The 72,089-nt window shown below is 44.8% G+C and overlaps 1 protein-coding gene across 1 annotated transcript; it reads left to right on the forward strand.

Moving 5' to 3' along the window:
• Positions 1–35,716: 35,716 nt before the first annotated feature.
• On the forward strand, positions 35,717–50,536 carry PRDM13 (PR/SET domain 13). The gene is made up of 4 exons (XM_054971503.1): positions 35,717–35,860; positions 38,690–38,821; positions 38,935–39,055; positions 48,960–50,536. The coding sequence occupies exons 1-4, from the start codon at positions 35,717–35,719 to the stop codon at positions 50,534–50,536; spliced, it is 1,974 nt and encodes a 657-aa protein (XP_054827478.1).
• Positions 50,537–72,089: the final 21,553 nt, after the last annotated feature.

Below are 72,089 nucleotides of genomic sequence, written 5' to 3' on the forward strand. Positions count from 1 at the left end.
AACCTTAAACACTGACACGAGCACAGTTGGTTAGTCTTTGAAGTTTTATTTAGCTAACTAGCCAGAAACGAAAGCAGAAAACAAAAAAAAGAGATACATTCGAATTGAACAGGCAAATATCTTTAAAGCACAAGTGTATGTTTTGGCACAAGAATGCATCCATTACCTCACTTCGTTAGAATTTCCTCCTTGGGGTTACATTTGTCTGCACTCAGAGAGGTTTAATTGAGCCAATTCCATTCTGTTTTTCTGATATGTAGGTACTCCATCCCCCCTCCGTCTTATAGACTTTCCCCTTGTAGATCTGACAATACAAATCAATGTTTGCAGATATCCTATTTAATCCCCTCCCCAGGAAAATGACGTGTCGTCCAAAAGTCCCTTGATTTTCATCAAGCTTCCCCAAACATGCCGCCAATGTGAGAGACATTTCAAGGATGAGATCCGGGTCTGCAAAGAAGAAGTGTAAGCAGATCTGAAAAGCCCTTCCAGCTTCTGCTCTGTCGCTTCTCATGGAGCCCTTTGTTCTGATTTCACTAAGTTAGATAATGTGACAGACGTCTGAGATGCTTCCAATAATTGTGGCCTTTTAGGCTATATTTTGCGGGCGGAGGGAGGCGGATTTGGAGAGCCGCTGTTCCTGACCCCGTGTGTTAAATCAGAAGAGAACCTGAAAGAAAGCAGCTGAGAGAAAGAAGGATCAAACTTGGGGCTCCTTGTGAATTCCTCAATCTAACAATGGTACCATCTGTTCTTGGGGTATAAGGAATCAGCACATTTCACGGGGGAAATAGTACCGGTTAGGCTTGCAGAATCTCAGATATTAAGGTGACTCCAGATTCGGATGTATAGTTAATAGATCAACTACAGAGGAGGAAGACCTCAAAGGTGACGTTATATTGATATGTCCCATTAAAGGGTCTCAGGTACCCCGGGTTGGGAAAGACCTCTGGCCTCCTACGAAATCTGGAGAGTCTCTGTCAACTAGAACAGACAATACTGAGCAAAATTGACCAACAGCTTTGTATGAGGCAGTATCATATGCTCGTAAATAGATTCCAGTCCTATTGATCTCAGTGGAAGAGAGTTACACCTTCCGGAGAATTAGTGAAACGTCAAAGGGGCTGGGTCCCCCCCTCTAGATTAGCTCCCCATGCCAAAGCCGAGAGTTCTGCAAACCTAGGAAAGGTCTTTGATCTCAAAACAATTCCAGGTTCGAAACGCGTCACATTGAATCGCAGATTCTTTTTCCTTTGTACGTTCTTATAGTGACACCCCTCTTTTTGACCTTCGGGTCCTTCAGTTGAAGTGATGGATTTTTAAAGGTTCCGGTCCACAGCGCTGCAAAGGAGTGAGTCTCTTTGGACCCAGCTGCCCTCACTTCTGAGCAAACCTGTTCAGGATTGTGCACGGTTGGTTGATTTCATTCGGAAGATTAAGCGCATTAATCTTTCCCATTTGGATTTAACTGGGTCTGAAAAGTGAGTGGTTTGGGATGTTCTTCTTTCGCTAATGAATTGTTCATCATCTCACTGCACTTTGGAAGGAAAGGATTATTACCCTGGTTAGGTAGCCCCCCCCCTTTCCTCCCTATGTGGCAGTGTAAGAAAGTGTACTGTTCGTATAAAAGGATTGGTGGCTTGGAAGCCACTCCGGAGAAAGCGATTTGAGGCTTGCAGACTCTTGAGAAAATGTTTTTAAAAAGGAATCACAACTTTTCCTCACCTCCACCGTTTTAAAATCAATGCAAGCTGGAAGAGCTGGTTCAGTAGCAGGCTTGAAAATTCCCATTGGGTCGCCCTGTTAGTCTGTAGCAGCAAATGAAACGGGAGCCCAGTGACACCTTAACATTTATTCAAACATAAACTTATTGGCAAAGAAGTCTCCTTCCTCCTAAACTACAATTCCTAGGAGTCTTTGGTGGGAAACAAGACACTGCTAAACCGAATAGTATAGTCCAAGTGACCCTAACCTGGTGCCTTTGAGCGTCACGAGTCAGCTCACACCTTTCCAGGCACCCTCCAAATATTTTTTAGAAAGTGGGCAGGGCCAAGTAGGGCTTTGCCCAGCAGGGCTCCTTATTGGTCAGTGGAGATCTGATTGGCTGTGCAGGTTTTTAAAGTTGCTTTGGCGGCAGCTGCCACCACTGCACAGCAATCTTCACTGCATTACTGTGTGTGTATGCAAGGAAATATTTTAAACTAACATTTTTATTTTTTAAATGATTCTATTAAACAGTTTCTGCCTGAAATGCTGAAGACTTACTATCGGAGTTGTGCAGAAAGGCGTTCTGTAACCCAATGTCAGAATTCCAAAGGAAGCTGCAGGCCCCAAAAGTTGGGGATCCCTGATGTAGGCCATGGCAAACCTCGCACTGACCTTTTAGTGACTCCTGACCCACTGCGTGCTCCAATCTGAAGAGAAACAAAACCCGGAGAAGGTTAAGAGGCATCCATGGGACATTCGTCCTGGGATCCAGAAGGTAGGATAAATAATCAAGAGGTAATAAGGCTCGATCCTTTTCCTGTGCCACAGATTAAGGTCAGCGAAATAGGACTTTGACATCAGGGGAAAAGGAAATGTGGCCTGAGCTTAATCTCTAGGCAGAGATACCCAATAAAACCCCAAGAAAGGATGGAATACCCACAGATGATTTTTCTGTTCTTAGTTCGTTGATCTTATTGATTCTTGTTGGGATTTTTACAAGTGTAATTCTCTTCAGTCATGAAAGAGTTAATTTGTTTGTGTTTAGTTAGAGACAACTAGCTTGCATGAGACCAGTTAGATGTCGAGTTGTTCTTCCTACCAGGGTAAAAGGGGAGTTGCATGCTTAATAAACAGATCTAGGATTAATTGTTGGCTGACCAGTTTTATTGACATTCTTTCCTCTTTTCAGGACGCCATTGCTCTCCAGTTAGTTAGACCATTATCTTTAGATCGTCAAGATGTAGGAACTAAGTTACTATTCTTTATTTTATCCCCAATGTACCCTATTTCCTTTTTCTATATGTAGTAAACATTTATTCTAGAAGCCGAACACACACATGTGTCTGTGATTCTTTATTTGCTGTGCAAATAATTTCTACTCTGCAACAATACTTATCCAACAATTCTCCAACTTTATTTCAGCTGAGTGTAGACGCGGAGGTGATCTTTTTAAACATGAACCCATGAAGTCCTTGACTGATCCGGTGGTAATCCTCCACCTCCAGGAGGTGGATGCGCGATTCAATTCAACCACGCAAGTACAATACAATATCAATCAAGAGTTAAGTCCTTCTAAGTCCATTGACTTCACTGGACTCAGAGGCCGAAAAGTTCCCATCGACTTGAACAGGTCAATAGTCTACACTTGGAAGGTGCAATCTTTATACCGTCTAAGCCCATCACTTCCATAAATTTAGAAGGCGAAATTGTTAAATTGGACTGTTGATCGATGGCAATTTTGCTGCCTACAGCCGGCACATGTGGCACTCGTTCGTCTTTTGTTTGCTAGTGTCTCTTGATTGGCAACATCTCAGCAAATGTAGAACTGCCTTTTCAAAGGTTGTTGGATTGAATCCCCTAGTCGGAGGCTAATAAGTATCTACTGTCATTGTTAGTTAGATTGGGTACACTGGAATGCTAAACGAAAGCATATTACTATGAAATAAGATTGACTGGCCTTACATTCTTGGCAATGATATAACTTGCGATTCTGAAAACACTTTCCTAGAAGTAGACCCTAGTGAATAAAATTGCTTTTACTTAGCGCTAGAAGTATCATCTAGAAGCACACACACACATACTGAACAAAATGACGCCATTTTGTGCAGTCCTTTGCAGTTACAGGCGTCTAAATATGCTGAAGTAAACGGGCTTAGTTGGGTGTAAGTTTTCCCCTCAAGCTTCTACTATAAATCTCATAGAAGAGGATATTGCTCCAAGCGCTTAACTCCCCCTTGAAAGCAGAGGAAATGAGAAGTGTTCCACTTTGGCTGAATCGTGTCAAATGTGTTTAGGATCTGGGGTGCGAATTGAGTTCTTTGGACCCCTCCCCCAACACGTTTCTTAGAAGGAAGACCCAGCTCCCGAGTATTTGCAAAGCCTTAATTACTAATTATCCATTATGTTTATAGCACAAGCATTCATATTTCAAAACCTTTTTTAAAACAGTCTTTCTGGTTTTGTGCTTTTAAAATAGCCATAACTCACCGGATTCCTGGACAAGGGGCGGAGCAGGCTTTTAAATAAATGCATGCATACACATGTAAACCAAGGCGTTTGCATGCAAAAGGGAGGGATTCACTTACACGGAAGTCAGTTGATTCAGCGAACAGTGGATGCCATGTGTGTGTGTGGGGGGTTAAAACCCATTGGAGGAGATTCTGTATAGGAGGCTGCTTTCTTGCTGCGCTACAGCAAAAGACAGTGTCGGTCAGTGCAAGCTCCTAGGGGATCGCTCTACCAAATCCACGGGGGCGACTCATTTTTAATTGTCAATTTTTCTTTTGTGTTTTCAACAGGACAGGCAGAAATTCAAGAGGCAAAACTTTATTTTACTTCTTTTATATTCCCCTTTCTCCCCAAAGCTGCTTACTTTCACCTTTCCTCCAGGTTTAGATTGCTGCACCTACTGAATTTCTGCCTGGTCCGCATGTCCAGTAGTTCTACCAGAAATGGGGTCAGCTCAAACATGAGAGGATACCTGCCTCACTGGTAGAGCATCTGCTTTGGCCCCACAAGGCCCCAGGTATAAATCCTGGGCATGATAATAAATAAATCCCTGGACTAAATAATAGGTGACGCTGGAGAGCTGCTGCCAGGCAAAGGAGCCGATACTAACCAACGGTCTTGCTCAGGATAAAGCAGTGGCATGTGCTCTATAAAAGCCATACAAAGCAACTCTCCTGATACGACTTGGAGTTCCAGAGAAGGAACATTCGAGTCCTGAAATCCAGTGTTTCCCAGTGAGGGGCAGGTTCTTAGTGGTGGTTTTCCTATGTGAGAATATATCTACAAGATTCCTTTTTGTATGGGAGCCCGCTTCAGGTACACATGCATCAGGGATACCTCTGCAAGGTATATTGGCATTTCTGGCAGGAATGGCATTGGAGAGCCCTACGGCTCCAGCCTAAGCCGAGTTGCATCCTTTTAAGGCATCTCTGAACTAAACTCTTCCATGAAAAACAATCCCTCTACACAAACCAGGAACTGGCAGATGTTTACCAAAACCAGAGAAACTATCTATTGCACACTACTTACGGAATTACAAAACAAGAAGGAGAAGAAATTTTCAAAACTCCTGCATGTAAAAGGGAACAAGACCACTTTGGATCCACCTAGCAACATTATCAACTTCTCCAGCCACAAACTGAGCCCAGCAGAGGAATCTGTCCTCTCACGTGGACTATCTTTTTGCCCAGCCAGACCCACACAAACCATACAACTTTGTGGAGACCTGGAGGCCTATTTTAGACGCCTAAGACTGAAAGAATTCTTCAACCACTCTGCTGAACAAAATGATGAACAAAACACTGAACAGACACCATCACAGCAGCAATCACCCTCCCAATCCAGCAATGCACAATCATTGTTACAAAGCTCCAGAAAAAGAATTCCACGTGGATACCCCCTGAGGGCTGCAACTCCTCATTGGACTTTTACATTGAATGCTTCCATTGACGTACCCAGGCTGAGATAATTGACAAACAACAACACCTAAAGCAGAACCTCAGCCGTGCAGAAAGAGATGCCATAAACAGCCTCCAAAATAATTCTGGCATCATAATCAAGGAAGCTGACAAAGGGGAAGCAGTTGTCATCATGGACAAACATAACTACACACAAGAAGCAGAAAGACAGCTCTCCAACACAACATTCTATAAAATACTACCTTCTGACTCCATGGAGCAATACAAAAGGGAACTCAATAAAATATTAAAGACACTCCCCATGGACATACAAGAATGCATCCATACCGACACACCCCAGGAACCAAGACCAGGAAGATTCTACCTACTACCCAAAATCCACAAACCAGGTAACCCGGGACGCCCCATTGTTTCAGGAATAGGCACTATCACAGTAGGAGTCTCAGGATACATGGACTCTATCCTCAGGCCCTATGCCACCAGCACACCCAGCTATTTACAGGACACCATTGACTTCCTCAGGAAAATACAGTCCATTGACAACCTACCAGATGACACCATCCTAGCAACCATCCTATACACCAATATCCCACATGCAGATGGACTGCAAGCCATAAGGAATATTATCCCAGACAAAACCACAGCAGACCTCGCCACTGAACTTTGCCACTTCGTACTCACTCACAATTACTTCAAATTTGGTGACAGCTTATATCTACAGGTTAATGGCACAACCATGGGCACACGCATGGCACCACAATATGCTAACATATTCATGGCGGACTTGGAGCAACGCTTCCTCAACTCCCATCCACTGAAACCACTACTATACTTAAGATTCTTGGATGACATCTTCATCATTTGGACCCATGGGAAGGAAACCCTTGAGAGATTTCATCAGGACTTCAACAACTTTCACCCTACTATCAACCTGAGCCTGGACCACTCTACACAACAGGTACACTTCCTGGACACCACTGTACAACTGCATAATGGACGGATAAATACCACCTTATACCGGAAACCCACAGACCGATACTCATATCTACATGCCTCCAGCTACCACCCTAAACATACCACTCGGTCAATTGTCTGCAGCCAAGCCTTACGTTACAATCGTATCTGCTCCAATGCTCTTGATCAGGACTCCCACTTAAGAGATTTACAACAAGCATTTTTGGGACTTCAGTACCCACCAAATGAAGAGAGGAAACAAATCAACAGGGCCAGACTAGTACCCAGAAACAGCCTGCTTCGGGACAAACCTAAAGGAACTAACAACAGAACACCACTGGTTGTCACCTATAGTTCCCAGCTCAAACCCATCCAGCATATCATCAGTGATCTACAACCCATCCTGGAAAATGATGCCTCTCTCTCAAAAGCCCTGGGTGGAAGACCTTTCCTTGCCTACAGACAGCCCCCCAACCTGAAACGACTTCTCACTTACAATCATGAATCGGCTAGCAGAGTCACCAGCACAGGTACCAGGCCCTGCAACAGACCCAGATGCCAGCTCTGCCCTTATATCTACCCAGGAAATACAATTACAGGACCCAGTGGCGTCAACTACACTGTCTCTGGCTCTTACAACTGCTCATCCTCCAATGTGATATATGCCCTCGTGTGCCAACAATGTCCATCTGCTCTGTACATTGGACAAACCAGCCAACCTCTGCGCAAAAGAATAAATGGACACAAATTTGACATTAAAAATGGAAACATCCAGAAACCAGTGGGAGAACATTTCAATCTACCAGGACATTCCATCAAGGACTTAAAGGTCACTGTAGTTCAACAGAAACCTTTCAAAAACAAAATCCAGCGGGAAGCTGCTGAATTGGAATGCATATGTAAATTTGACTCAGTCAAGTTGGGATTGAATAGAGACTATGAATGGTTATCTCATTATCAGAAGTAACTGACTTCCTTAACAGAAGCAAACTGATCTCCATATCAGAAGCTACTGTTTGCATCTACTCCGCCTACTTTGCATCTATTCAGAAGCAAACTGATCTCCATATCAGAAGCTACTGTTTGCATCTACTCCGCCTACTTTGCATCTACTCAGAAGCAAACTGATCTCCATATCAGAAGCTACTGTTTGCATCTACTCTGCCCTCCCCTCTCCACCTATATATCTGACCAGTTTCTTCTTGCCCTCCACGCATCTGACGAAGAGAACTGTGATTCTCGAAAGCTTATGCTACAATAAAGTTGGTTAGTCTTAAAGGTGCTACTGGACTCTTTTTGATTTTGCTACTACAGACTAACACGGCTAACTCCTCTGCATCTAAGGCCATTGGAGCCAATGAGGACTGCCCTGTTGGGAGAGGGGGGTGTAGCTGAAGAAGGCTAAAAGGGGAATCTTTTAGTGACAGGAGCTTTAAAGTCTTTTCTGGGCCGTTATAAACGTAACAGGAAAGATAGCGTGGCTCCAGCCAGGATGTTATCGGAACACGCGCCCAGCCCTCCTCTCTCCCTCAGCGACTGATGAGGCGCGTTGGGTTGGCGCCTAAATGCAGCTGCCGCACAGCAGCCCCCTCCCTCGGCGCGTTTCCCTCATTCACCCGGCCTTGTCCTCCGCCGTTTCTCTTTCCTTTAGGACAGATCGAGCCTAAATCTCCAGAGACGCTCGGAAGAGGAAGGGCGCTGAAGCTGGCTAGTGCTGAGGCTGCGGAGAGGGAGGGAGAGGAGTGGGCTCCTCTCTTCGGGACCGACGGAGTGGGTCGTCGCGCTTTCCAGACTGGGAGCCTCCGGTCGGAGCTGCGCCTCCTGCTTTCCAATCCCGTTTAGGAAATCAACACTTCCATCCCACACGGAGTTACGCCAGTCTACTCCCATTGATTTCTATGGGTCTAGACTGCAGTAATGCCGCTTAGCATAGCACTGTAAGTTCACTTCTTTCCGGCCTGGGCGGCATCTTGTTTCTAGGCGCCCGATTTCCACCAAGGGACGTTTGGCGAGCCCTGAAAGGAGGACGTCTCGCCTTTCCCGAACAGTGAACGGTAAAGACAAAAGCGACAGGCGGGGACGCCAAGAGAGGATTCTGCCGGGAAATTCTGAGGGAGAGAAACGGGGGACCAGAAATGCTAGAGGGGTGGAGGCGGGGAGGAGGCAAAGAAGATGGCATTGAGTAGTCCGTAAAGAGGGGCTTTTGCTTGATGAAAAGCCTCTGCAAGCCGAGCTTTCCTTAGGTCGTTTGCCTGCGCATCCTTCAACTGGTCTTCGGGTCTTCCAGAGGGTCTCCTTTTCTCTTCCGCCTCTTGGCTTCTGCTCCTCCAGAGCTGATCCTCAGCGGTGGCTCAGGCGCACTTGGATACATAATATCACAAGGGCTTCTTCTTCCTTGATGCAGCACCAGCCTGTATGTTTACTCAAAAGCCACCCCATAGCTGCTATGATAAGGGGTGGGTGGGTGATACTTCGCCCTGACCTGACCTGGATAGCCCAGGTGAGCCATCAGATCTCAGAAGCTAAGCAGTGTCATCCTTGGTTAGTTACTGGATGGGAGACCTCCAACGAAGACCAGGATTACAGAGGCAGGCAACGGCAAATCACCTCTGTTAGCCTCTTGCCATGAAAGCCCCACCAGGGGTCACCGTAAGTCAACTCTGACTTGAGAGCACTCTCCATCACCACCACTTTATTAATTAGAACATTTATATGCCACCTCTCCAAAGATCTGTTCAGGCAGGCATATTCACCTTTTAAATAAATAAATATTACCTCCCTGCAAAAAAGCTGCAAGAGCAGATCCCTATCATTTCTATTATATTATGTCTGTCTAACATGCAACACATCTACTAGTAGAGTTGCCAACAGCCTGGAGAAATGAAAAGTCCTGTCACTTTACTAGAGGCTTAATGGGATGCTATTTACTGCATTTACTAGATTTACCTGTATGCCATGAAAAGCTTCAACTACCCATCTCCACACATTAAGCCTCTGTTAAACGGACAGGATATTTTTCTCCAGGCCTGCTGGCAACCCCACTTACTGGGGACTAAGCCTCACACGATTCAATGAAACTTACTAAGTATGCATTAAATCAGACAGCACAGTTGAGTTTTAAGTGCAGTAAAGCAAGAACAACTGCTTGGCCTTCCAGTAAAACCAGAGAAAGTAATCCCACCTAACAAAATTAGATTAATTCATTCAGATTCTCTAGAAAGTCCTCTATTTTCCAGAAAGGAGACTGGGATGCTGATGAGTTGTGCTTTTTAAATAGTATATAAATCATTTAATATGGTAGTATTGCTGATCTTCTCTTTTTGTGCTAGCTCAGCTCCAAGAAAAGATGAATGAGGTCATTTTTTGGCCAGGTAGGAAATGCTAAGTGAGTATCTTTTTGATCTACCAATTTTAAATAAAAATGTAATGTGCTTCCAAATTGGACTTCTTGGGATCCAGGTTCTACAAGAAGTAATCCTGTCAAAAATAAAACAAAACAATAGTGTGTGATAATGTACCTACTGGTTTCGACTGGCTTGATTTCAGTTGGAAGGCCCAGTGATCATCAATGTTTCCTTTGTCCCCTGCTCTAAGTTATGTTTGTTTTATCCCATTGTATACAACATTTACTTCCAATTTAAAGGAGTAAAGAGCTGCACCTTAAAAAATGTACAGCACCTTCCTATTTTTAGTGCTTTAATTAACCTTATTTTGCATACAAGCTTGTGTAATTGGATATCACACAAATGTTGCATTCATTTTTCCTTCTTTTTAATAATAAAAATTTTTATTCTGCAAAGGTTGGACACAAAGTTTTATAAATTCATCTTCAGTCCTATAATTAAGTTTAATTCATCATGCTATTCAGAATAACATTCCATTCCTCAAAATTATCTAGCTTTTTTACCATGCAAGACATAGGTCAGTTTGCTCACTTGTGCACATTTCTTTAGTTTCTCTTTATGTGGAGTTATGTTCCATACCTGTTATCTTGCATAGACTAATTTTGCAGAGGTCATAGCATTTAAACAAATTGAATATCTGTGGAAAGGAGGTCTACATTAATTGAACAGGAAACATTTAGGGGAGATTATGGTGCCACCCTTAACCAAGTTACACTGAAGGCTTAGAAGAGTGCAGCTCTGATTAGAGTAGCACTGTTACTCTCCAGTGGTCATCAACAAATAGCTATTTTTTTTTAAAAAAAAGTATCTTATGCTTAGGTCACTTATGCACCACTCAGATAACTGAAAATTGGTATCTGCTTAGTCCAAGATCTTGGCTACTATAAAATGCTGGAAATGGCACACTTGTATACATGTCTTTCAAATGCTGAATTGTTTCCTCAAATAGTTATATTATTTCCATATTAGTTACAAAGCAGAAAATCGATACACACATACTCTCTCTTACTGGTGCATGAACTATCTAGGAGAACCCTTCCTCTCTTGCTCTTATCGGGCTACCCTGGGGTGGCTGAGAGGGAGAAACCACATCCTGCTAAATCTCCTTGCCCCCGGTAGCTGCCTGTTGCAGCTCCGAGCATTTGGCAAAAACCTGCTCAAACCGGATGTATCTGTAGCTCCCTTGCAATAACTCCACAGTCCCCCAGGGGTCCCCATCCCACAGGATGGGAATCACTACTGTCAGCATCACCAGGTGATTTGAATAAAGAAATATTGAGCTGCGTGTCATCAGCTTATTGATGACAACCTATGTTTTCCAATCCATTTTAGATTTTCAAGGAGGGATAATGATCTTCAGAGACATGAATGGGGTAATGGATCTTTGAAAAGATCGGTGGAAAAAAACAAAGAAGGCAAACTCCCCCAAAATGTATTTAATTATATAGAAATGTTATAATTGAAAGATGTTTGGAGGATCAAAAATCCGAATACTGAAGACTATACTTTCTTTTCTGACAGTTACTAAACATATTCAAAAATTGATATGTGCTGGATATCAAAAACCTTAGTTATTAATCTAGAGAGTGCAAAGATACAACGAAAAACTTTTGCAGATCACAGTTAGTAGTTACTTAGTAACAAAACAGAGGTAGAAGGGGATGATGGAAATTAAATTATAATCTTTTATTACAAGAAGACATAGTAAAAATGGTTGCTATTATCATATAATTTTTATCATTTACAATATCATTGTTTATTTTATATTTACTCTTTTTGTTTTAATGTAATTGATATCATTTTTATTTTATTTTTCTGTTCTGTTTATATTAATATAAAATATTTTTTATAAAAAGAAAGAATGTATACATTGTCTTAAAATACCTGTGGCTATGGCTCACACCAAGTAGTTTAGTCCTTAAACCCCTGGCTGACTCCACCCACTTTCAATATAGTCACAGTCAAACTGCAATGCCTCTGTTGGGCCCAACATACTTGCTTGGCTCCAATTTACATTTTGGGAATGTTAGAAGAGGAGGACTTGATGCTGTCCCTTCCCTCAGGCTTCAGATGGGGACAAACTAGAGAGTTAGAAAGATAAACAGGTCAGGGCATCTGATTACTGTTTACTCCTGTATTGCCATGATCTGTCCTTTGAGGTACAGATTGCTAATCTTAGGATTTCCTCTCTGTGGCATCCTTCTCTTTCTCCCTTTGTCACACAACTATCTCTTCTCTCCTTCTTGCACCATGGATGCAGGACTTGTTCTGCCATCCATATCCATCTTTAGACTAGATAGGTAGATAGGAATCTATCTCTCCACTTTCCTATCCAAGTATGGAGTTCCTATAAGAACTCAGTCTTTACTTCTTTTCTAAACCTTAGATAAGTGTAAATTTGTTATTTTCTGTCACACATACCAGCCAGCACACCGCAACCATCCATCACATTTTCTCTGCAATCGATGCTACTCTGTTAATGGCCAGTTTCTGTTCCTTTTAATGGGGGAAAAATGATTCTCTATTTTATTTTAACTTTGCAGTTATGTTATCATTACATTGTATTTTGGGAATGGAACACTGGGGAAGGGTAGGGCCTATGTTTCCTTGTTGAAATAGCTTTGTTTGCTTGCTTATGCTGTTATTTTTTTTTGCTGGGTGGAGGATGAATCTGTATATTTTTGATTGAGAACAGTTAGTTTTTTCATGATGGGGGGGGGGTCTGCTTCAGCCACTCCTAAACTCCTCTTTTAATTTCCATTCCATTTTTAAATGGTGAGATGATATCTATTGAAGAAAAGAACAATTCCTTAAATGGCAGATTGGGTGCTGTCTCCCTGAAGCAATGAGCAAGATTGGGGGGGGGGGGATGCACATCAGAGGTATGTTTAAAGTTTCCTTTTGCCCTGTGTGCAGCCTGAAGAGAACATTGGCAATGAATGTGCACTCTGTACATGTTCATACTCTTCATTTTGCTGCTACCTAAAATGTTACCCATTTTGCTGGTAAAGTTTCAAAGGGGCACCCAACCAGCTAATGCTTAGAGAAGAAATTGAAAAACACAGTTGAGTAGTACTTTCAAAACTACAGCAAATGTATTGCTATCGGATTTGGGGATACTTGGGATAGATATTTTGTAAACATACAGTTTTGTAAACATACACAGTAAACATACAATCAAGCCCCTACATTAATTAACTGAAATAAAATACACAAACTATATGGCAAAATAGTAAAATCCTTAATCTGGGCTAGAAATATATGACTGGGAAGAAGTTTTGTGTAGTGGTTAAGAGCATGGGACCCTAATCTGGAGAACCGGGTTTAATTCCCCACTCTTCCACTTAAAGCCAGCTGGGTGACCTTGGGTCAGTCACAGCTTTGGGAGTTCTCTCACCCACCTCACAGGGTGCTTGTTGTGGGGATAATAGTAACATACTTTGTAAACTGCTCTGAGTGGGTGTTGTTGTCTTGAAGGGCAATATATAAATCAAATATATTATTATTATTATTATTATTATTATTATTATTATTATTAATTGTGACTGTTCAGTAGTTGAAGAGCACCTACTTCATCTGTAGAAGGTCATGAGATTAATGCTCAGTATCTCCAGTCAAAGGACTTCAAGTAGCAGGAGGTGGGACAGATCCCTTTCTGCCTAAGACCAGAGAGAATCACTGCTAGCCAGAGTAGACAATACTGAGCTTGATGAATTGTCTGACTCAGTAGAAGACAGCTTCATAAGTACTCCTTCATGTGCTGAAAGAAATGTAGTCATGAAGCTGTGAAGACACATTCCTAGATACTTGGGCTGTTTCTTCTCAAAACAGAGTAGGAGGAAACCGTTCATGTGTGTGACTTGTCCTGTTATCAGAGTTTTATTCCTTGATGCAGTATCCTCCTTATTCCAGTCTAAGGGAATTAGTGAAGTTAACTAAGTTTATCTACCTATGCATCCCTGAACACAAACACACACCACAGAGAGAGAGAGAGAGAGAGAGAGAGAGAGAGAGAGAAGTTTATTTCACAGGGTGTAAGGATAACATGGAAAAGGGGAGGACTATGTACACCTCTCCAAGTGCCTCAAAGAAAAGGTAGTATAAAAATGTGGGGAGCAAGAAGCATCATACCAGGGAGCTGCAGAATGCCAGCCATTTGGGAAAACTTCATTGCCATAGTAAGAGATCATTCCCATGGGCTCCAAGTCACAATGAATCTTTTTCTCCACCTTGTCTATCCCTGAACCCTCTCCATTGATGAAAATTGGACTACAGCCATTTTCCATTTGTTTCCGTTATCAGTAGCAAACTACAGTTTGTCCTGTTGTGTAATCATAATAGTATCCAGCTCATGGACATCTTAGATGAAGCCTATACAACCAACATGGAGAATAATGCCCTGTCCGTTTAACTGAGGCTTAATGTGTGCAAATACACCACTGATGTTTTTCATGGCATGGAGGTAAATATCATCACCTAGTAAATTACATTCCATTAGGCCTCTGTTGAAGGGAGAGGGCTTTCTTTTCTCCAGGCAGTGGGTGACCCTGTTTGTGACCTGTTCCCACCTCTTTATGGGATCATCTATAGTTTCCGTAGACTTATCAGGGCATGGGTGGAGACTGGGTGAACAGGAATGGGAAGGGGCATGGGAAAACATCCAGAGCTACTCATAGAAATAGAAATGACCAGCATTACACAAAATCTGAGCTTCTAGGGTTCAACTAAAAGTCACCACTGACTATTAATCGTCTGTGGAAATTGTCTCAGTGGTGAAATTCTTTCCATTGGAAAATAGAGTGACAACCAGTTCAGCTTTATAACTGAAGTCACTATGATGACTGCATTAGGACTGCACCTCTTTGGTGCCACTCAGCTAATTTAAATTCCTAGGAGTAGATGTCTGCAATCAATCCATTTGTTTGGGGGGTTGAGATCTGGAAGGCAGGTGCCTACAGGTAGTGGTGACTCAATGGGCGCTCATTCTTCAAGGTAATCCTTACAAAGGATTTGTGGACCCCCAGAAGTATTAAGGATCCCCAAGGGTTCCCGGACGCCAACCTGAGAAACACTGCTCTGATCTAAATGATTTTTAAAAAGTTACAGGAGTGATCCAACCATATTCTATGACTGAAGAAGATCCTTGACCATTCATTACATCAGGGACATTCTATGACATTATAGGATATCAGGTCCCTGTATATGGTAAACCAGCTCAGCAGGATAAACTAAAGTTTTGACTGAAGACTTACTGTACTGTATGCAGGGAGCTTTATTCTGGAGAGCACTGAAAAAGCTTTTCCCCTCACCTGCAGTCTGAAGCGGTATAACCCAGAATTTCAGCATCTGGTTTTGTGCTCTGAAGTGTAAGCTGACGCTGAATATTCAGAACTAAAGGGTATGATCTTGTAATACCCGGCAAGACCTAAAATGCCCTAGTGGAGTTCAGTAGCAGCAGCTGCCCCGGATCTAGCGGATCTTGCCACTGGACTTTTGTTTTTTCTTCGGCTCAAAAGACAAGCATGCCAGTTGGGGGGGGGGGCATTTCTGTTCTTGCTGGAGTTTCTTGAGGGTTGGGGCTATTCCAGAGTGCCAGTAATTTTGATCTTTATGTGAAATGAGGGCCACGAGGCAGCTCACAACTTGGTCCCCCTCCCCCCGGCACAATACAGTCAACAATGACAGCTTCAGGTGTTTTGTGATGAATATGTTTCCACTGGCAAGTCTTCTCGGGAGACAGACTGCGCTCATTATTTCCAGAATATGCATAAGTAGTCGTCCCATGGTTTTGTGCGCAGAAGTTTCATGCGAAGGAGAGCTCCTCTCTCATACCGAGCAGGCCTCTGCAGGTCGATCCAGTGCGCATATCTCGGGAGGAAACCCTGCGGAGTTCAATGGAACTCCCAAATAAGCGTGCGTGGGATTGCGGTTGCACACACCCTGTTTTCTAGTAAGCCTCGCCGAGTCCCCCGAGCTTTACTTCAAAGTAACGGTTTTTAGGATTGTAGCCATAGCGCTTCGGTGGGCACCTTTTGAGCATGAAATCACGATATTGTCTGGATTTATCCCGAACCGGAAAGAAGGAAAACATATTTTTATTCTACTTAACTACTGCCAAGCAAGAGCGCACAACACGGCAATGTTAACTGATTCTACAAATCCCAAACCGGATGTTCGTTGCATCACGAACAGAAAGTGTCTAAAGGCATAAAAGAGTAACAGTTTCACAGCGCGATCCTGAACAGTTACCCCCTAGTCTATAGGGAGTTTAGTGTTACTGTATTTAAGATTGCACTGTCATTGCGGCATATGCTTTTGGAGACTAGAGAAACAATCCCAAGCAGGTCTACTCGGAAGTAAGTCCCATGCAATTTAATGGGGTTTACTCTCAGGAAAAAAGTATTTAGGATTGCAGCCTAGACCACCCTTCCTCTGATTCTCTAGTTTACCGAGGTTTGTGCTACAGGAATAGCCTTTAACGTGCCACCAACGTTCTTGTAGTCTCTCCTCCTGTAGAGCTAGACCAGAGTTACTCCGGAATGAAGCAAACCGCGAAAGAGTGGCCATTACTATCTTAAACCCTCATGGCGGGAAATAAATTCGCATGAAATCGTCGACCCCAGATCTCCACGTACAGAGTTTGCTGTCACCTTTTCCAATCCCAAACATTTTACCTGTTCCCATGAATTTGGTGAGCATTTCGGAGGGAGTAAGTACCATTACAAAGAGTGCAGGCTTCAGTTCAGAAATAAGCCTTTGGTGCATCAGACTGCAGCCTTAATTGTTTTCTCCGCAAACAATATGAAACCGGGCGTCCGATTCAGGGATTGCAATCTATGCTCGTTAGCTGGTCTTGATTTGAGTCGAGTCAGCATTTCGCTGAATGGCGCAGCCTCTGAGCATAAGCAAACTGTCAGTCTTTCCCTGTTTTCCAAGCCCTCAGCCGGCTTTCATACATCCAAAGCTCAGGGCATCAGAGGACATAAGTTCTAGGTAACCTTCATGCCCCGAAATTCCGTCCAACTCGTTTAAATCGAAGGCCCAGTATTGAATTCAATAGGAAGGCGTGTGGCCCATTCCTGAACACTCCTTTGGAGGACCGTCCTGTTCAAAGCGTAGGAGCGTAGTCGTGTTAGTCTGCAGTAAAACAGCAGGATTTGAATCCAGTGGCACCTCTGAGACCACCAAGATTACATCCTGAAAATCTGTTGGTCTCTAAAGTGCTACTGGACTCAAATCCTGCCCTCCCGTTCAAAGTGGGCAAATGCTGATTTACTGGATCAGAGACGCGGATGGTGTTTCTTAAGAATGTGCACAATTGCTGGACCAGAAGCGAGTAAATTGGAAAGGCGCCCCCTCCCCCACCACCCTGGCAGGGCTGAACGAAAACCAGGGGAAGGTCGGGCCCCATCACCAGGCAGAACGAAGCAGACCCTTTGCTGACGACGGGGCTCCATTACAGGGGCTGCAGGGGTGCTAGCGGAGGAGCAAAATATATAACCGATTGTCATTCCTAATCGCTGTACCCATCAGGGCGTGAACCTTTCGGCTTTGTTTTGGAAGGTGGTATTTTCAGTAAACAAGGCGATGCTCGACGAGGGAGAGCCAACCTTGTTTTACCAGCTTAAAGTCCCGAACCGCAGCAGCACTTCTCTCTCGGCCGGGATCGGTTGGATCCCCCCTGCGCCTCTTTCACGTGCCTTTTTTTCAAGCGATCTGCCCCAGACCTCCAGGCCCGGCGCTCCGGGCTAAGTCTTTAGCAAGCCGGAGCGGCGCGGAGAAAGCTGCCGTTTGTCAAAACCCATTGCTCTCATGACCGATTCGAGGGAGGGAAAGCCGCATCCCGGCGGTTCTCCCTTCCTCAGTTCTTGAACCGCGAGGGGAATGCTTAGCAGAGGGCGAGGAACAGTTTCTGGCCGGCTGGCTGTCGTGTGTGAGGAAAACCGGGATTGGTTGGGGAGCTGCTGCCTGGCCAGGCAGAAGAGGATGCCAGCCAGTTTACAGCGTCCCGCGCCCTCATTAAAAACTGCGCCTCGCTCGTCTCTGCCTTGCTGGCAAAGCCGACCTCGGCCTCGGTGGAGATGATTACCAGCAGCCCGCAGCCAGGCCGCCCTTCTCGCTCCCTGGTGCTTTCCCGTCTCCGTCGCAGCTGCTCTCTCTCTCTCCTGCCACCCGAAGCTGTCTAGCTGAAATCTAGGCAAATTCATCCGGAATAGGGAAGCCAACTTGTGAACCGCCTCGTGTCCTGGCTCCCCGCGCTCCCAAGCGTTTTCCTGGAAGCCAAAGGCAGGACCCTCATTTCAGGTTTCACCAGGAGGTGGAGCGCCCACAAAGAGCTTTATGGAGAGCCGGGAGGCTCCGGAAGTTTGGAGATGTTCAAGGTCGCTGTTTGTTACGAGCCCTCAGACTCACTGTGTCTTTGACCCCTTCCAGCCCGAGCCTCTGTATCTTTCAGGGAAAGTGGTCGCACTAAGTCCACTCCCTAGAAAGCGTGCCCGAAATTGCTGTTTCCTTTCTAACAATAGTTACTTACAGTGAAATCCTAAGAAGACTTACTCCAGTCTAAGCCCATTGTAATCAGGAGGAGTGACTGGGTAAGAAGTATAGGTGTCCGCTCTCAGAGGATCGTCTGTGATATATCCACCTCCTAAATACAGTCACTCCAATCCACCACCCAAACCCTGACTTTGCTAACTTCCTTCCACACCTTCCCTGAAGAGGACCAGTCTAAAAGGCTTGGTTTCAACGGATTTATTTCCAAATAGGTTTGTGATTGGCCCATCAGGATGAGATCATGCGCACATTTGCTTCCAAATATTTAATGCATCTGTGTACCACTCCCTCCACATGAAGTGAAGAGGTCCTTGCCTTTTATCTTCTTGCTAATTCAGCAGAATTGTGGTGTGGGTGGGGAAGAAGCCAGCCAGTGAATTTCACAGCTCAGCTGGGATTTGAACCCAGATCTTCCTCTAAGTCTAGCTGCTATTCTAATTGCACTTTCTTGGAGGTATGTTCTACTGATGTCAGCAGAACTTCTGAGTACTTTGGATTGGTAAGTGCATTTACAAGCAGCTGCCTTAACAGGTTTGTGATTAGTGGAGAATCAGCTTTAAATCCAGCAACTTTGTTAAATTTACTTAGCTGAACTATAGACAATGTGACATACTCAGAGATCCCCAACATAATTAGACTACATTTAGAAATGAATTCCCTATCCCCACCCCTGTCCCTAGTAATGGTAGGTTTGGGGTGGGAAATTGTTCGTTTATTTGGTATATTTGTCTTTCACCTTTCTCCCTAATGGGGACTCAAAGGAACTAACAATACAGGAAAGGGAAAAAGGATAAACAAGAATGGGAAGGGGGTTTTCCCACTGATAAATGGGTCTCCTCTCTCCATCAGCTTATCTTCTTCCCAGCTTTAGGCTCCAGCCTCAAGGCTACAAGCCAAATAAGAGCCCTTCAGTTCTCACCCCAAGGCTTGCACCTCTGGACATGTCTAGAACTTAAATACTTTTGAGCAGAGGGGAAAATACTTGGCCAGATGTTCCTTGGCTGCTGCTAACTGGCAGAATCTTTCTCAAATTGTAGGAATTAATTAGCAGAGTAGCGTATTGCATATTAGGTCATAATAAGAACAGACTCCAGTGTTTAGCTCTAGAAAAATACTTTACTATATATCAGAGTAAAAGGTTATATTGGCAAAAAAATAAAGAATAGCTATCTAGAACGTTTTGGAAGTTTTTCATTTATAGGGCCGCCATAGGTCAGAGGCAACTTGACAGCGCATAACAAACACACACACATCTAGCTGGTTACATCTTCCTTTTCTATGGCAGGAATCTTTTAACCAGACAGCTAAATGGTCCTATGCAAATAAGTTTACTAAGTATCACAGCAACAGTTTAACACATTCATGACTGAGCACAGATCACTTGCTAAATCCCAACAACCCCTTCTCAAATGTTGAAGCTGAAATCATGAAGGTTCATCTTCTCCCATAGATATTCAAACTTTGCCTTCTTCAGTGGCTTAGTATGTCAACAAGCATGTCTTCTGAAAGGTAGTATTTAATGTCTATTAGTCCTTGTTGAAGCATCTCTCTCACTTTGAGATGTTTGACAACTATATGCTTGCTTCTTCCCCTAATGCTTTCACTCTTGGATAAAGCTATGCAGGCTTGGTTGTCTTCAAATAGTTATTGGCTTAGGTTCATCTATTCCAAAGTCCTTCAGTAGATTGATGATCCATCCAAGTTAATTACAGACGTGTGAAGAAGACACATATTCTGCTTCACTGGTAAGATATGGCAACAAGAGTTTGTTTCTGGCTTGTCCAGTTGATCTGGTTGCTTCCATAGAAAAATAGATATCCACTAGTTGACTTGTAGTCATCCATCTGTTCAGCAAAATTAGCATCCATGTATCCAACCACTTTTGGGTTGTCACAGGGTGAAAATTTTAGTTTTAGATCAGCTGTCCCTATCAGGTATTTGATTAGTCTTCTGACTGCATTCCAGTTGTAGTGGTTGGGTGCACTTGTCTTTCTGCTTAGAATTCCAACTGCTGAGCATATGCCAGATCTTGACATTTCACTCAGGTAAAGTAGTTTGCCAATTGCTTCTCTGTACTTTTGAATATTATTAAGTAGTATTCCATTAGTGTGTTTGTAGTAAGCTTGTTCTAGTGGTGTTCCCACTCCTTTCACATCTTGCATTCCCAGAGATTCTGCAAGTTCTAGGATTTTGTGTTTGTGGTTTAAGAGAAAGCTTTCATTCTGAGTTCTCTCAATTGGTATTCCGAGATGACTACTGGGTTTGCCCAGTTGTTTAACTTCAATGTCCTCATTCAGTTCATCAACAATTTCTTCTGCATGTTCTTTGCTTTCACAACATAGTATCAAATCATCAACAAATTAAAGAAGATATTGATGTTGTCCATCTTTCATTCTTGTGAATAGGCAGGGTTCAGCTTTTCCTTGTTGAAAGTCATGTTTTCTTAATAGCTCTGTCAGTTTCTCATTCCATGCTTGTACAGGTTGATGTAGTCCATAAATGCTTTTATTGAGTTTGCACACTAGAGTCTCTTTGCCTTTTTCTTTAAATCCATCTGGCTGGGTCATATAGATTTATTCCATGGCATCATTGAGAAAGGCTGTTTTAAAATCAAGGTGCTCAACATACATCCCTCTTGAGGCTGCCATGCTAAGCAGAGTTCTTATTGTGGTGTGTTTGGTGACAGGCGCAAAAGTTTCAGTAAAGTCAGTTCCAGGTTTCTGTGTAAATCCTTTAGCTACAAGTTGTGCTTTGTATTTGTCAGTGCTCCCATCTACATTGTCTTCACTTTGAACACCCATTTACGCCCAATGGGCTTTCTTCCTGGTGGTAATTTTGAAAGAAGCCATGTTTGATTCCTTTGTAAAGAAGTGAATTCTTCCTTTGCAGCAGTCATCCATTTGCCTCTTTCATGTTCAGGCAATTCAGTCATTTCATTCTAGTTTGATGGTTCACTCACAGGTTGCACACTTGCACAAGATTCAAATCTCAGTGGTGGTACTCCTTTGTTGCTCCTCTGTGAGCGCCTCACGTGGTCTCTGCCTCTACTGGCCTGGCCTCTCCTGCATCCCCTTCTGATTCCAGGATCTCTGCTTCTTCCCATTCTGAGGGTGAAGCCTCTCCTTGCTGTTCCTGGTGATTGATTTGTCCAGCAGGTGGCCATGCCATTGGATAACAGAAATAGGTTTCCTCAGCATCTTGGCTGGATGGCACTGTTGATTCGTTTACCTTGTGAGCTAAGAACAAGTTGCTTTCGTCAATTTGAACCACATTACAGATTTTAACAGTAAAAGTCCTTGGGCCTAATATTCTGAATCCTTTTCCACTAGCAGCATATCTCACTAGAATTCCCAATTCTGTCTGGGTTTTTTCTTCTTCCAGTTTTCCCATTCTCTCTTTGGGTATGTGGGCATATGCCTTAGCTCCAAAAGCTTTGAGTCCCGGCTTCTTTCCATACCACATCTCAAAAGGAATCTTTCTTGTGGCCTTACAAGGGATTCTATTATAGAGGTAGGCAGCTGTATTTACAGCCTCTGCCCAGCAGGCGTCAGGGAGACCAGCTTGAAAGAGTAAGCAATGTCCCATTTCCTATAGCTAGCTAGCTGGCTACATCTTGCTGGTAAGACTTAGAGCTTAGGACTCAGAGAGGATCCTTGACTGATTGAACAAAGAGTGATAAAACCTTAGTATATGTTTCTAGCTAATTACTCCCCAATAAACTGGTTGCCCAATAGTGAATCCCATATCTTCTTCATTAAGCATAAAAACTCCCCTTTCTATGGCAGGAAACTTCACTAGACAGCTGAATGGTCCTATGCAAATAAGTTTACTAAGTATCACAACAACAGTTCAACACTTTCATGACTGCACGCAGGTCACTTGCTAAATCCCAACACAGATCTGCCAATGCCCATGGGACAATTAGAGTTGCCCAGCTTAGCTCCTTTTGTCCTGCCTAGGAGCTTGTTCTTTTGAGCTAGTTTAAAAAAATATGTTTGAAGACAGGGCATATTCAGAATTGCATCCTTTCCTTAGAACATTGAGATAGTAGACTGCAAATCAGCACCTCAGGATTTCACTTCATTCTGACGCATGTGTAGACTAGGCTTAAACATGGCTTCACTCCATCACATCTGTAAAATAAAGGCCTTGCCTTGCTCTGAGCCTGATAAGATATTTTAAACATTTCTACTTTGCCCTCCTACCAGAAAAGCACTCAGGATGAAAATTGCTGCATGAAAGCCAGGGTTTACATGCGCAAAATTGTTTTTGGTTTCTTCTGTCCTGTTAAACAAAGGTGAGCACAAATTCACAGCTTTGGGCCTAAAAGCACTGTGTGTATGTGCATACATGCCCTCCAATCAATACAGTGGCTTTTACTTTATCTTTTACAAGTACTGGTGATGATGGCTGCAGTCCTAGAAACACTTACTAGGATGCAGTCAGACCTAGTTTTGAGGGTCCAGACCATCACAGGCTCCAATTGTGCCAGGCTGTAGAAGGCAAGGAGCTCCAGACATTTGGAGTGATCTCTCTGAAGGGCTGCCTTAGGCCTTCTTAGTGATCTGTGCTGGCAAAGACTTTGAATGGGCTTGGTGCTACAACCCATGCAAAGTAGGTGCTTAGGTTTTTTTGACAGAGATCTGAAGCCCTGGTGGCTGTTGAGCTGGCATGCATAGCTACTTTGCATGGATATGCAGAACCCCTGCAATGTCATATGAGGATGTCTTTGCCTCACAGCCATCATACATGATGTGATAGAATGAGGCCAGTGAACTGTCCTATGTTGTAGGGAAGGCAGGAATTTTTGGATGTCCCCTTTTTAAAAAAGTATTATGATATATAAATAAAAAATAGTACACCAAGGAAAACCTAGAAAAGCTTGTTCCTTGGTGTGCTAGTTTTCAACTTGCAAACTTCTTCTCAATGGAGGAGAGGGGGAGTAGTCAAAATATAACCCCTACCTGAAGTTGTATCGCTCATTCTACCACCTCAGCAACCTCATTTCCACTCTGTTCTACTGTATTTATAAATCAGGTGTGAATGACATGCAATATGATACCAGCTCTCTTAAAGGAACAGGAGCTGGAATTTGACATAAGAAAAACACAGAAGATTCTTGCAAGGCTGAGAGTGATCATTAGTTGACTGAAGATGATTTCTGCTTGATCCAGTGCAGATTTGTGTTTTACCTGCTTCCATTGAAATGAATGGGGAGACACTGTTTTCATCCTGTGCTGCAGTTAAAAATGAATTGTGGACTGGGCAGCTTCTCAGCAGGATTTTAGGCAGACAGAATGGTTCTGGATCCTTTGCATACAGCCAAAATGGGAGGAAGAGAGAACAAGTGGAAGATGCGCTGCCCGTGGAAGTGGACAGGTTGAAGAAAGCTCTAAAAGAGGAAGGGACTTGGGAAGAATGGAAGCAACTTGGTGTGGACCTGGCCTTAGAAGGAAAGTTTACCTATCTCTCAGCAACAAATGTGGCTTTGCACTGAGAGTCAATGAGCAGTGGCAGCCAATCCTGGCTCTCTGACAAGTGAGTCTGCATATGTTTTCCACCATCTGCATTTTGCATTCAAAGTAAGGCCCACACTTGAAGAATATCTTTGGTGAATCCCTGAAAAACCCATAGCATGTGAAAGGTCAGCAAAGCTGGATATAGAACTCTTGATGTTCACATGATTCCCAGTGCCATCCTAAGCAGTGTTACACCTTTCTAAGCCCATTAAAGTCAAGGAGTTTAGAAGGGTGTAACTCTGCTGAGAATTGCACTGTCAGATGCCTTTATTGCAGGAATGAGTCGATCTACTTTTGGCCCAGACACATGTGTGCCCCATCCTAGCCCCTTCTGGCAGCCTGTTTGGTTCAGTGACCATGCAGCTACTGTCTTCCCACCCACAGCTGCACCAGATCCCTCTCCAAGATGGATAGAATCCAAAGTGTGGAAGCCAAAGCTCCAACAAGCAGAGTTCAGTGAAAAAGCTGTTTTGACACGGAATTTACTATCATGCCATGGAAACTGGCTGCCACCAAACTCTGATCTCTTTTCTGACAGTCTTTCTACCCACAAGCATGTTGAAAATGAAATCTTAGGGCTTGAGGGTGAACCCTATGGGGGGACTGCAAGGTCTTTGGGTCTTGAACCAAAAGAATGTGCACTACCTTTGTGGTCAATGACAAGGATGACAACTGCCATGATGAATGAGGAAGACCACCACAACAATAGGTGGACAACACAGTATGTGCACCCTGTGCTCTTGTGCATGAGAAGCATCTTGTTACCAGCAAAGGTTATCTGTGCTATAAATGCAATTACAAACAACTAGATCGAGAAAAACTTTGTTTCAAGAGCCATGCCTTTCATTCTGTTAAAGATCATGTCAGAGTTGCCACAGAATTGCTTTCGTTAGTCGAGTGTTGCGTCTGTGAAATCTGTCAGGTCATGTCTCATGTCTTGTTAGTTTAATTTGTTAAAAACTGTGTATTGCATAAGCTATGTGTGAGTTAATATTTTCTTCTTCTTCCCCTGTTCTTGGATCAAGGCCTTGAACAATAATGCTAAAACTTACATAGAACCCATGAGAGTTAATATTTTAATACCTTTCTTTAAAGTGTGAATTGTGTATCCATGGCTGCTTATATTTCAAAATAGAAAAGAAAAATGCAGAACAGCCAGCATAACAGAAATATCTCAAAATGAGATCGTAAAGGCGCTAAAGTGTGACAATACAGTATGTTTACTTAATGAGCTAAGTCTAGACATTGTATATTTTATTTTTTTTAAACCCTGGAAAACCTATTTGTCAATTGTATTTCTGTTTAATTTCTTGTAAACATTAATTTATCGTTGAATAGATGTGAATATTTTTGTCATTGTTATCTGAACACTTTTAAATGTTGTGGTGGCTTGCTGAATTTTTTATGATGTCTTTTTTATGTGGGATGCTGACTGAATTGTTGGTTCTGAATTCTGTATTGTTACTTTCTCTTCATATGTTGATAGCTGAACTTTTACAATGGTGTTGCTGTTGGTTTTTTATAATGCTTTCTCTGTTTTGAAAGAAATGGAGATGGTATAACAGCTAGATGTCTAGAAAATTATCAGTTCAGAGAAATTAATATAAATTCTTTAAAGAATAATAAGCAGAATATATTTTTTAAAAATCCTTGTCCTGCACCATGTCTGAGGTGCATGATTCTGAGCATTTTATTTCAGAGGCATTTCTTAGTAACTGTAGGACTGCACCCTTAAAGCTAATGTGCTGACCATAGATGTTTGGCATCATTCTCTATTTTATTCTCTAATGTTGGTAATTTCACTTGACCCAACTGTATGGTTTAACAGCATACAACATTTAGCAGCAAAATTCTGTTTTATCGTCATGCTCTCATTGATCAACCTAAGTTATATATTCAGCGCAATTCCATGCTCTAGCTAGGACAGCTACTGCTTCATTCTTTCTTGTACTACTCAGCAGGGCCAGTTGAAAACATTTGTTGCCTCAGGCAGGCAACGTCCATTCATTGTCCCTCTTGCACTGTTGCTGGCTGGCTCGGAGTCCTTATTGCAGGAGCTTGGATTGGAGCCAGTCAGCAGTGGCATGAGTCCAGGAGGTCCAGCACCAATCATCTCCTTTGCTGTCAATAGCTAGGAGCAAGCTGAACTCCTCCTTCACTTGGCCACCTCAAGCTATTGCTTAGGTGGCATGGTTGGAGAACCAGGCTTGTTCTGTCCTCTGCCTAGTTACTTGGCTTCATATTATGTTCCCTCTTAACTGGTGCTGAGTTCTTGTTCCATACAGTAGTTTACCTGCCCTCTTGGAACTGCTCCTGTTTGTTGTCTTGCACTATTGTTTAGGGAGGCAGAGGGTTATTGCCATATCTTAGCATGAGGATAACTTGTGCAGTGTAGCCTTGGAAGGAAGGATATAGGCCTGGAGGTGGGCACATTTGTAGAGAGGGAAGGCCAGGGGTTCTGATTAGAACTATAACACATAGTAGATGTGTTCATGATTTCCCCAACATTTACAGTGCAATTCTATGGTGAATTACTCCAGTCTAGGCCCATTGAAGTCAATGAACTTAGACTGGAGTAACTTGCCTTAGGATTGCACCGTTAATGTCTCCCAGGCAGTAGGTTATGTTATTTACTCTGTCCATCAGAACAGATCCTGATTTTGCATCTTGTTTGTTTGGGGCAGCCTAAAATAAATTTCACCTGGGATTCATATACTGACTTCATGAATATGACGCTACTGTAGGTTGCTCTTCCTATTGCCAGGTACTCCTAATTCCTGTTCACTGGTGGCATCTGGGCATGGCTTTATATGTTTCAGCTGGTTCCCAGGGATCCAGTTTGGTGTAGTGGTTAAGGGTGCAGAACTCTAATCTGGAGAACCGGGTTTGATTCCCCACTCCTCCACTTGAAGCCAGCTGGGTGACCTTGGGTCAGTCACAGCTTCTAGGAGCTCTTTCAGCCCCACCCACCTCACAGGGTGTTTTGTTGTGGGGATAATAATGACATACTTTGTAAACCGCTCTGAGTGGGTGTTAAGTCATCCTGAAGGGCAGTATATAAATTGAATGTTGTTGTTGTTGTTATTACTATCATCACCACCACAACTACTACTACCTACACTAGTTCTTGCACTGGGTGAGCCTTCTGACTGGAAAGATGGCAGCTCTGAGGTCCACATGAAGCTAGTTCATCAAGGTCAGTATTGTGTGTTCAGACGGGCAGCAGCTTTCTTGGGTCTTGTACAGATGTCTTCACCTATTACCTGATCCTTTCAATTGGAGATGCTAGGGATTGAACCTGGTACCTTCTACATGCAAAGCAGATGCTCTACCTCGGAGCTATGGTAGTTTGCTAGCTTATGTACCCAAGGGATCTTCTTCCTGTAGAGAAGTACACACACATGGGCAGATGGGCCAGCGTCCTATCATCCGCTTAAGGATGTTAAAGATCCTTGACTGTATAGCCTACTGTTTTGAACTGACTTTAATTCCTTTACTTTCTCTGTTTTTGAGCACATCCGATATTTGATTTTGCTTGGCAAGAAGAGACAGCAAAGGGAAGGAATTAGAACATGATATGGCTGGGCATGTCCACTGATATCAAAGGGAGAGCTAAGCCTTGTCTTGGTATCTTACCTGCTGAAATCAAAGGGACGTAAAAGTGCTTGGCTTTGACAGAATCCTGCTCTTCTGGGGGAAAAGTCTCTCCAGTAGACTATTGAGAGAATCAATAAAATAACTTTTTACACACCTGGAGGTACCTGGGAGGGGGGGGGTTCCACTTAATTCCATGACTACTAATTGCTGATAGGCCTGTCCTCCCTGCATTTGGCCTCTCCTTGTGTTCTATGGCCTAAGCTTGTGGCCATTGACATAGGCTGTGGCAGTTAATTCCCTAGAGGAGTTAAGTGTTGTGAGAAGTTCTTTCCTTCCTGACTCCATTGCTCATCCGTTTCATGGATGATCCAGAATTGTAGCAGGGGTGAAAAATCCCCCCCCCAATACCATTTAATAATTATATAACTGCCTCTCATAATTAACAGCGGCAAACAATAACATAGCTACATCCAAGAAATAATCAGGCTGGCTGTTTCCAAGCAGGAGCGAGATGAATTTAGTTTTGCCCATCAGCATCTAATTAGGTCAGTGAATTGTGGGCTTTTCGCCCCTTCCCTTCCAGGGGCTGTCCTGAACATTTGCCGGCCTGGCAAGTCCCACAGCCGGGAGAGCAAGCGAGCGAGAGACATTAACCTCGTCCTTTGGCAGGGTCCCTCGCTTTTATGTTCTCCGTTTCTCCGGGCCAGCTTTGTAAATCTCCTCTCGAGGAGGAGTGTCCAGGCGGGTGGAAGGCTGAATACAATGAGACCTGAGAATTTCTGTCACTCTCCGCATATGGTCCGAAGTGCTTTAATCCCAATTAGGGGCGGCTGACACACGGTCCCATTCATCCCCCTCAGCCCTTGAATACATTTGCCTAGAAATGAACTTCGCCAATAGAGAGGCCGCTAAATGTGCCCAACAGCAAGGAAAATCGAATTGAGGCCGGGGCTCCTCGGAAGGCGAGGGCGGGAGAAAAGGTATGAATTTATAAGGTACACCGAAACATCGCCATTCACCCCCAAGTCCGGTGACTTTTCTTTGCACCCTGTCAACCGAAAGAGCTCGGAGAGAGCCTTGGGCCGCGGGAGAGGGAGCGGCGGCTCTCGACAGCCTTTGAATACGTGATGTGGCAAGTGGCCCTTCCCTTTGAAAGCGGCCGATTGTGTGCCTTGAAATACGTTCGCGGCCCTTTGGCATTCCAGTGGGGCTGCCGCCTCGAGTGCAGCCGGGCCGCCGGGCGGGGGCGGGGCGGGGGAAGAGGCATTTGCGTTTTGTTTGGGCTTAAAAAGTGGAATTTTCCACTGGTGTTTAGAGGGGAGCGGCAATTCAGCGCGGCAGCCCGGAGCCCGGCCATGGCATCTGCCCGGGTTCCCATCGAAGCCTCATTACTATTCAAAGCTGCTCCAACATCCCACCCGCATCTCGTCTGCCCCGCACAGCTGGTCCGGACTCGCTGCGCCTCGCCTCGCCTCGCCAACTACACGATCAGCCGGGTGGCTTCGCTTCTCGCTGGGCTCGGGTCCGGCGCGGCCCGCCCCTCTTGCCTTCGGAGGTTCGAAACGAAACTAAACGGGGTTGCTTTTGAACCGGGACTGAGCCCCCCAACCCGTTTGCAGAGTAAAGAGAAGGGGGCATCTGACCAAGCGAGCAAACCCAGCGCTTAGCCGGCCAAAGAAACTCTTCAGAGTGGGATCTGCGAGTGGCCAAGGGTGCCCCTCAGCATACACAGAGTGCACATGCTGGCTCCTGGTTAACCTCGATCCTCCTCCTCTACAGAAGCGGGGCTACCAAATTTGGGGGGCTGTCTTTCCAGATTATGAACCTTTGCTCCGTGCTGAGTGTATCTTGTGAAGTGCCCAAAGGAGACTTGAGGAAAAAATAAAGAAGGCAGTGCCTCTGAGCAGGGGCAGAGTGCTTTTCTTAGACCAGTTAGTAGCCCCCCTCCCCTGCCTCTGAGACAAGGGACAAGATTTCCTGCTGCAGCATGCCTTGCTTTCGGCCTGGCGCCCAACACCATCAAAGAGTCCTGGTCTGGATAACTCAGAGCGGAACTACAAGTGACAAAAGGCACAGGTTGGACACTTGTCAGCTTCCCTCAAGTTTTGATGGGAAATGTAGGCAGCTTGGCGGAATGTTGGACAAGTGACAGTTGAAAAGTCCATTGGGCAGCAGTCAGAGAGTGAAGCTGCGAGACCAGGATGCCTACATTTCCCATCAAAACTTGAGGGAAGCTGACAAGTGTCCAACCTGTGCCTTTTGTCACTTGTAGTTCTGCTCTCAGAAGCAAAGTAGGTTTTCGTGGCCTGTTGGAATAGAGGAGGGGAGACTGTATGTCAAGTGTCTGCCAGTCCCAGAGAAAGGATACTCGGGCCCTGGGTCTGAGTCCAGGACCTCATTTCAGACATACATACATACATACATACATACATACATACATACATACATACATACATACATACATTTAAGATTTGTATTAACAACTGTAAAAACACATCCAGCAAAAAAACCCCACCCCGGCTTACATAAGCTACGAATTTTATGTAAAGCGTTCCAGTAGCCATTTGGGCCTTTCCCCTTCTGCCTTGAACATACAGTAATTTCCAATCAGTTTGCACCTAACCAGAGACCGTTGCCACTCCCGGTTGCTATTTGGGGAGGGGGGGCGTTAATGCAGAAACGGGGTAGCGAGGTGACGCATTTCACGCAAGTGGCATATATTTGAAAAATGCGGCCTCCCTTGCAATCGTGGGAGAGTGAACCTTGTTTACTTTCAGCAACATGAAATCTAACAGGAGTTTATCCTGAAATGATCATGCTCGTCTGAGATCTATACACGCTCGATTCAGCAGCCGATTTGGTGGGGGGAGGTCAAGTCAGACTAGTGTAGAGGAGAGTCGCTTTCCTCTCCAGGTTGGCTCGCAAACTGGAATTTGGGAATATCCTTTCTCCTACCCAACCGGTGTACCCTGGCCACCAAGGACTCGGGGGAGGGGGGAGACTTCTGAAAGCTAGGGCGCTCAAAGGCCGTTGCTTTCTGTAACTGGAATGCCCCCCCTCGGGAAACCCAAAAGAGATGAGTGTCTGGGGAGGGGAGAAAATGGCCTGCTCCGTTTGCACTGGGAGAAGCTGGGCTTCTGAATGAACTGGCGGCATTTTTCTTTCTTTCCCTTCTTTCTTCTGTTTTTTTTTTTTTGTGTGTGTGTCCAAGCAGCCGCTGTGTTTCTCTCCCCCACCCCGCCCCCCAAATGGAGCTGGCCCTGTATACAGGCATTCATGCTGGTTTGAATGCAATGTTGAACCTTCTCAGTGCCGGAGCAGTTTGATGGTTTGAATGGAGCTCCCTGGTGGGACATTGCTCGGCGCAACTGTGCCTCTGTGGACGCCTGTTGTTCCTTAACATTCATGCCTCATTACGGGGCAACCTGTTCAAGCCAACAGAGAGGCAGCCCTCAGCCAAAGTCTTCCCTCGGGGGCGCTGGCAGTTCAACGCAGGCCAGAGACTGGGAGAGAGAGAAGAGAGGAAAGCTGGCTTGCAAAAACACACACAAGAGAAAGCTTTTGGTCGACGGGCAAAAGTGATTTCCCCTTCTAAAGCGCTCTTTCCAGCGACTCAGTTGAAGCGTCTCAAAGGGGACTAGTGGAACGTTTTGAGTCCCAACATTGTCTCGGAATAAAGCTAGAAGCATGTAATTAATGTGTCCTTTTAATAAGGGACAATAACGCCGTTCAAGCTATTTAATTTCATTTAATTTTCCATCCCATTTGCTTCCAAGGCTCCTTTTTAACTCTCCCCCTTTTCTTTCTTTCGCCCTTTCTTTTTTTATAAACACCCAGCCATTCATGGCATGGCTTGCTCCAGTGGGCACGTTAGATCGGTTTCAGCCTGCCTTTTTAGGGAGAAAAAGAAACGAGAATCAAAGCAAAGGTGGCTCCTTCCCTCTTGGACAGCCGATTTCTTCCAAGAAACCGAGCCTCGGAGAGAATATCAGGCCCGAGAGGAGTGGCGTGAATGCGGCGTCTTTTGAGTCATCTGCATCTCCTTCGTCCTTCTGAGCAGATGAGATGGAAACCAGGCCGAGCAGGAAGAAATCACTTGTCCCGCAGCCGGCCTAGCCACAGCCGCTTGGGACAAAACGGTTCGCGTGTCCTTCACGCTCTTTGACTCGGGCGACGATGGCGAGGCGCCCCAGTGGAGCAGCCGGGGGTACCTTTTGGCCTTCGACCAGCGCCGTGGCGACGGGTGGGGGCACATTTACGCCGGGTGTCACCCGCAAGCAGGCAGGCCAGAGGTTAGACAGGCTCGTTCTGGATCTGAATTTATCGCCCTCCGCTTCTTGTTTAGCCCATTCAAGATGCACATCACAGGGGTCAGCCTTTCGAACTCCCTGCAGCAAATGTGTGTGTGTGTGTGTGTGTGTGTGTGTGTGTGTGAGAGAGAGAGAGAGAGAGAGAGAGAGAGAGAGAGAGAGAGAGAGAGAGAGAGAGAGAGAGAGATTTTACAGGGAAGAATCTAAGCGATCCCATTCGGAGAAGGGAGCCAGCTATCCAGTCCCACGGAATCCCAAGGGAGAGAAGAGCGATTTGGGTTTTGGGAGCAGTCTAAAGAAAAAGAGGCACTTCCCACACTTGCTACAGCTCTACAGCGTTTCACAATAATTCGAATGTAAAACTTGCGCGGGCTTAAAGTCGCTTTGAAAATGAATGACCCTTTGACAATAGATGGGATGGGGGGGCGGTCAATTGCTTACTGTTTGCAAGACCAGGTGGGTAATTATGGATAGGATCCTATTGTCAAAAGCTTTCTTGATGGCACTTATGAAAACGCCCTGTCACGTGTATCACTAAATCAGTTCTATTGATATTTACCAAAGTTGTATGTGGAGGATTAAGCATTCCCTTCCAAGTTTCCTATTTGGAAGCATTTAATTCTAGAGAGGTAACCCTGTGAATCTGTAGACGGCAGCACAACGGAGAGGTTTACATCCCGCTAAAGATCCAGCATGATATAATGGTTAGCGTGGTAGACTGGGAACCAGAGACCCAGGTTCAAATCCCCCCTTGCCTTGAAATTCGCCAAGTGATCTGGGCCAGTCATTCTCTCTCACTCGACCGTACTTCACAGGGTTGCTATGATGATAAAATGGATGAGGGGAGAACGATATAGTCACTCTGAGCTCCTTAGAAAAATGCAGAAATAAAAGGGTACTAAAAAAAATTAAAAACCGAACACCTAGCAATTGTCTCGTGGCATCCGCTATTCCTGGTCCTCCATGTGCTCGGCGAATGAAAGTCTAATTTACGAATTCTATGCCACAAGAAAATTGGTCGTTTGAAGGGTGGTCTTGGTTGGAAACAATGAACGGTTAGAGTGTTGGGCTAGGATCTGGGAGACCCTGGTTTGACTCCCCGCCTTGCCAGGCACACTCGCTCAGTCTAACCTACCTCACAGGGCTGTTGTGAGGATAAAATGGAAGAGAGGTCAATAACCAACGCTGTTTTGGGTCCTCTGAAACCAAAGGGTGTTTTGAATCCACGAGAGCCTGGCTCCTCCACAGCAAATCAATTTATTTGAAAGTAAGTCCCACTAATCGCAATAGAACCTCCTTCCTACTGGGCACCTGCAAAGGCAAATCCCTAAGTACGCTGACCTGGCATTTTCAGGACTTTAAAATCGCTTTTAGGCTTGACTTGGCTTGAAGATCGGTTTGAATTAGCTCGGGCTTCTCCTCCAGTCTGCTCTGCCTAGGCCCGTGGATGTGTACAGTATAAGAAAACTACATACTGATGTTCGGGTTGAAGAAAAATGTCCTGCCCTTTTAATAGCATTTAATGTGTTCAAATTAGCAATTGAAGCTTTTTTTAAGCACTAAGGTAAATAACATCATCTGATAAGTAACATCCCGTTAACCCTCTGTTACAGGGACAGGGAATTTTCCTGCAAACCGCTCTGCGATCCTAACCGGGCTGTGAATGCGTGTTTGCTTATTAGACCAACAGGTGTCTTCCTGTGAGCTTGATTGACAGTTCTGCTTATCCCACCTTTCTGAAGGCAAAGAAGTTCAACAGCCGTTGTAAACAGAAGAGAATCTTCAGATATCCAGGCTTGAGAGTAAAGGCCGTTTAACACAGTGAGTAAAGATGCACAGAAACGGGCTACAGAGCCTTCGGTCCCCTCAAGACAAGAGTCGATGGCCTACTCTATATGACACCAGCATCGGGTCCCTTCCTTCTGAAAGCACATGGAGGTGAGCTCCGTTGACTTCTGGAGATTTGCATACAGAATGCTGGAGAATTACCTGCACAGATTTCTGACCTCGCATTTGAGGCTGTGATCCTTAAACGTGCTTAGATTTAAGTCCATTCCAGTTGAAGTCACCGTTTATTTCCTCCTGGAAGAAGGATTCCAGAATAATTAAAACAAACAAAAAAAACCAGCCATCTTTTTTATCGCCTTTGACGATTTCCACTTCAGACTTCAGAAATCCAAAGCACAATCTTACACATCATCAGTTTTCACGCAAAACAAAACCACCGGTTGCTGCAGACAGGTATTTGTTCACAATTAGGGAAAGTCCTTCAAAGCACCTGTGTAGTTCGACATCCTGGATACTGTCGATCCCATCCTAGCTATTCTTACTCGGAAGAAAACCCCAGCAATTCCAACGTGATTCCGAGAACCACGCAGCCTTGGGCAGATTTACTATGTAAATTCCTAAAAGCGGCTTGCTCAGAACTGCCCTCGAACTTGCAAACTAGTCTAGCTTTCAGTACTCTCGACTTTCAAGTCGACGCCATCGGAATCCACTTTAGTCCTTAGCTTTGCCGCTGCCATGTTTTAAGACAACCCATGAATAAACCTGAGAAAATACCCAATATTGTTTTTTTTCTTATTCCTCATAATTCCACCCTTCCAAAGCTTTAGTCTCACTTGTTATAATTTATCTTAAATACACAGAGATTACGTGAAATAGCTTTTGCTCTAAAATTATTGGCACATGGCTTTAACAGCCTGGATCAGGGAATGTATAGTTGCTTCTGAAAGGAGAAGACTCCTGCCCTAGATGTACAAATTTATTCCATGTCAATTTATTCTGCCCCCTCTCCAAAGCACTTTCTGCAATAAGCTGAATAAAATATTTTCCAAGTGCGAGGTTTGGTATTTTCAAAGTACAGCCAGGTCATTAAAACTGGAAGAAAGCCAGAGCTAAAGAACAAAGCCGGTCTCAACAGATTTCTGGTCTCAAACCAGCCCAGTGAAATGGTAATATGGCAGAGGGTTTTTTCCCCTTCAAAAGTGTAGGTATTTTCTGGTGTTTTCCCATCAAGTACCTGCCCAATTTCTGTATGGCACACGCCAGGAATCAATAGAAGTTAACAAGTCCTCCAAACATCCCCCCCACCCAATCTCTTTGTTAATCGTCTTTACAATCGAGCCAAAGGGAAGAGAATTAAAAATCTTTGAAGTCTCCTGGCATACAAAAGGCTCAGCCAAGTAGACTTAAAACACTCCCTTCTCTTCCAAAACTGGTTTGTCGAGGAACAATCGAAGGAAGTAAAATTTATGGAGAAATTATACAGTGGATTTGTCACTTAAAATATCGTAACTGTCTCGGGGACAATCCCCCATGCTGAGGATTAATGGTCCCTCCAGACCTTTGATTCACCAGGGGCTTTTCTTTGCCCTTGACAAATTGGATTTTTAGGAATGGGAAGGTCGCCTGGGCCATTGTTGGCTGCCCCATTCAAAAAAGCCCTTGATTATGCGTTGCGGGGGAGGACAGGGAAAAGCTCCATGTGACCCTCTCGGATGGGTTCGGCAGCTGCTCCAAGAGCCAAACTCTCTCACCGCCCCAACTGGGCGCCCGGAGCACCGGCGTGCCAAGGGAGAGCCCGCGTGGTGCGACTGAAAAGGCGGCGCGCACCCCCGGCCGCGTCACTCTGCGGGCGGAGATAGCGCCGGTGCGGCTCAGCCTCCCGCTCCCGCTCTGTCACTCCAACCCTGGGCGAGTCCGGGGCGCCTTCCTCCTCGCCCAGGCTTTACCCAGAGGCAGAGATGCAACCTAGCCGGACTGCGCCTGCCCTCGGCGTCGCGGCGGAAAGCTGCATCCCAGCTGGCCTGCGCCTGGGCCCGGTGTCCGGCACCTTCAAACTGGGCAAGTACCTGTCCGATCGCAGGGAGCCGGGACCCAAGAAAAAGGTATTGCTCCCGCATCTTGGAGGCAACCGGGAGGGGTGGGAGACGGAGGAAACCCGGGGTCAGGAGGGAAAGTGGCGGTGGGGGGAAGCCTGGCTAGGGACCAGAGCTGCTCCGGGGCCCCCTCCCGTCCAATCACCCGAAAAGCATCGAGGGGTTAGGGGCAGCGTGTCCACACAAGACGACTAAGTTTTGGGCAACCAAGAGGCTGCGAGGATAGGCAGCCTTCCGGCTCTTCTGCGGGTCGTGGCGGTGAGATTGCCGCCTTTGGTCCGCATTTGAGCGGACCTCCTGCAGGGCTTCGGGCTGAAAGGGAAGAGGATCCGGAAGAGGAGAGGGACGAGGGAGCAGAGGGTCGGGGGCTGCTTGGTTCTTTTCGCACCCGGGAGCTGGGATTAGGGATGAAAGCCTGGGTTTCAGAGTAAATAGTCTCCCTCTCTGGCTAATTTCCACCCAAATTGCCTCAGTGTCGGTGAATGCAGGATTCAAATCCATTCTGTGAACGATTTCCGTCAGTTCCTGAAATTAATGCCTTCATCTTTTCCCTCTTCATGTTCTAGTGATATGGATGTCCTCTTTTGAATTTTTCTAGATTCATTTGTAATACTTTTTTTAAGGAGAAGGAGGGAAAGTAACTTGGACAAAAGTGAAATCAAATCTAGACGTTCCTAGCAGAGAAAGTGAACTTTGCCATCCAGTTACAGGATTTTTTTTTAAAGCGACAAACCCTAATTTGATAGAGAAACTGGCAACCATCCATCCCAATGCGATTTCCAAAGAGGGGGCTATAGACTATTATGCTGAAGACAAGCAAGAATTTGGTGACACCGAAGAGATTCGTTGCGTCATACGCTTTAATGGACCACAGCCCGCTTCAGCAGGTGCACGAAGCGTTCCTCACCTGGCAGGCAGGTACATACACACGAGAACCAAAGACCAAGTCTCGACCCAAGGCCACGAAATGCAAGGGGAGCCTGTATAAACCAATAGCAACGTGGACAAGAGAATACCAGGGTGGCCCAGTGAAGAATCCGACAAGATTTAGTGTCATCCTAAAAATGCCTCCTTCACTCCTATTCAGCTCTATTCGACCAGGCCTACTCGAGGCGACCCTTTCAGGCACCTTGCGGCTGGAATAATCCCGTCTCTGAAAGATCAGCACTTTTCCAGCAGAGGGGTTCCCCCCTCCCCTTATTAAGCGGATTTCAATTCAGAAGAAAAAAGTGCCAAACCTGAGCAGATCAGCCTAACTGAGGCTCTTTGCCTTTGGCTCCTCAAGGGAGCCCTTCAAGAGGCACAGTCCTGGCAGAACGATTCGTAGCAGGGCCTTTAGAGCCGGAGTTCAGCACAAGGCAACGTTTTCCCCTTTCTCCCTGAGCGCAGAGGCTCCTCTTCTGTTCCGCTCTGATGCTGAATGCTCTTTAATTGTTTTTAAACGCTCTGCCAGCCCATTCAAATTTATTTCTCATCTGGCTCCGTTGGGGACTCCCTTTAGGCTGCCTTTGTTACAGCCTGTTGTTGCCGGGTCATTCCGCGGAGTCGTCCCTCCCTTGCTCTTTCTACCAATGACCAAAAAGGTTGTAAAGGATGAGACGCATTTTGAGGCTCCACAGAACTCTCCGGTTCGCTTTTTCCTCCTCTGCTTCTTCGGAGCGCCTTCTAAAAGCAGGCTGATTATATCACTGAGTGTCCTGCAAAGGTTTGGAGAGAGGCAGCAGGACCATTTGCAAGCTTCAGTGGGAAAGGAAATGCCTTCGATCGCCTTATGATTATTCACATTAAGTGCTTAAAGCATAAGCCCCAAGATGCAGGGGCAGCGCAGCCTAGGCAAAGGAGGAAAAAGGATTGTAACGGGGCTGCATTACAGACATGGCGATTGTTCTATCTAAACCGGCCCATGGAGTTGGAGATTATTGCGCTCAGGGCTAATTCGTTTTAACACCCTTTTGAACAGAGGACGGCGCATCTCAGCACACTTGTTTGGGAATAAGGTGCATTGTACTCAGTTGGACTTACTCTGGCGTAGACATGCGTAGAAAGAGACTACCAGTTATTTCAGGTCCTCAGTATATAAAACAATAAAGCCCGATCCGCCTCTCGGATAAAGCCAGTGACACTGACTCCTGCCTACGCTGATTTGCGTTTTGATTCGAGAGGAGTGATAGGAGGGGCACTCTGCTGAAACCAACAGGACTTCATTCCACCTACATGGGGCTGGGATCCTACTGCCAGCTACAGCCACTTAAACCCAGTTAACTATTTGGACTTTGAAGGAATCGGCTGTAACATTTCCTCAGCTGGAAGAAAGTCACTGCCCTAAGAGCAATTATTCGGAAGAGCGCTCGAATGAAATAAAGGACAAACAGACGCACATCTGTCTATGTAGTTCTGATTAGATTGTCAACCAGGTTACGAACTGAGAGCCTGTGCCTGTGTTCTTGGGAGTAAGACCCTTTAAACTCAATAAGACTGACTTATGAGTAAAGATGTACATTCCAGTCCCGCCCTCACTTGCTCCGTATACAGAACCCGTCAGTTACAAAATAAAAATACTAATAGTGCCCTCAAACTTCTTTCAAAATAATCTCTTCGCGTTGCAGACGATTGCCCCCCTAAACTGAAGGTAGAATCTAACCCGTAGACTCTTTCACTCGTTTTCAATTAATTGCACAATTCGCTTCCTCGGCTCAGTTCCTGCTGCAGATCTCATTAACTAGGAAATGAACTGGAAACTTTAAAAAGTTGTTTTGTAGGCACCATTTAAGCAAGATAAGCCGGCTGTTTTACTAGGTTGATGGTAAACATGACAGCCGTTGTTGTCCTGTGTTCTAGGTCCAGATGGTGAGAGGGGAACTGCTGGACGAAGCCGGGAGCTCTGCTGGGGAATGGATAGGGTTAATTCGGGCTGCCAGACACGCACAAGAACAGACTTTGGAAGCTATTGCAGACCTACCCGGCGGACAGGTACGGAAACCCTAACCCTCCTCTACGGCTCTGGCTGTGGGTGGCGTGGCGCCTCCTCTGTCCTCAGCCCCAGGCTGGCCTTGCCTCCTGACATTGTCTCTCCCTTCGCATAGATTTTCTACCGGACGCTACGAGACATGCAGCCGGGGGAGGAGCTGACCGTGTGGTATTCGAACTCCTTGGCTCAGTGGTTCGACATCCCGACGACGGCGACGCCAACACACGACGAAAAGGGTAGGTGCAGCACCTTGGTCAGCGACTGGCGCGCGGGCGGCCAAAAATCCGGCCCTTGATATTAACCAACCGAGAGCCATTCCGCTCCATTCAAATCCGTGAGCGATTTGCTTTCGGCTTCAATAGCAACAAGACCCCCCCCCCCTCAGACCAATCTTTAACGTGTTTGCTCGGAAGTCTCTGCAACTGAGCTCCTTTGGATTTGCTCGCTGGTATAGGTCGTAATCTTATTTTCTCTTCTTTTTGTTGTTATGGATTGCAACCCCCTGCTTCTTATAGGCTGGGATTAAAATAAAGCAACTCTTTAGGCTATGCAAACTTGTAAATCAGTAAAAATAAAATAAAAAATTGCATGGGAAGTAAATTTTCTTAGAACTGAGTGCCTGTTAATGTGACTTTCACCTTCTTCCCAGTTTTTAAATTCTAAAGCCTTTAAGAGGTTGATCCTGAATGCTGTGCTTGAGAGTAAGCCGTACTGAAATGAGGTGTTCAATTGGGTTGAAGGTTTTATTAAAACCAATGACGCACACTTCCAAGAAGTCCCGCTGAGGTCAAAGGTTCTTACTCCTAAGTAAGACGTGCAGAGTTAGGACCAGGTGAAAGAAGGCCTAATACTCAGTCAAGTTCTGTGGAGGCACTAGAATCTTCTTAAGTTTTTTTGTTAAAGGGGAAGGGAGAGCAGAGCAGAGGGGATTCCTAGGCTTAAAACTGGACAAATGGAGCTGCAGCTCACTGTTGGTGGCTAGAAGAGCATTAGTTTCAGCCAACAAATGCAGTTGTAACAGCGTAAAGCCTGCCTATTGTGAGAACGTTTTGGGGATTCCTGAAGGGATAAAGTACGAAAAGTTCACTGGCTCCTTATCCCTCTTTTAAAGTGTGAGACGATTCAGGTCACCGGATCTATTCCACTCCCTCTAAACAAAGGTTAATAACTTGTATCAGAAATTGATATATTTCCCCTTTTATGGGAACCCTGGCAGGGTTTTCAGCCCATCGGTTTTCGTTTTTACTTTGGATCTGAGCTTCTTGTTATTTCATTCTCGAGATACCTTTTCCAGTTAACTTCAGTTTTTTCTGGTCCCCTCTCTGTTGACCCCGAAAGGTTTCGATTAAAGCAAGCTAAAACTACACATCCATCCCATTCATCGTCTTTTGAATCTCTACGTTTATCAGCGCCATCCTAAGTACAGTTACAGCCTTCTAAGCTCATTGGCTTCTACGGGTGTAAGTCTGCTAAAGATGGCATGGCATGTAACTGCCTCTGTGGTATCCTCTCCATTACTAGGTGGCCATTACAGATAAAGTGGCATTATAATCACACGCAAATAGCCGTGCACGTTAAGAGACAAATTACACGTTCCTGATTAGAACTCCAGAAAGGTAATTTGGCTGTAAACAAGTCTGTTTGAGGGATAATAACGGTGTCGCTAGGGGAAGAGGGACTTAACGCCGCGCCTTTTCCTCGTTTTGAAGCGCCCCTCCACCAGGCTTACTTATTCCTCGACTGGAAAAAAAGCCAGGTGCAATACAGTATTCCAAAACAGTTTTTAATACTGGAACCCACAGTGCGGCTCATGAGAATTAAGTTGCAGTGTTAGGGGTCAAGCCGATAGCTTTTAGATCCAAACACTTTTATTCGGAAGTCTATTCCATTGATTTTATAGGAGCATATTTCAGAGACTGGGAGGGAGAGAATGCTCTAGCTAGCTGAATCCATTGACTCGCATGGCACCAGGCTAAGTGATCTTTCTCAAGTTACATTTGTGAGACCAAACTACGGCATTTTAGCTAAATTATAGGACTATAAAGACAAACTTTCCCTGACCTGGATGGCTCAGATCAGATCTCCGAAGCCAAGCGGGGTCTGCCCTGGTTAGTGCTTGGATCGGAGACCATGAAGGAAGACCAGAGCCTCTACGCAGAGGCAAGCAACCTTTGAACATCTCTTGCCTTGAAAACCCCACAAGGTTGCCATAAATCAGCTGTGACTTGACGGCACTTTGCACCACCAAATAAAGTCTTAAATTGATGGATGTATTCACATGGATTGCAGATCTGACTTCCTATCTGTAATGGGCTTGAACTTGCATATTCCTGCCTAGGGGTGAAACGGCGGAATTGTGATACTTTTCACCATAATCTACTACTACTGCTTGCAGTAAAAACTAAAAATAATTCCTTGGGATCTTAAACGCGTTGCTTTTCTGAAATGCCATTAATTTCAGTGCACCTGATACAGGTATGATGTATACGTGCATGCGTTTATGTGAGGGGAGAGCATGCTCCAATAATTTCATGGATTTGTCTCAACAATTGAGAGGGTCGCTGGAATATCAGGTGGCTAGCCTCTTGCTCCAGTTATGGCTCAAGGACTGACCCAGGATCGACAGTTTCAGGCGATGGGAGTGGCAGTAAGGGCTGAATTTGCATTAGCGATTGCAGCAAAATTATGGGCAATCCTTTAACACAACATTTGGCATGGTAACTTTGCAGAAGAGTACAGATTATGTATTGCAGGTCAGGGATATAGACTAAAGTGAGTTGGAAGACTACCACTAGGTGAGGTGAAATGTGTGTTCCGCTAAAGTTAAGTCATGGCAAATACACCTCCATGAACGTTTCATTGATATCTCCAAACGGCGGCTCAACCATAACTTCTATTATACAGCGACTCGGAAGTGCAGTAAAATCCTTACAGACAGGAAAGCTCTCATTCTCCTTAGGTTGTCTCCTACTGAAACGTAGGTAGAATTGCAAGATTCAGGTCCAGCAGCACCTTAAAGACTACCTAGATTTCTACGGTATGAGCTTTCAAGAGTCAAAGCTCCCTTCCTCGGATACCGAAAGGTATCTTTTTTAATTTTGAGAAATTAAACCTTGAGAAATTCGTGTGTGTGTGTTTAAATAATAATAGAGGAAGGTGGTCCCAGCACAGAATACTGGCATTGATAATGAGGAATCATGAGAGAAAAATGACAACGCAAGAGATTAATGATAAATATCTAATACAAGAAAACTCCTCGGGGAAGGGAAACCAGGGCCAAGAATGGGTGAGGATGCACCCCGCCGGGTTCCTGCAGTTCCAGGACTTTCCTTGCCGTGACTACAGTCACTCTACTATGACAGTCTTCTCTGCATGCTGTTTGGAAAACAACGGAGAAGAATCTATACATGAGTGGGGACCACCTCACCAAGAGAGACAGAAAGGTGTAGGCTACAAATTGGAATAGTGCTTGGGTCCTACCTGGTGAGAACAGGTCCTAGGCAGGTAACCAGTTTAGTGTAGTTTGGTGTAGTGGTTAAGAGTGCAGGACTCTAATCTGGAGAACCGGGTTTGATTCCCCACTCCTCCACTTGACGCCAGCTGGGTGACCTTGGGCTAGTCAGGGCTCTTTCAGAGCTCTCTCAGCCCCATCCACCTCACTGGGTGTTTTGTTGTGGGGATAATAATACCATACTTTGTAAGCAGCTCTGAGTGAGTCATCCAGAAGGGCGGTATATAAATCGAATGTTGTTGTTGTTAACCAGTTTGACAGTGCCATTGGTGCACAATAGACAGAGCATAATGTCAATCGTAACTTCATATCTCAGATGGGACGAAAAAATCATCATAACTTGGCTTGCTGGAAAATCCACAATAGAAACTCCTGGCCTGGCCTGTTTCCAGTGGCTACCTTGGTAAAGGACACAAGGTTACCATCAATACTGCTATTCAGTAGCAACAGTTACCCATTCTTGTATTAGAGGTAGTTCTGGACATTAATCTTCTATGCGGTTATTATAGTCTCTCATGTTTTACATCAGCTATGTATATATTAACTACTGGGGGTCCTCGAGGAACAATTCTGTGCGTATGCTGGAGAAGGGAATAATTTGGAACTCCTATTCAAACCCTCAATATCTCTTCCTCCAGAGTTCAATCAGTTTGCAACATTAATAGCTATCAGCATTTTGAGAATGTTTTTAGTTCTCCGCCTTTTGGTTATTTTTTAAAAAAAATTATTTCATTTATACTCAGCCTTTCTTCCCCAATGGAGACCCAAGGTGGCTTACATCATTCTCCTGTCCATTTTGTCCTCACAACAACCCTGTGAGGCAGATTAGGCTGAGAGGCTGTGACTAGCCCAAGATCATCTAGTGAACTTCCATGGCAGAGTTGGGGGTTCGAATTCGCGTCTTCCAGATCCTAGCGGGACGCTCTAACCACCACGCTAGGCTGGCTCTTACAGAGTTCGATTTTTATGCATATGTAGTCCCACAATATGTCTGTCTGTGAGTGGCCCCCTTGGGTGGCTTTCCTCCTTTGCACAGGGGACAGCCAGTTTACTGTTAGACAGAGCACTTTTGTTACTGCAGTCGACTTGCGATTATCATCTAAAACAGCCCAGATAACACGCATTCAGTCTGTCACATTAGATACGTCTCTTTTTGGATGATTCCGCAATTACAGGACCTGGGCCTGTGGATCAGACTGAAAGTAAAGCGCTGCTCTCCAACGCTCTTTGAATGTCCTTTGAATCTAAACACTGCAATTGACTGGTCCGAACTGTATGTGGGCAGTGTGAGAAGAAAAGTTTGCGCTTGTTGCAGGGAAGCTTCAGGATAGGGGTGAAAGGAAGGCAGAACATCGGAACATTTGGGCTGGTGTTGTTGGCTTTCTGCATGTCAGAAATAGTAAGCTGGGAAGGGTTCAGTCCAGACCACTAAACTGGTTTAGTCCTGTAGGTACAAGTTGGTTTATTGCAGATATTTTAAAGGATACCTAGAGAGATCCATGAATTGACCTCCTGTCCTCTTCCCATGCTTTGGGGGGCTGTTAATTTGACCAGAGTAGCGTCTCTAGAGGAAGGTGTGTGTGCCCCCTTCCCAGACAGAAATACGCCTCCCCATCCTAGTTGCTATTTATTTGGGGGGAGGGTCTTAAACATTGCAGGAATCCAATAATTGATCTTCCAAGTTGGTATAGATGTCTGTGATGACCATGTGAGGGTTTGGAAGTGAAGGAGGTGTTGGGAGAAATCCCTCCCCCCATTTTCTAAGACCAAGCATTACAGAAGAACACCAAAACGCCAAGGGAGCCCCAACCCACCGAAACCAGTGGCACTTCCCAATAGGATCCGGGTTTCAAGTGTGTCTCCCTAGAATCCCATATTTTAATGTTTCCATAGGGGGCTCAGGCATTTGAAAGCACAATTTCCCTTCCTGATTTCCACTCCTCCTCCTCTGAATGCAGAGATTCCAGCACGGGTAATAAAGTTCCTTGAATGTCCGAGGAGTGCTGGGACGGATCCTAGCCCATGGTCCGGAGCAGGCACACTCCTGGATTACAACATGGCATCCCAGCATCGTTTTAGGGTTTTGTTAAATAGCATTTCATAACTTGTTTCAACCAAGACAATAGTACACTAGTTCAATCACAACCATTTATAAAGTGGTAGTCAATTCAGCCTTTCAATGATATATTGGATATGTGGAAGTCCCGACGATATCAGCAGGACTTGCTTCCCTGGGGTGGATTGGGAGTAGGGTGGCCCATTTCCTCCCTCAGAATAGGCTCGCGGGCAGCTGTTTGGCAGGCAGACACCAGCCAGGTGAACTTTTTCCCAACCCAACATTGGCGTTGAGAGTTTTTATGGCAGCTGCTTCTGGTCACAGGAGCCCCTCTTGAAACACAGAAGCCTGCTTGAAACTGACATGGCAAGCAGGCGCGGGACCCAGGGAATCTGCAGACCAATCTAAACTTCTAGCCAATATGCCACGCTTGCTTCAGAGCCAAGAGGCCAGTCCTACTAACCTCAGGCAGGCAGGCACTCTAATCTTACAGAAATTTCCTGAGGAAAAAATAGCCTCTTTGATGTAAATAGAAGATTCTCTGGGAGAAGAGTCGCTTTAAATCGGGCTGGGAAAAGTCTGCTCTTCAGCCTCCAATAAAACAGGTGTTGGCTGGTTGAATACAACTGAAAGTGTAGGGCAACCGGCCTCACAAAAGTGTTTGACTGGCTCACCTCGGTCGCAGTTTCAACTGGGTGTAATTCATTTCCATAGATCGTAGCTGAGAAAGTGGAAAGGGGGAGGGAGGGGACAAGAGCGCCCAGCTTGGATTTCGGGGTGGTAACTGTTAGCCAACGATGGCAATTAGAAAGCACAGCCTTGACAAGCTTGTCATTGAGAAAGCTTCTCAATCCAATTGCTCGGCTTGTTGGCTCCTGAAGTCGTCTATTCATTCCTCGCAGCCGTTCTACCTGCCTCCCTCTCAGTGTAAGGTAGCAGGAACAGGATTACTGAAGCTGGTTAGACCCCGACAGAAAGGAAACAACCACGGAGGTACCACCCACCCCTAGCTGAAATTGAGACTGTCGCGACTTATCACTCTAAAGGCCACCTACTTCACGGCAAGCCAATCGGGAGGACAAGAAAGAAACCATACTTTGGGGGGGGGGGAAGCGCACGCACATTTTGGACATGGGCTTTCATTATCCACTATGCACTAAAGTGCTCTAAAGGAAGGGAGGGGAGGGGGAGCGACTGAAAGACTTACTTTTCTGCTGCATGAATGAATGAGTTCTCACGGGTTGATTCTTGCTCTCCTCATCTCTTTGAAAGAGCGTTTGCCTTGCTAATTCCCGCAGAAGGAGCTATCCAGTCTCTCCTACGCTTCGGCGGCATCCTTTCCTGAAGGCTTGTGTCATTTTAACTAACGACTGAACCATATTTCCGCCAGCTCCTTTTAGAACCAAACCCCCAACCGTCCGTTTTTGTTAAGCATATAAAACTGGGCATACTGAACAGGGGTTAAAGATGTGTAGAATGCTTCTGCTGGGACTGATATATAAAAGCATCGTGTCTGGAAATTGTTACCCCCCCCCCCATTTATGCAGAAGGAAAAGCTGTTTTTGTATTTTGTGGGTTGGAGTCTGTATTGCAGTATCATCTTTTCGTTCAGGCAAGATAACTTTCGACTTTCGATTTGATTGGGTCATTTCTACATATTAGTAAACTCGGTTAGGGCTGCTCAGCCATTTTCGGCCACCATTTTACATAGGAGCATTTTTAAGTAACTTGTTATGAAATTATCCATCGTTGGATAATTCTCTTTCCTTTTCGCTAATGCTCTAAGTAAAAGAGACAAAGTGTGCCTCGTAGTCTCTTGAAGCCAAACGGAGGCCATTTCAGTTTGTTCCGCCTTAGGGAATGTTAAACGTTTAAGGAGGAGGGCACAAAGAGGATTGTCTTTTGAATGGGCCCATTACTTATGGCCCTGTACGTATAGGATATTGTCTGGTCTGGTAATGAGGGGCTCATGAACATTCGATTGGCCTTTGTTTAGCTGAGTCAACTCTCTGACATACGCTGCTTATTCTGCAAACGTCAACAGATGGGCCGCCGGACACAGAAGTTCAGGCAACAGCTGCTCGCGTTTGCCTCTTCCTGGAGTCCAGAGACGGGCCAGTCAGGGGCGCCTACTTCACTTAGACTGCTCTTACATACCGGTATAAAAGTGCTTAGCAGGCAGCTGTGGTTTCCGTGCCCTTTCAGTTCCTGCTTCATTAATCCCCAAACTGCTACTTTGGTTCTTCATGCCCAATCTCCTTGCTTCTTCACACACCTAAAAGTGTAGTGGGGGGAATTCATTTCTCGATCTGCTTTATCTATTTCCCTTTATAACTCGGAGTAGAAGTACAAGTGAGTGCTTGTTTAAATCTGTTTTACTTTGTGCTAAATTTGGGCTCCAACCAGAATACAAAAAAGTCACCTTATTCTAATTCTGAAAAACGATTCCGAAATAGTTGTGAATTATATGAAACCACAAGCAGTGCTTGACAAATGTACTGCGGCAAAAGGCAGAATCCTTAGCCAGAACCCACTTTGTCAAATTCAAATGGGAAATGCAACTGAGGAAACTTGTCTCACAAACGCTGATGCCAGTATACATTTGCTAAGGTGCCACAAAACCCTGTGTTGTATTGGCCGTAACAAACTCACAATGCAACCCTATGCAAAGTTACTTCAGTCTAAGCCCACTGAAATAAATGAGTTTAGAAAGGAGCAACTGCATCAGCAATCGGCAATTCCACTACAAATAGATAGCTTGTATATTCGCTTTCTCACTTATTAAAGGCTGAAGCCAGTACCAGAACTGGCCTTGAACTGGGGAGGGGAAGATCCGATTTTTGACACCCTGACCCCAATTGCGAACAGCAGCAATAAGGACAAAGGCAGATCAGCTTTACCTGATCTTATTCTTTTGCTTTTAAAAGAATCTTGTTCTTTTAAAAGCAAAATGTGGAAGTTCTTCGACCCGAAACCACCTCCCAGTTCAACTTTATACTGTGATCGAAAAAGACGTTAGGGTTACTTATTTCTCTGGTGCTGATCTGCCTTAAGCCCGGGTACTTTGATTTTGACGGGCTTGAATCAGAATGCAAGCCTCCGCTCGTTCACTGCGGAAACTTCCACGGCAGAGGCAAAGGCTTCTCTGAGCAATCTCTTTGGCCGCACCGCTTTCAGCGCCACGGCTGGAACTCTAGCAAGAGGGTCCCACTGTTTATTCAAATGTTATGCATTTTGAAACTCTTGTGATTTCTTATAGGCGTCTCGCATGTTTAAAAGTCCCTTCCCGTTCAGTCCTCCTTTCCATCCGCCTGTCACGATGGCTACTTTTTTTTTAAGACGAAGAAGGGAGGGGAGGGGCTCGTGGGACTATGACAGTGTTTTGCGGATGATCACCTCGGCCCCAGTGTTGTGACACCGAACGCAATGCAACATGTTCCCGAGAACACGCCTCACTGTTCTGTTTCAAGCCATAGATTTCGGAGGGCCACCGTTGATTATTATTATTTCTCAGCTTCACTTCCCTCCTTAGACAACATAGCCAGTATGGTGTAGTGGTTAGAGTGTTGGACTATGATATGGAAGACCCAGGTTCGAAACCCCACGCTGGCAGGGAAGCTCGCTGTCTGACCTTGGGCCAGTCACACACTCTCATCCCAACCGACCTCACAGAGTTGTTGTAAGGTTAAAATGGAGAAGAGGAGAATGGAGGAAAAGCAGGGCACGAAGTATATATATACCTGGCAGGGAATTCAGGGGGAGGGTCACCCCTCTGATAGACTGCATTGCATCAATACAAATCATTAACCTAGATCAGGCTTTGGTCCCTGCTGGATTGATTACAAATATACCCTTTTCACATTGTCCTCACAACAAACCTGCAAGTTTCGCACACAGAGAGGGGTACTTGGCCAAAGAGGGTGGGGTGGTTTCACTTGCGCAGATGGCCACATAATCGCATCACCAGCTGCTACAATCAGATCTTGAATGATGTGATCCCCCACATTTCTCCCTCATAAGGAAGAGCAGTCATCGTTGAATGCTGTCTTCTTCTAAGCACCACACCAAGGAGAAATCGCAAAGATTTACTGTGCTGGTTTGGTGATCTGATAGGTTTGATAGAAATGGTCATTCTTTGACAGCGGTTTATTACAGTTCGAATTAAACTGTGAATGGGGCCCGGAAGCTGATGCGTGTGAAGCGACCAGTGTGAGCTCTGATCCTTCCCCGTTTTAGAAGAATATGGGTGTATAACCCAAATAACTTACTTGCTCCATGACTGCCCACATTGGCAGTACTGAATTAAGAGACGCCAGTTCTCCAGCACGTCTTGTAAACCAATATTGTAAAATACAAATTCATACATTTCCCAGCGTTTGCAATGATGAATTATGCCCTATGGCAGCAGCAAAAGCCGCTAGCAAGTGATTACAGACTGAACACTGAGCTAGACTGGAAGCAAAAATCCCACAACCAAATCTTGGGATTTAAGAACCCAGCCTCACTCAGGTGACTAACCACCAAGGCCCGCGCGTCTTAACCAACCACCTGTTGCTTTGTGTGTCTTTGCTAGGCGAGGAGCGCTACATCTGCTGGTACTGCTGGCGAACCTTCAAGTACCCCAACAGCCTCAAGGCCCACGTCCACTTCCACTGCGTGCTCAGCCACGGCCGCTGCTTCCTGGGGCCAGAGCACGTCCGCCCGACCGAGCTCTTCAGCGCCTCACCGAAGCCCGCATCGGCGCCGGCCACTGCAAGGCCCAACTGCTCCGGCGGGGCCCGGGACGCCATTAAGCGGGAATCGCCCCCCTCGCCGCCCTTGGCCAAGGCGGGCGGAGGCGGGCGCCGGGCAGCCAAGGAGGAGCAGGAGCGCGCCCTGGATATGAGCCGCAGCGCCGGGCGCAGCCCAGGACACTTCTGGGGGCTGCTGGGCAGCGCCTCGGCGGGCGGCAACGGCCTGGCCTTCTACCCCGGGGCCCGCTCGGCCTTCAAGCCCGCCGGCTTGGCCAAAGCCGCCCCGTCGGACCCGGCTTTCCGCGAAGAGGGCAAAGGCGGCTGCTTTGGCAAGCTTCTGGGCGGTCTTAAGCCCGGCCGCGCCGGGAGCGAAGGCCCGCTGGGAGGAGCCGGCAGCCCCCAGCCCCCAGCGCCCAAATGCGGGGGCCACGCAGCCGCAGCGCCCGCCGCCGCCGCCGCAGGACTGGCCTATTCGAGCAGCGCCAGGGCCTTCCCGCTCCTCTCGCACTTGGAGGAGGCCTCGGCCTTCAAGCACGTGGAGCGCGGCCTGCACGCCAGCCTCTCGCCGCCCGCCAGCCGCTACCCTCCCCTGCCCGGCGGGGCCGGCCTGCCTCTGGAGCGCTTCGCCGCCCTGCCGCCCTTCGACGGCCTCAAGCCCTACGGCGCCGCCGGGGAATGCAGCCTCCCGCCCTTCATGCCTTTCACGCTCTACAACGGCGAGCTGCTCTACGGCGCCCCCTGCTACCCGCTCAAGCTCCACTTCGGCGGCCTCCTCAAGTACCCGGACTCGGTCTCCTATTTCAGCGGGGCCGCCGCCGCCGCCGGCCTCAACGCGGCTGAGCTGGGCTCCCTGGCCAGCATCGACCGCGAGATCGCCATGCACACGCAGCAGCTGTCGGAGTTGGCGGCCGAGAAGAGCCGCAGCCGCCTGGAGGGCCTGCAGCCAGCGCCGGCGGGCCCGGCCCACGGGAAGCCCAAGACGGGCCACCTGTGCCTCTACTGCGGCAAGCTGTACTCGCGCAAGTACGGCCTGAAGATCCACATGCGGACGCACACCGGCTACAAGCCGCTCAAGTGCAAAGTCTGCCTGCGGCCCTTCGGCGACCCCAGCAACCTCAACAAGCACATCCGCCTGCACGCCGAGGGCAACACGCCCTACCGCTGCGAGTTCTGCGGCAAGGTGCTCGTCAGGCGCCGGGACCTGGAGAGGCATGTCAAGTCCCGCCACCCCGGGCAGAGCTTGCCCAGGGGCGGCGGAGAGGACAGGGGCGAGCCCGGCCAGGACGCCGCCGCCGCTGCCGCCTACGAGCCGCAGGAGCCGAAGACGGACAACGAGAGCGACGTCGACGTCTGCTTCACGGACGATCAGAGCGACCAGGACTCGGGCGGCGGCGGCAGGGGCAAGCCCTCGCAGTGAGGGCGAGGCAGGCTGGGCGCTGCTGGGACTTCCTCCGCACAAGCGGCTGCTTCCCTCAGTCACATCACACTCTGGGGCCCACACTATTAAAGAAAGACCAACGCTTCAAAGCCCGGCTTCACTTCCAAAGCAGAGGGACACTCTTTGAGGTCAATGGGCTTCGAAGCGTGTCCCTCTCCTTCGGACGGCGAAGATCCTACGCGCATGTCCCTGGGAGTAAGCCCCCTTAAAATAGTGGGGGCTATTTCTGCATAAACATGGTTAGGATTCCGAAGTCCCAGATCCCACCTGGGTTCAAGTCCGAGACTGAAGGAAGGAAGGAAGGAAGGAAGGAGGCGGGTCACTCGACGGTGAGGTTAAATCCGAATACTTCCCGACACATTACTTGGCAGTCGTTTTCAATAGGACGTGTTTGGGCAGGATGTTAGAGGCTGGTGTTTGGCCGATTCGTGTGCGACCTTTACCGTGCTGCTGAAGCTTACTTGGGAGCGAGCCCCAATGAAATAATTGAAGGTTACTCCCGAGTAGGGGACGATGCTGCCAGGCCTATCCCATTGATTAAAAGAAATGGCGCCAACTGCTGGTTAAGATCGCAGCCGTACTCGGAAGCAAGCTTTGTCGCAATTAATCGGCTTCTTAAATAAGCCTGTTGAGCACGGGCGACGGCAGTCGATTTCATTCCAAGTAAATGAGTCCCGGGCGAAAATGTCGCCTGCCTACGTGCTTCTGGAGCTTCGCAGGGATGCGCAGGAAGGACACTCTATACGGTGGAGTGCGTTGATCCCGTTTCCTACGAACCGAGAGAGGCACCGGGGGCTCGGGCCTTTTAGCAGCCAATTCGTTTTCTATCTTTGCACCTTTCTACGGTGGCGACTGTGCCTTGCGGGTAGGTTGGGGGTGGATAGAGAGCATTTTGTTTCGCTTGTTCTCCCTGGCTCCAAGCTCTAGTTAAATAAGATGAGGCTCACTTTTGCAGCCAGATGGAGATCGCAAGTGGCATCTCTGCACTTCCGGTACACTTCAGTACATAATCAGGTCTAAACATCAAAAGCCCCATGAACCACAAATCCTCCCTGATCCCAAACACATTTACAGCTCTGTGCATTTACTTGGAAGTAGTTTTCATAGATCTTAATGGGCTTCCTTCCAGGGGAATAGGGTTAAGATGGAAGTAGTTATAATAAATGCAACTGACTTCCAAACCAGGCTGCAATCCTAGCCAGACTAATGGGAGATAAAACGTAGTCGAAGTCAGTGAAGTCCTGCAGCGCCCAGGAAGGGAAGGATGGGATGCGGGAACAGAGACCCCATTTGAAATTTATTTATAGCAGAATAATATTTGAGCAACGCTTGTAAATAAATATTGAAGCATGGATCATAAAAGCACGCTCTATATCATTTTCGAAAAGATTTTTTTTGTTTTGTAGACAACATATGTGGTGTATGCTTGTTTTATAATGAACGATGTACAGTGGATACAGTATTTTGATCTTGGTTGCAGTTTGTCGAGATTTTTTTAAAAAAAATAAAGTTATCGACAAACTGCTGTCTGTCTGGTTCACTGAAAGACTGAGTTTTTTTCCCTTTGTGGCAATGCCACTTGGAATCCTCGGGTACAAATGCCACGGCCCGCAGTCCCATTACATCGCACCATTTGTGCGCTAAGGATGCCATCTTATGCGCTGCTAGGGCAGAGTAGGTGATGTTGAACTCACCCGGACTTACCTCAGCATAAGCATGCACAGGCCGGTTTCACAGAAATCAAGGAAGGGGGATTATGTTTCAGTACATTTTTTTAAGGCGCGACCTGTCCATAAATCCTGTGAAGACCATAACCTCCCTTTACATCTCAGAATTTTGTTTCAATCTGGATGTGGGCCGACCGGCTTAGTCCCTGACCAGTTTCGGCTGGTGAGATCGCGTTTACTTCACGCTGATCGTGCTGGTGTATCCGGGATAATCAGTCGCGTTTCTCCTCTAACCAGCCTCTGTTTAACAGATGAGCATTGCCACCCTTAAGGCTGTAGCCCTGCGCACTGAATCTTAACTTTATGGGGATTTAAGTAGCCCAAATCCGCAGCACGTCTGCCAAAAGGCAAGAATTGCTCCTGTAGCCTTCCTGAGTCCCGGGGACTTGGAGTGTGTTACCTGTCGACTGGTACTAGACAAGTCCCATTGATTTCAACGAATCTCCCGCCTGCCCGCCCCCTGTCGGTGTGTGGCAACTTTTAAACCAGGCAATTTGGGAAACTTTCACAGCCAGGAAACCTGATCTGCTGGTGGTGATGGTGGTGAAGAGGGGAGGGTGGGACAAAGCTGCTTTCGATTAACCTTTACATTACCCGCAACATGAAAAGAGGACCCATACTTGTTCTTATTGACCTATAAAGCCCTATGCGGACTGGGCCCAGCATACCTTCCCGACGCCTCTCCCCATATGTTCCCCAGAGGTCCCTTCGATCAGCCACTAAGAACTTGCTGATGGTCCCTGGCCCCAGGGAGGTCCGCCTGGCCTCTACCAGAGCCAGGGCCTTCTCAGTTCTGGCTCCGACCTGGTGGAACTCTCTGTCTGAGGAAACTAAGGCCCAGCAGGATTTGTTATCTTTCTGCCGGGCCTGCCAGACGGAGATGTTCCACCGGGCATTTGGTGGGGGCTAGGCTGACCCCTCCCTGGACTGAAGACCCTCCACCACTCATGCAGGACAATGCTGCATTTTAATATTTAATATTCTACACCCGCCAATTTTAATGGTTTTTTATACCATGTTTTAATGTTTTTATAATGTTTTTACTGTTTTTAATTTGTTGTCAAACCACCCTGAGCCTGTCTGACAGGGAGGGCGGGCTAAAATGTAATTAAACAAATAAATAAATAAATAATTCACCGGGAGGCCAGCTACATTCATTTCAGTGGTGTTAATCGCTCAGGGCGTGGCCTCCAGATACCATTGTGTGCAATGGACAAACGTTCCTGTGACTCTGGTTGCAAGCGACCGAAAAGCTGCCACTGCCCCGAGTATCTTGAAATGGATGGGAGGCTGAGCCGAAACTGCTTTAGTTTAGTTTCGAACCAGTATATATTTAACTCTCCCACCCTCAAAAGGAGACCTTACCGCTAGCGATCTTCTATATGCTTGCTGCAGAGTAAGTCCGAATGAATTTACTTCTCAGGAAACATCGTTAGGTTCTAAAATACGTGGGAGAGTTCATAGTTATAGCTCTTTGGAGGCTGCGGTGCTCGGATATGTTTATTTGAACTCCCATTGAAAAGTCCCAATGAAATTATTAGGGAAATCTGTGTATCTATGAGAAAAAGAAGGTATTCCGTCTAGTTAATCTCTAATAAGAATAACGCATGCCCGCAGACTTCACGGCAGAAATCTCTGTACGGTTTCTCAAAAGTAAGTTCAGGGCTGCTCAGTCACTTTCTTAAATTTACAGGGTTCTTTGAGTCCCTCTTCTTTTTAAAAAGCTGTTGCATAAGGAACCAAGGGAAAATCTTCCTTAAGCTCCCCATCAGAAACACCACAGGGTCTTATTTATTTACCCCTTTAGATACTTATATACCACTTTTCTCCCCAATGAGGACCGAAAGCTGCTTTCAACATAGTTCTCCGCTCTTCCTTTTTATCCTTATATCAACAATCCGGCGAGGTGTTTAGGCTGCTGGCCCAAGGCGATTCCACGAGTTTCCACGGCAGAATTGGGACTGGAACCTAGGACCTCCCGAGGTCCTAGGCCGGCCCTTCGCAGCAATGGCTTCTATTAACTTCCTCTTGCTGGCAATCCGGAGAATTATTTTTCCAGCCCAGAGGAAGAGAAAGTGTGTTACAGAGTAAAAAAAGTAGACTATGCACATTTACCGGAGACATACTTCCTAGTACACCTGTATGGGTCTGCAGGACCTAGAGAAAGTCCATTTGCGACTTCGAAGAAAAGCCTGTTTCTGAGTTGCCATTTAGCACTTGTCCGATTTCTGTTGATTTCTGTCTAAACGATTCGCTGACCATTTAAATGGGTTGAGTTACTGAGTAGGATCTGGAAGATCCAGGTTCGAATCCCTGCTCTGCTATGGAAGCTCGCTGCCTGACCTTGGTCCAGTCACACACACTCCGCTTAACCTGCCTCACAGGGTTGCTGTGAGGATAAAATGAAAGAGTGGACCTTGGGTCCCCACTGGAGAGAAAGACAATGTATGAACCCCCCCCCCCAACACAAACGGTAAGACTTCCACATGTTCCTACGGATTTCAGTGGAGTTTAAACATGCTCTTGCTGCTTTGTACTGAATTACTCTCCCACCTTGTCCACACTCCCTTGGAACCGGATTCAACGTCTCACTTTGGAGGCAAGGTGCTGGAAAAGATCTGGACATTTATCCCATGTACCACGGTTCCCACGAAACACATACTTTTAAAAACCAGGCACCTAGTATTTATGAGAACCTGTTCGAACAGAGGGTCAGGGTTAGAGCTGCTGTATTGTTAAATCGAGGTAGTTCTCCTTAAGCGAGTTGTGGACGCGGCTTCAAGTCAGGAAAATGTTCAAACGATGCAGTGATATCGAGGGTTAAGGTCGCCTTTCTCTCCGGCCGAGTCTTCAAACCGCGTTTCATCGTAGCATTCCTGAAATCTGTATGACTAGTTTAGCATAAGCAGGACAATCCAGGATCTCACCTGCCGTGATCATAAGCAATGGACCGGGGTCCGAGTCTAGAGCTTGCAGTATGATGAGAAAGCACACTTCTCGCTCCATTCAGACCTGAACCCGAATTTCAATCGATGCGAGCTTTTACTTGGAAATAAGAGGAACCTGGCAACTTCCCGACTAAGCTGCAGTGCTATGAATTGCTAACATGCTAGGCATACTTCCTTGGCAGTTAGTTTCAGGCGGTTAGCCGGGTTGGTCTGTAGAGGAAGAGCAAGACTCGGGTCCAGTAGCACCTTAGGGACTGGACCCGAATCTTGTGCTTGCTTGGCAGTGGATCCTGTTGAAATGAATGGCGAGAGTGCGATTTACTACTGAGTTAACAACGAATGGATCGTATCTGGAATGGGTCTGTATTCCAAAATAATCTGTTTGTTCGCCCCCTTCCCTGCATGCATAGTGCATTCTGGATACTGTGTTCTGTTGCTTTCTAACAGAACTTTTGCCCTCGAATTTTAGTCTGGTAATAGTTAGGTTTTCACTAACTCGGTTGAAATCAATTTTGGAATGAAGAGAACTCCCCCCCCCATTTCTCATCTTGATTACTTGCTTCAGGATTTCCCTGTGGCGAGATGTTTCTACACATGGCTTTCAGCTGGGAATGTAAATCTCCATGCTAATCTGCCAATCTTTAACATCTTCTGATTTTTTTGAAAAAATATGCAAAATCTTTTTTGCATCTCTTGTGGTTTTGTTTCAGGTTTGGGGTATCTTCCTTCTCTCCTCAGTTCTAGTACCTATTGCGATGTAACGTGTGCATTGTCTAGAATGTACATTTGAACCCTCTTGGGCAGCCTATCGCAATTTAACCTTCATATCTGGCTTGATTTCAGTGGGTTCACCAGTCGATTTTAAATTCGCTACCCCCAGCTCACATGCTTTGGTTGTTAATCGGATTGTCTGTGGTACTCATAATCACCATGTAATAATCTCTTCAAGGAAGCCACAGTTAATACACAAAGATTATTACAGCGCGAGGGACTACATCGTCATATAACTGTATGCATCACCTATTTTTGTCCGTGCGATGAATATGCACATTACCTATGCACATCTATAAATATTAATAGCGTTCGCTTGAGTGGTGGAGGCCTTCTAACTGGTTCAAGTCCACTGCTTTTATCCGCAATTCTATGTATATTTGCTAGTAAGTAAATCAATCTAGTGACTTGCTTCTGACCTACATATTTAAGATGGCAACCACCTGGGTACCAAGAAATCCTGCCTGAAGGGGACGCTCCCTCTTCCCCACAAGCAAGCTCTTCTGCCTGCTGACCTCTCTGTGAAAAACTGTAAGATTAAGACATTAGACGATAGAGCCGTGCCCAGGACAAACGCACTCCACTCAGATAAGCTGCCGGTGGGCTATGAAGTTCCGTATTGTCCTCTCTGGCTGGCGCTTCCACATCTACTACTAGGTCTTAGAAAGGGGGGGGACACCTGAAGATGCCCCCCCCCCCGTATAAATCGCAGAAGTTCTACCCGGGAGCCGCACGCCGAAGTAAAAAGGCAGAGACCATTGTGAGAATCTGGAAGTAGGCAGCAATCCTAGAGTATGTCTATTTGGAAGTAAGTTCCACTTTAGTTAATGAGGCTTGACAGTTTTGTTAGGATTGCAACCAGAGTGCACTCACTGTCCTGTGAAAAGAACGGAAAGTCTGGGAAACAACAGCACAGCAGCACCCGCTGAAGGGAAGGACTGCGAGCGCGGAGCCAGCTTGATTGCGCGGCTCGTCTCGGGCTTGTCTCAAGCTCTGCGCCCGGCGATCCCACAGCCTGCCCGCTGGTGACGCAGCCGCTCATAGGGAGGGAAGGGGCCGATTCCGCTCGCCAGTCCTGCGGCTGCGCAGCTCCTGTAGAGAACGCGGGGCCCCCAGACGCTGATTCGCAGACGTCTTTTTCGCACGGCGAGGCGGGAACCGGCATCAGTAATCCTGCTGCCGGCGCCTGGAGAGCGTTCGGGAGGGCTCGGTGGGCCAAGCGTCCAACTTCGCCGTGTGTGAGAAACGCTCCTAGCTGAAGGAAACGGCGGCCGAGGCAGGAATCCACCGGCCCCAGCTCTCCGCGGATGCCTCAGGCTGGCTGCCGTGCCCTGTATGTGACCCACACACAAAGCTGCCTTACACTGAATCAGACCGTCGGTCATTGGAGTCAGTGCCGTCTGCTCAGACTGGAGCGGCTGTCTGTGCTCCAGGGTCTTTCCCACCCACTTCTGCCTGGTCGTTTTTAACTGGAAAGGCTAGGGATTGAACTGAGGACTTTCTGCATGAGCCTCTGCTGTGCCTAAAGAACTATCGCCTTCAAGAAGCACCGGACCAAAGTAATTGTGAACCGGAGTCCCTAATTGTTATACAAACCCACACCACTTACCTCACTTTTGGTTTCTGATATTTAGGTTCCGTTTGGTTTAAGTCTGGCAAGTGGCTGCTCAAACTGGAAGCTAAAAGGAAGATTCACTGAAGATTATTATTTTTCTGCTTACCTATTCTTCCTCCAAGAAGCTGAGGAAAGTATACAAGATTCTGCCCCATAACAACCCAATAGCAGAAGCACACGCAAAACAATATTAATACAGTGTGTGTGTGTGCACCCTGTGAGGGCATGTTTCTTCTGCTATATCTGTCTATCCACAATCTATTTACTGTACTGCTAATTGAAACCATCAACAAATTGCAAATACTGAGTTTTGGAAAGTGGCATCTCTGCATAGCTAGTCACTTCAATTAAAGCTGATGAATTATGTCCAGCCACTTCTGATAATTTCTCAGAAAAAGTGTTCTCATATGAAGCTATAAGGCTTCCTGGGAAAGTTATGCCAATCAGCTCTTAGATTTCTAAGGCTGCAGTCTTACATGTAATTATTTGGATGCAAGTCTCACTGAGTATAGTAGATCTTAATTGCAAATTAACAAGCATAGGATTTTGCTGCATAGAACTGTCCCCTTCTGAAGCTGTCTAGTAATAAGCAGGTGACAGCTGGTTTACAGGGGTTAAAAGGTCCCAGAAACCAAATTATTGAGCTGCTGGATTATGTCCTCTTTAAGTCTTTGTGTTCCACACTTCCATTTTGGCCAACATTGGCTGCTGCTGCTCTCTCAGGCTATGGTTTACCTGCCTGGAACATTCTTTTTGATCTTCCCAGACATTTGTGTTATGGAACTAGTAAGGGTGTGTATAGAGTGATTTTCAGCTTGATGGTTGATTAGGAATTTCTTTCAAGTCCTGCACAGACTTATGAGTGATGAGGGGGCAGTCTCATGATTCTCAGTCCAGGGGCTCAAGGCCTGCTATGGGGAAACAGGAAACATGGGCAGAAGTCAGTGACTGGTGAGTCTCAAGTATAAAATTCCGTGGCTTGTTCCTTTGATAAAATGACTGCACATGACTGATTTAGGTCCATTTTTAGTGTCCCATGGATATACTTTCCCTGGAGGACATAGTATGTGCCATACGTGTACACCATCATTTGTATAGAACACCAGCTTCTCTTTTGCTTTGTGTGGCTCAAAGAATGGTTTGAAGGCACAGAACAGTTTTACTGCTGAATGTAAGCTGGTCTGTCAATATGAGGCCTGTATCTACCTGGATATCTGGAGCTCCTTGGCTGGTAACCTTGATAGACCCCTCGTCTGACCCCATTGAAAGCAGCTTCACATGAGCCAGCTGAGACTTACCAACACAAGGATAAAAAGGTCTCTGTGTGCTATTCGCACATGATGATGCACGGATGTAGAGTTGTCTTATACATTAGTGAGACTTGGGTAGGATAGAACATCAGGTGCAAAGCAGTTCTGATCCTAAGCATAGTTACTTTAATTAGATATAATTCCCATGGATTTCAGTAGAAAAATCTCCCAAATAAACATGCCTAGAACAGAGCAGTTAGAGCTTTTAATTCCACTGGGGAATCAAGTATATATTTTCATAAATGGTGGACCGTTGAAGCTTTTGCTGAAGCCAGAGATAGTTTTGTGTGCCTTTCTGAAGCTCATCAGCAAAGTGCGTAGTAAGCACTGGCAATGCTCCTATTATTCTTAAATAAAAAGATGGGTACAATCTGTTCCATTAAATACAGATTAAATATTGCCTCTGGGCAAGATGCTAATTACGGTGCTCAGCTGGCCAAAGCTGGATCACCCCCCACAGCCCCATAGGGATGCTGCTTCTTTTTAAACACAGTTTGTTCAGACTTGGATTTTAAACCTGTTAAATAAGTAGCATGGAAATTCACCAAATGTAGTCATAATATGTAGTCATTTTTATCATTACATCCAATCATTATTTTACAAGATCTATGTGTAAAGATGTAGTTATATACTATGGAAGAACAATTTCATTTACAATGTCAAGTATGAACAATCCACTATAAATATTGATGAGGAAAAATAAAATACCAAGGCAGCAATTGTAAGATTTCTTAAATGTCATTGAAGTTAATTGGATTAAGCAGTTAATGATAGACTATAGCCAATTTCCTATTCAATGTTGCCAGTATTTAATGTTTGTAACAAAAGATGGTGGTAATCCTTAACCTTACATGGAAACAAGTCCCATTGGAGGCAATAGAGCTTATTTTAGAGTAAAAATGGTAAGGATCAGGCTGATGTTTTATCGACAAGTATTATTTTAATTTTAAGCAGTGTGACAAAGAAATATATCTGAAAGGTTGCTAGAAAGCCCTAGGTCAAAGCATTGTCTGTGATGATCTATCAGCTTTAGGTTATAAGGATTGTGGTAGATTTCTTTTTTAAAAAATGTTTCTCCCCCCCCCCCCCGCCCTTTCTAATTAACATTGAGGATGATATCAAAGTTGCACCAGAGCAGTTTCTGTGTTTTCACCTTAAGGTAAAGATGACTATGTCAGAATCCGATTCAACTGTGCATTGGACCATATCATATAAAATCTGGGAGCAAGAAAATGCTTTCAGGTATATTCAAAGTCAGTCCAATAAGATATGGCTTCTTATATCATGTCAGATTTTATTTTATTTGAAGTTTGCAAGGCACAGTAGAAAGCAAATTCCTGGCAATGAAGTGACATAGGAAAGAAATTTTAGCAGCAGATTTATGGAGGCATATGTAGGCACATGTTTAAGCTTGGTATTTTGAAATAAGCAATAACTGTCTGTCTGTCTGTCTGTCTGTCTGTCTGTCTGTCTGTCTGTCTGTCTGTCTGTTTGTCTTGTTTGCAACAAATAGAACATTAGTTCTATGCATTGTTCGGTAAAACTAATGCAATATTTTAAGATTATCTGTGGAACAGGCTGATTACACAGATCTGCCCTTCAAAGGTCCTATTCTAAAGGTCTTTGTTTCCCTTCCCTAGTACTTTGCACAGAAAATCCAAATTATTTGGTGTTCAAGGCAGAAAAATTCAAATAATCCTCATAGTGATAATTTTTTTTATTTAAATGCTGCCTTAAGGGACATCCTCAGATCTTCTCCTTGAGGCATGCCGTCTCACCTACTTAGAGATAGAGCTAGTTTGGACATTGCACTACTAGCTCCTGGGTACATACATGTGATGCTGATTAAGCTGAATGTTTTGTTCTGCCACATGTGAGATGAGTGGGTTAAAGAAGCCTATGTTTGGCACCAAGTAACATTTAGATGAACATTTTATACTGAATGTGTGCTAGTAAAAGCATCCCCAGTTTGAACAGGAAATCTAGGAAGTCATTCACAAACGCTTTAAAAAACAGGATTTCACAAGCAGAATTTGGTTGGTCTGCCATAATGTTGAGAAGCACTGGTTTTGTTGCATGTTTTTACCCACTTAATTTTTCTGCTAATGTAAGTAGAGGTCTCACCTACATGTGTACCTCCCTGCCCTCAGTGTGTAAATATCTCCTCCTCTGAAATGGACAAGGAAGCTAACTGTACTACAACTCATGTTTATGGGTCTTGTGTTATGACACCATACATTGCATTATGACCCAGAAGAACTTATCTTCTATTAATCTCTTGTACCATATTGTTGAAAACATTTTGTGAACCTCTTTTGTGTAATTTATCAGCACATTCCCCAGGCTACTACAGTCCACCAGCATAGATTTTAATTATGTAAGAATCATTGGCTAAAAGAAATTTCTTACATGATAGCATCCTAGACCATTCCTGCACCCAGTGATTGAAATTTGACTGTCTAAGCACTTTGGCCATGTTATTAATCAGTGCATTTCATAGGAGAGTGCTTGTCTTTTAAATGGGCTGAGAAATGACATTTCTTTACAAAATGAAAACACTCTTTAATGGAGAATACAATTAGTAGAATATAATGATATATTAAAATGGAACTAACATATTCCATATCTGTAAGATGGCAGCCTGTTTTCTGCAGCAGATGGTGCTCTATTGTGATTATATGTCAGTTTGATTTTTCTCTGTGCAGAAGGATGTATGATGGGAAACAAGGCATATGCCATGTAAATGTTGTAAAGCAAAGAAATCTTTAGGAAGCTGCCTATTTTGCTTTCTCTTGCTTTCTACAACTGTTTTTCTCCTGGACATTTCTTCTGCACTTGAATGTCCCTTTTCAGTGGATTTAGAATTATTTACAACATTGTAAAAATGTTGTAAAAATGTCAGTGATGCAAACAATCACAGTGGTCTCCTCCTGGCCTTAGCAACTATTAAGCTATAAAGTCTGTGACATAAGGATGGCCTTGCTAACTGATGTTCTTTAATTTAAAGGTTGCTTACAGTCCAGTTATTAATATCAAGAGCATCTCAAACTCTTCTGGCAATGCAGTGATTAGATCTGAAGTGACTGTCTCTAGAGGTAAGGGAGTCACAAATCTTACCATACTTATTTCTCTGCAATAGCTCAGGATGTAACAGGACTGCTGAATACAATACTGTCATTGTCTTGCACATTTTAGACCAAAGCAACACAAACACCTATTGACATCTATAGTAAGGTCCTATAATGGCGATGACCAAGGTAGGAATCTCAGGCTGCTCAAGTGAGATAAAAGGAACAAACAGAAACAGACTTCAGCTCTCAGTTTCATCATCCACCGTTGTCAGGGACAGGACCAAAAAGTCATAGGTCACAAGAAGTATCTTGTGGTACTCTTGGTGTATATGATTGCTAGGTGCAATGCTGTTTTCTCCTTCCATTCATACAGGGGAACCAAAAGAAACGAAGAGAAGAAGGAGCAGGTAAGGTATGATGCAACAGCACAGTTTGTGGGTTTAACTGTACATGTGATGGATTTGGGGGACTGTGGTGAAGGCTGGGATGTAATAACAAGCCATGCTGGCTGGGCAGGTTCTGAGAGGCCTTGGTCTGGATCTACAGTTGAAGTCTATCCCTTTCCCCCCTCCTTTTCATGGCACTATGTGTCAGTGTAAAATTTTCTTAACTGGAAAAAAATAGATATGCACACACTATTTTTAAAAGACAAATATTCAATATAATAATTTAATATGACAATATATGGTCATATTTTATATTGCCATATAAATAGAAAAAATTGTTTCATTTGCAAAGTACAGCACTCCTGGAAAAGAGATCACCAGCCAGGTTATCAGCTACGCTATTGTTCTGCCTGGTGGAGTGGAGGATAGTAGGAGTTGATGGGTTGCATGGCGATTGCCTTTGTTGGACTGTTATTGTAGAAGCTTCCATTGAAGTCCAATAATTTGGAGACAGAACTGGTACAGGGCTGATGTTTTCACTGATCAGTTTGACCAGCTCAGAAGGAAAAGGATTATTATTTCAAACATGGAAACTTGGTACTGTTTGTTAGTTTTGCTGTGGCTCTCTCAGTGTTTGAACCCCCAGTTGACTGATCTCATTTTCTAAAATGGGCTCAGGGTTGGTAATAATTATTGTGGATAGTATGGAAGAAGAAGTAGCACCAAATAAGAAAGGGTTTGTATCAGGTGAAGGTACAGGTAACTTGTGTACAAATTGTCCCTCTCTATATATTAATATGAAACAGGTGTTTTAGGAGAAACGGCTGCATTTTATTTTTAATTACTTTTTTATTCATTGTTCAATCATTATTAGACATTCTTGCCCATCTCCTTTTTGTAATTTTTGCTTTTTTCATGAAATTAGTGTCTTGGTGTGGACAGTGTATCCCATGTAAAAAAGTCAAAACTTGTCCCATGAAGCAGCCTGGAGCTCATACTTTGAAGAAGAGTCTTTAAGGAGACAAAAGATTTTTTTCCCAAGAAGGGCAATACTGACATATTCCTATAAACATCAGGTGGTAGTAAGTGATTATTGATGGGGAGGGGGCAGTGGAACAATGATGGAGAGGTGGGCCTCTCATTTGACTTGTGGTACTGGGCCAGTTAAGGAAATTCCACATCCTCGTCGTATATGGAGGTACCTGTGGGCTCTATTTTACAGTACCATAAAGGGGCCTGCATGGGGAATAGCTTAGGTATGATAGTGTGATTTATATCAGGAAACTAGTGCAGAGGAAGGAATAAGTATTTTCCCCCAACATCATGACCCAAATCGAAATCACCCGCCCCAAATCACCACCCAGTTGCTTTTAGTTGTTAAAAAAGCGATTGGAGATCCCAGTTATGCATCATTTATGTGAGAGCAGAACCACAAGTGACAAAAGGCACAGATTGGACACTTGTCAGCTTCCCTCAAGTTTTGATGGGAAATGTAGGCAGCTTGGCGGAATGTTGGACAAGTGACAGTTGAAAAGTCCATTGGACAGCAGTCGGAGAGCGAAGCTGCAGGACCAGGATGCCTACATTTCCCATCAAAACTTGAGGGAAGCTGACAAGTGTCCAATCTGTGCCTTTTGTCACTTGTGGTTCTGCTCATAGTCTTGCTTTCAATTCCTTATGACTTTAAAATTTCAAAGCTGCTTTGAGTCTTGCATTCCAGGAGGAAATTGTCATATAAATATTCTCAATTAATCAGTCCTTCAGGTCATGTCTATATTGGACCTTTCCTCTCATCAGCAGTCACAAGCCTACAATAGTAGGATGGGGAGGGGAACAGTATTATCTGCTCATATTTAAATGAATAACCCTGTATTGGACAAAGCAGGTTTGAAGTTCTAGCCCAATCAGTTTACAAATATGAACTATTCCTGCTTTTGTGGTTCAGCTGACTTTTTATTTTGAGAATGATTGCTAGTGTGGCAGAAAACACAGCATGGTGTAGTGGTTAGAGTGTCAGACTAGGATCTGGGAAACCCACATTTGAATATATTGTCGAAGGCTTTCACGGCTGGAGGATGATGGTTGTTGTGGATTTTCAGGAACTACAATGCCAAGACCACGGCTATACAGCCCGGAAAATCCACAACAACCACATTTGAATCTCCACTATGACATGGAAGCTTGCTGCGTGACTTGGGCCAGTCACATACACTCATCCTAACCTACCTCACAGCATAAAATAGAGAAGGAGAAAACAATGTAAGCCCCTTTGGATCCCCATTGGGGAGAAAGATGGGTTATAAATGAAGTAAATAAAAACTATTACACTACTACATTGTGACTAGTACCATAATGGTGTCATTTTCTCTTCTGATGATAATATAACAAATGTTTCCTAAGGGAGATAGTTGTTTCTGAGGCCACAGGTTGTTCAAGGTGAGATCCACAAAACACTAGAGCCAGTGTACCTGCCCTTAAGTCTGGTTAGTCCAGTGTTTGTTGCACTATATTTGTCTTTCCAAGTGTTTTTGTAGGGATTATTCAAAAGAAGGGCTTGTTTTCTAAAGCTATATAGTTGTTCAATGAACACAAGGTTAAGAAAACAACTTGAACATAGAGCTACTTGAACAGTCCTCTCAACCAGATGCTGAATACTTAATCAACATTTACCTTAAGGCATTTGAGCCATTGTTTTATCAGCAGAAATATTTAGAGAGACACTGCTAGGATTTTAGCTCTTAAAGATTGTGCATACTTCATGTCTTCTCAAGGTCCTGTATAAATTGGCTCTCAGCTCCCTTTCTGTTCTAATATTCCTTCTGTCTTCCCTGCCTGTTTTTGTTGCTCAATTCTATCCACCTCAGCTTGCTTCACTTCTACTTTTGAAATGTATTGTTGTATTGTTAGCTCCTTGATTTCAAAAAGAAAGGATGGCCTCTAATCTTTTTACCACTGGTCTCTAGCGGGGTGGAAGAAGGGAAAATGATGACATTATTCTTGTGCAACAAAGGCAGAAGTGGGAGCATACGAACTCTGTCTGTGTCGTGTTTTGTGCCAATGTAACATTTTGCTTTCCTATTGTGGGTTTTTGTCATGGACTTATACATAGACATTTTCTGTGTGTGCTGTATTCTAATGTCAGGATGCTTCAATTAGAGAGCTGGGATTTAAATATCACAGCAAGTTTCACTTTAGTAAATAATTCTAATTCTCTGAGCTCTCAGGGGTTTCAGCAGGCTAATTTTCCCTTCCCTTCATTTCACTGGCACTCAGCTGCTGTTAGCTCACTGTGCACCTGAAGCAATATACAGGGTTGGAGCCAAACATTGGCCCTTTTCACGCTGCTTACCTGCTCCCGGGACATTGTGAAATATCACGCAAAAACAGCAGAAGATAGCATCTTCTCGCGTTTTTTGCATGATATTTCACAACGTCCCAGGAGCAGGTAAGCAGCATGAAAAGGGCCAATGTTTCTACGGTCCCAAAGAAGTGCAATTTTTACACCTCCCATGGCAGTCCCAAATCTCCCCCCATATCCTGCTTCTGGGAATCATTAGTCAGGAACCGAGCCCAAGTCACCAGGCTACTTTTTGAGGGTCCCCACATTTCCCTTTCACTCATTTACAAAGCCATATTTTCCTTCTGCATTTTTGGGATGGAGAATCCTCCCATCTATGGATGGCCTAGTTATGCTGATTTTGTTATAACAGGGATAAGCCACTTTACAATTCAATATAATGAAAGGGGGGGGTCCTACAAAGAACAGTTGAGGGTTAAACGATTTGGAAATTCCACTCCATTTCTCAGAATCTCCCCCTCCAAGATTGTCTGATCTCTCAGGTGCTTGAATAGGCTGATTCTGTCTTCCTCCATTTCATGTCATGGATTTCAGCTATCCTCACAATTCCATTCCTTCTGAAGCATTTTTAACTCTCATCAGGCTATTTGTTTAGTTCCCTCACACTTTTAATATACAAAGTCATGTTTTCCTGCATACCTGGAGAAACCTTTAAGAAACCCCTCCTTGTCTGTGGGTGGCTCCAATATGTGGTTTTCATCATCTATAGAGGGGACTTTTACCATTCACACACAGATTATTATTAAATAGATTGATAGATTCAGTGAAATCATTTCAATAAAGTGCATATTGCTTTTGCTTATGTTTGGATTCGACCACTCTATTGACATCTAAGGTTATACTGGTTGGAGTTAATGTATTTATGCACAGGAAAGTAGTAATATATTGGTCTGTACTCAACTAATATCTATGAGTAATACTGCAATTATTTTCATGTGCTATTAGTTTTGGAGTGATGCCACGTGGAGGCATTGTTTTGCGTATATAAGCAAAAAAGCTTTTTCTTTCTTTCTTTCTTTCTTTCTTTCTTTCTTTCTTTCTTTCTTTCTTTCTTTCTTTCTTTCTTTCTTTCTTTCTTTCTTTCTTTCTTTCTTTCTTTCTTTCAAGTTGACCCAGTTATAGTGATGGATATTGACAGCCACTACCTGGTCTCTGGATCCTTGCCTATCTTGACTGTTAAAATCATGTAACTGCTGCATAAATGAGCCCTGGATATCTATCATAAATCAGTCACCAACTGAAGGTGCCTTCCCAACCTCTCAAAGAAGTGGTTATCTGTCCGCTACTTTAAAAAAAATCTCCAGACTAAAACGATGTGGCTGAATATCACTCAGTCTCTAATCTGTTTTTCTAGGCAACGTGAGAGCAGAAACTGTTCGGCCAGGGGAAGAACGTGAGGTTGTTTGCTGTATTTGGGTGAGTAAACCCACAGTCTCATCTCCCCTTGACTGTACCTTCTTCAGTTGTGTAACTACCAAATTTATTTGTCAGGCTCTTCTTTCACCAGCAGTTTCCTTTCACCAGCAGCACCAATAGTTCCAAACATCCAAGGGATGCATGTACCTGCACAGAGCCTCTTGCACGCTACTCTGTGCTGGATTTTTGGACCAGGGCATTTCTGTACACATAGATTGTCCTAGTTCAATCAACCACAGAGTCTATCATTTTAAAAAAATATTGTTTCCTATGAATATTGCTTGTTCAGTATCTGCTTTTAGAAAACCACTATTCTTGAAGACAAGCATACAAGGCTACATCTAGTTAAATGACCCACTAGGTCTTGTGGCCAGTGGCAGGTCCTGAAAACAGTTCACACCAGCTGTAGAAGACTGGTATACTACTCTCTCAGGGAAACAAAGAAATGCAAATAAGCGCACTTTGCAGTCTAGCAAAGATGAAACAATATTCACTTGTAAATGAGTTTCTGTGTTTGATCTATACACAATGACCAGTATTCTATTGAAGGAGATCTGATACACATTTGCATTTCTAAATGCATCTTAGGAACTACCAGATATTTTGTAATATTTGATATGCAAAGCTAAACTTTATTTGTTAAGAATAACTTTCATTATTATTCATAGCTTTCTCACTAACTGACTGAAGTTTGGTAGGGAAAGGCCTGTTTCTTGACATTATCAAATTTATGACAATTCTTAGCAATTATAGCATTCTGAACGACATTGCACGTATTATCATAGTAGCCTTACTAGCCCAATAATATAGGACAATATATGCAAATAGAGGGGGAGGAAGGACAGAGAGCTTTATAAGGCCACCCAAGTGAGTCTGTAGCTGTGGATAATTTTGAATGAAGAGCTTCCCACCACATTTGCTAAGCTGTGCAAGTGTTGAAAGGTGCCTAAATGTCAAATAATCTTGCCTTTCATTTCATTTATTTGATTTAAAAGTACACATCATGAATTACCGTGATAAAAACCAGAATCCACACCCACTGAACTACCTTAGAATTATATCAGTGTATTGCACTGAATGTAGAGACCTGGTTTATGTAATTGTGGTATGATATTTTATAAAGAAATAGAGTAAAGGATTAGTAAAAACTAAAAAGTAAGTCCCTTGTTCCTAGGCATAAATAAAGGGTCTTGGGAACTAAAACAGCTGAAGATTTCAATATTATATGATACATCACTGGAGACATAAGTATTACACTTTATACATCACATAAACTGAGATTATGAATCTACAGAAAGGGTTTGCTAGGGATGTGGCCTTCAGTGGCAGCTGGGTTTAGATTTTTGGAAGGGGTATGGATCCATATGACTTTGTCCCATTTTGATCCTCCACCAGTTTGGTACAGGCTAGGGTTATCAACCTGAAAATGGTGCCTGGAGTTCTCCCAGTATTACAACTGATCTCCAGACTATAGAGCCCTTCAGAAAATGGCAGGTTCAGAGGCTAGACTAGGGCATCATATATATATACCAATCTCCTTCTATCCTCCCCAGCTACCACTCTGCAGTCTCCAGGAATTTCCCAAGTTGGAGATGGCAATCCTGCTACAAGTATTGATGATTGTATGGTTAGTTTGGCAGCGAGACTGCAATGTCAAGAATTTTTCTTTGAACCTCTAAGAAAAGGTACTTGCTCCTTTAGACAACCCACTTCGTTTTACTTTCTGTTTCCAAGAGCGTGGGAAACACCCGTCTGGGTATGCCCTAGGGCTGTAGTTTAGAAACTGATTTTCCATCTGCTCATCTGCTTTTTTATTCCTAAATCTTTTTTCCCCTATTCTACTGTTGATTGATTTCTCACATTTGAAATCTTAATTATGTTTTGTAACTTTATATCATCTGAATATATCATTATTTGCAGATTTTTGTTCCCTGATTATCCTCTCTTTCCCCCTTTTTCTTCTCTCCTTTTGTTTTTAGAATGAAAGCTGTATTGGCACAGGGGCTTCCTTATACCTTTTCAGAAGTACTTTGTGGGTGCATTAGGTAGACAATGTAAAGCATTTTAATTTCAGCTAGATTGCACAAGTGCTATACTATGCAACCAGAGATGCAAAGAAGTAACTTGGAGCCAGGGCAAAACATAGTCTTGGTGCAGGGTGTTACTCCTGCAGGCCCACAATAATAGTATATTTAAGGACTTGGAATATCAATGAAATGTGTTATATTTTTTCATTAAAATGTTTGTATCCCGATTTTCTTTCTGAAGGGACCAAAAGAGGCTCATGACAGAAATAATACAACACAAAACAAAACAAGAACAAATTGTGTGTTAGGGTGGTTCAGAATTAAGGAGCTGGCTCATTTAATGGCTGTGAGCTATGGGATAAGAGCCAAAGGGCTCCAGTCATGAGCAAGCCTTATAATACCTGAAATAGGAAAGAAAAAACAGATTATTAGCAAGATATTGTTGAAGTACAATGATTTAATGATAATACATTAATCAGTCACAGTGAATGCTGATTTATTAGAGAGAGAAACAGGTTTCCTATATATAAGGACATGCAAGGACTTGCAGGGGGCATCTCATCCCCACTTCCTCGTTTTCTTTCCCTTCCCTGCATCCCATGGCATCTCTCCATTTTCCTGCTTCCTTCTTTTCTTCCTACCCATCTTTGTCTGCCCACCCATCTTCACCTCTCCCCCACAGGCAGCCTCTGCCCATGGCCCAGCCATGAGCAAGCCTTATAGTACCTGAAATAGGAAATAAAAAACAGATTATCAGCAAGATGTTACTGAAGTTCAAGTATTTAATATGATACATTAATCAGTCACTATGGATACTGATTTACTAGAGATATAAACAGGTTTCCTATCTTTGTCTGCCTCCCATCTTTACCCCTCCCCCGCACAGGCAGCTTCTCCCCATGGCCCAGTTGTGTGGCGCTGGCTGAGCTGAGCAAAGTTGCATGATGGAGAACCTGCAAGGACCTATGGGGGGATGTACTTCAATTTCTGCTGCATTCCCTTCCCCACATTATTTCCTCATTACCTCCTCCCGGCAGTCCCCATACGGTCATTTTTATCTACTTCCTTTTTTCTTTCAGACTCACTAAACAACTTACCTTTAATCAGCCCATCTTCATCTATATTTATTATTTCATTTATATACTGCTTTTCTCCACAATGGTGAACCTAAAGCAGGTTATATCATCCTTCTTGCCTCCATTTTATCCTAACAACAACCCTGAGAGGTAGGTTAAACTGAATGTGTCTGACTGGATCATAGTCACTCAGTGAACTTCCACAGCAGAGTGGTGAATCGAACCTGAGTCTTCCACATCCTACTCTGAAACTCTAACCACTATACTACAGTGGATTTTGTGTGCGTGTAGGGGGTGGCTGCTGTTGACCAGAAGCGAGCAGCTGAGCTTGGGCAAGTCATGAAAGTTATGTGGTATCAAGTTGCTTCTGGGCCTGGCCCCAATGAGTCCTTCCTCAAAGGTCAAAAGATTCCTAGAAAGATTCCCCTTCCCCCTACCCTTTACTGATATCAAACAAGCCTGGAATAATGGCTAAACTGTTATGGTTGCCAAGCATCAGGCATTGAGGGCATCTGGTTAAATCTACAGACTCTCCTTTTATCATTTGGGTTTTTTTAAAAAAAAATTTTAGATTTCAAATTTGATTCATGTTTCAGGTGTGCAGGAAGATCTGTCTTGCCCGTTCATGGCTCCACCCTCTGGATTTAAGTATCCACAGATGAGGTTCACTTGGCTATTAGTATATAAGATTTGACTACATATCAGTGATATCACTTTTCTGATGGGCAAGGGTGACAGGTTGAACAGGTTCAGCATTGTTTGTCCACTGATCTTAAGCAATATGAACCAATACACTGAGGATCCTCAGCCTCATGGGCTCTGGATCCCAGCCTCATGGGCTCTGGACAATCTGCTCCTTTCGTTTTCTCTCTCTGCATCCTTGTAAGTACAGTCCTGCCAAACCAAACACATGTAAGTTTTTCTAATTTTAATGGATCAGTGTGATTCAGTGTTCCAGTTCCTTGTGCAAGCTTGCCGGTCCACATCCTTCCTCTGAATTGCTTCACAAAAACCAGAAGAGAGAACATTGTGAGAAAAAGTATGATGGAAATGCACTATGTTTAGTTAAGAGACCATTCCTATGGAAAATATATTAGTGGCTAATATGGCCAGAGCTGTTTTTCCTGTTGCAGGATTTGCGGTTCAATACCTTTATTCCTGTTCTTCAGATCAGGAGTTATTGTAGGCTCCCCGCCCCCCCCCCATAGGTGGGACCTAGAGATGGATTGATATCTTGCCACAAAACATCAGTGATAATTAGGCAACTTTTCTGTGTTTTTTTTTTAATCTAAAATATATGTGCCCCAGAGGATGCTCTGATTGGGAGAGAAACATCTGTCCCGGGCCCCAAGGAGGCCCACCTGACCTCAACCACAGCCAGGGCATTCTTGGTCTTGGCTCCAGCCTGGTGGAACTCTGTCCTCTGAGACCAGGCAGGATGTGTTATTGTTTCTCTGGGCCTGTAAGACATGTTTTGCCAGGCATATGGTTGAGGTCAGGCTTGGCCTACACCAGCTGAAAAAATGGAGAAGAATAAAATCTGAATCCCTCCCTACTAGGATTGTCTATCACCTTATCTTGTCGAGCTTTGTCTGCTGCTATTGAATGTCACCATCTGAGTCTATATTTTCATGTGTGAATGTTTTAAAAAAAATCTATTTATGGTTTTAATTGTATAAATTAATTTTAATGTGTTTTTAAAATGCTGTAATCTGCCTTGAGCCCTTCGTAGGCAGGGTGGAATAGAAATCCAAAGAAATTAAATAAAATAAATATAAAAATATAGGAATTGATCCTCCCTATTTTAAAAAGTTCAGATTGCAGGGT

The sequence above is a fragment of the Eublepharis macularius genome, chromosome 1 (assembly GCF_028583425.1).
Source record: "Eublepharis macularius isolate TG4126 chromosome 1, MPM_Emac_v1.0, whole genome shotgun sequence".
Classification (NCBI taxonomy): domain Eukaryota; kingdom Metazoa; phylum Chordata; class Lepidosauria; order Squamata; family Eublepharidae; genus Eublepharis; species Eublepharis macularius.

What these genes read in the sequence shown, in the direction of transcription:
- PRDM13 (XM_054971503.1), top strand. Translation starts at nt 35,717, where the DNA reads ATGCAACCTAGCCGGACTGCGCCTGCCCTCGGCGTCGCGGCGGAAAGC. An exon ending in AGCCGGGACCCAAGAAAAAG is followed by an intron (nt 35,861 to 38,689) that starts GTATTGCTCCCG and finishes CCTGTGTTCTAG; the next exon opens with GTCCAGATGGTGAGAGGGGA. An exon ending in CAGACCTACCCGGCGGACAG is followed by an intron (nt 38,822 to 38,934) that starts GTACGGAAACCC and finishes CCCTTCGCATAG; the next exon opens with ATTTTCTACCGGACGCTACG.